The following is a 71,357-nucleotide window of genomic DNA, read 5'->3' as shown; positions in this document are numbered from 1 at the left end:
TGCACAGCATTTACGAGTCTATCGCTATCCTTTTCATTTTCACGGACAAATAGCATGCGCACTCTCTTTCTTTCAATGGACGAACTACACACAGCTGCAATGCTGTGTCCTCTTCTATCGCATGGGATGGTTCGCTGGGACCTCTCTGTCGCACGTATTCACTCGCAGCAATATTTCACTTTTTAAAACTCGACAACCGGAATTCAGGACTGATTTTTCGCAGACAACCCTATACCACCGTGTTCGTAATGAAATAATCTTTATTTTAATTTAACTTTAATTCATTAACCAGACCGGTGCAAGTTACTAGTATCGATTTACCTGTTTATACCTGCCTAACCAAGAGTTGTGACGGGAAAAAAATAGTCAACCTAACGTTTGCATATTCTATGGGCTTTATACTTTTCATTGGTATGGAAATTGTCTATTAACTAAACCAGTGAAATATTTAAAAAAAAATTTTTTTAATTGTTAATCATATTCTGGACTGAAATTTTTTAGACAACCCATTTGTAATATATTTATTGACATATTTAATTGGATATAAAATACTTTTCATCCATTAACCAATTCGGTGAAGGTCGTTATATAGCGGGATCTTAGACTATGTATTTGTGAGTCCCCTGCACATTCAAACATTTTTTCCGGATAAGTTCTGAATCACCCTGTATAGAATGTTTAGTAGTTTCCTCATTATAGGTCACCAAGTTAATACTTTTTTTAGCTGAGAGCACTTGAAAGTTAAAGAAATCACTTGGTGCCTTGAAGTTTATATATTTTTCTTGTGTTTTGTTATCTTGTTTTCAGTTAAAAGAACCCATGCCCCGTTGAAGAGCTAACTAGCCAAAATGGATTTTTTTATATAATCACATCACGAGAAATTATTATCTATCAGCACCAAAGAAATGGTTACAAGTAATCGATGGCCCATTGTAATTTTTTTTTAAATCGATTTTTCAAAAAATCAACCCATTATAATTGGTAAATATGCTTATATTATTTTCACAATTTTAAGCCCATAAGGGTTTATTGGAAAATAATGAACTTATTTGGGTAGAAAGTGGGTTTAGTTAAGTTTCTTTACTTTGAACCCTAGAATATGTAGTAATTCTATGAAATATTGCGCCTGTGTAAACATTTGTTCCCGTTTAGAGTACAAGGCTTTAGGTTTTAAAAAAAATCATCGCATTTTGACCTCGAGAATGTGTGGTAGTTCCTTGTACACAAAATACTGGGACACACTGTACAACGTACCGATATCCTTTTGCCGCCAGAATTTACCACATCTCAGTTGCATCCACAATTTAAAGTGTGGCAATTTGTGACAGTCTGGCAGTTTCGCCAACGGGAAGCCATCTTCTGCCATCGTGGCAAGAACTTTCTGTAACAAAAAAGATGTTATTGCTTCGTAAATTTATAAAAATAACTTACTTTCAGAATATGAAATTGTTTTTTGGGTTCATTGGGTATCTTCTTTAATATAACGAACCTCTTCGACTTCAGTTTTTTTTCTACCTGAACCGATTCTTTCTTCTCCACAGCAACTGTGTCATTCCTCGAGTCCTGCACACAGGTATCTGCACATGTAAGCGATTCCACACTGGATTGGCTCGATGTCTCATCATCCTCTTGTTGATCCAGGCACGAGCACCGGCTAATGAGAGAGTCGCCAGATAAAGAGACAACTTCTCCACGAGCGCATATGTTGAGTTTTTGGCCAGGGCAAGTCGGTTCCATGGCTCTTACCACCTCCCCTTTTTCAAACAAGTTGTAGTTCGAAAAAGAACTGTTTAAAGTAAATAAAATGGAATTTTATAAAATCTAAATGTAAAATAAATATGTATTGGCCGCTAAAATCAAACAAATTGATTGTGCACCAGTTCATAAGTACATTAAGATCAGACTACATACAGGCTGTTACAAATTCGCTTCTCACTACAGGGATCTCGGAAACGGTAAGAGGTAGGAAGTAGCTTAAATGGGGGCAAAGTTGCGTAATCAAGGGACCAATATTATGCCTCTAAAAAAATCAAGGCTAACATGTTTAGAGTTTGAAATATTTAAAAAAAAAACGAAATTTTGGAAATCCGTTTTTGTTTCATTTCAGCCTTGTTTGAGGTGATATTGAAAAAAGAACTCTGAACACTTTCTCATCGCCACTTTTTGCCCTCTATCGAATGGCGTAATCAATTTTTATATGTAACGTTTCGTCTCTCCAGGACCATCAACTTAATTTTTTAAAATACGACCCTACAAATTTTATTACACTTTTTGCAAGCCTTTGTGACTCTCAATACTGTACTGCCTCAGCCCGAACCAGATTCAGTAGTTTTGTCTCGAAAAATTCATCTTCAGTGTATTCATTCCAAATTTATTTAAATTTTTTATTTAGATTTCTTTGTTTATTGAATTATTGTACACTATAAGTGTCATTAGTCCCTGATGGTGAAATCCATCTAGTTATTTAACCTATTACCACCACACATTAAAATAAAACATTATTAGTTTTATTCTTGTGTCCATAGTTATTTCTAGGCTTCTTGAGTGCTCAAAATTCAAACAAATTCCGATCTATTTTTTTCAGGATATTCATACAAATACATCTGACATGCTCTTTCACAGTTGCGGTTACAGATATAATAAATTCCGATAATATTACGCTGATCTTCATTTTCAACTTTGCCAAAACGAAAATGTTTTTGAACATTTACTGAAATTTTTTAAAAAAGAAAAATTTTTTAAAGAATAATATTCAGTTGGCGTTTTGTTTGTTCATATGCATTTTTAAGAATTAATTAAATTAAATCATAATAAAATTAAAATTGTAATAATGTTTTAATTTTGACAAGTGAAGTTAATAAATGTTTTATTGTAAGACATGGTGGTAATATTTTATTGGGTCTAACAGTCTACAGTATTGGGGGTTATGAAGGCTTGCAAAAAAAGTAATAAAATTTCCAGGGCCGTATTTAAAAAAATGAAGTTAATGATGGTCCTGGAGAGACGAAACGTTACATATTAAAACTGATTATGCCATTCGATAGAGGGCAAAAAGTTGCCATGAGACAGTGTTCTTTTTTCAATATCACCTCAAACAAGGCTGAAATTAAACAAAAACAGATTTCCAACATTTAGTTTTTTTCAAATATTTCGAAAACTAATCATGTTAGCCTTGATCTTTTTGAGGCATAATGCTGGTCCCTTGATTTAAGCTACTTTGTACCTCTTACCGTTTCCGAGATCCCTGTGGTGAAAAGCGAATTTGTAACAGCCTGGATAGTAGCTATCAAAAACAGAACCTATTGCGTAAAAAAATTAAGTCATCAGCAAATAGAAGGAATTAAAAACGCTTAAAACAATAACTTATCATTATTAATAATTTTAAAAAGAAATTGGCCCATATGAGAATCTTGTGGAACTCCTGAATGTTAATATTTCTAGAGAATAGTTTTTAACACAAACCAACTGTCGTTATCTTGAGTATATGAACCGAACCATAAGAGTAACGATCAAAAAAACCCCACCCATCCAATTTCTTGAATAGGTAATTTATAGTTGACCTTGAGAAAGTTAGTGCAAATATATTGTAATTATTTATTTATTTATTAATTATTATTATTATTATCATTTTATTATTATATCAATTATTATTATTATCAATTACTATAATTTTTATTTTCAAAAAAACATTTTTATAGCAACTTACTTTTGTGGATACAGATTAGAAGCACCGACGACAGCCTCACTCCAGCCTATCTGTGGTCGATATTCTGTCACATCGCTGACGGTTATCTCTTCCTCAAAATTATTAGTCACTTCAGACTTGTACTCTTCCAGTGCCTTATTAGTCTGTTCTAGGAAATTCTCATAAATATCTAGGCACGCCTTGTGCGCTTGAATATAAGTATCGTACAGCTTCACGCACTCGCAGTCGTCAATAGCTAGCGCTTGAGAGATTACGAAAACGTTTCCTTCCGGGCACTGTCTCACTCCTGCTATCTGATATTTGATCCTTCCGGTTGGGGGCATTTTAGCCATTTGCTGTGAATGTAACTCTTCTTCTTCTTTCCTTCGAGCAGCCTTTGCACATTCGCAGTCTACTGGTGGTCTCATTCCTGATATCAGATATACGGGACCATTTGGAGTACTCACTACACCTCCGATTGAGTACTTTAGAGTTTGAGACTTGAGGTTGTACTTGGCTTCAATTCGACTTCTGTAGTCTTCCAGCTTGTTGATTTTTTCCATGTATTTTTCGAGACAATCGCACCTTGGTTGGTAAACTCCTTGTACAACATTTACGGTGCCATCATCATCGTTAGACATAGCACCACCCATTACATAGGTGATTCCCTCTGCATGCCTTTCCCTTACGTTACATTCTTCACAGGTACACTTATGGTTCAAGAATCTGTCAAGTTCTTGTTTGCATTTACAACCGCTATATTTCAAATCTTCTTCTTCTTCTTCTTCTTCTTCAGCTTCTTCTTCAACAGGCACGGGTTTTTTCTTTTTGATCTTTTTCATTTCAGTTCTGCATATTTTCCTACAAGTGTCCTTTCTTCTCAGCAGAGCTGTTGATAAAATGTACACGGGGCCCTCTTTTGTGAAAGCCACACCTCCGACAATGAACTGCGCATTCTGGCTCTGTATTTTGTTTCTCGCTTCCATAGAAAGGATTCGCTCGGCATACTTCTGCAAACAGTCGCAGGAATCCAACAAGCGCGTGCCTTCAATAATGGGAACTATTTTATGGCTGGCAGTTTCCTTCAGTCCTGCTATAATTCTCTCTATATATTTCTGCCTTTCCTTCTCCTGACATTTTTTGCATCTAGATCCCGTGTATATTTTTGACTTTTCTTTACATTTGCAATCTTCACAATCGCATGTCATTTCTTCACTATCATCTATAATAGATATTTATTATACAAGGGAAAAAAGTACTAGATTTTAGCTCGAGGTTGTGTTGTCTCCCAACGCGAAGCGGAGGTAGACAAAAAACCGAGAGGTAAAATCTACTTTTTTTCCCGTGTATAATACACTATTTTTTTCTGTGACGGGAAAAACAATGATTTAATATTGAAAAAACATTATTACAATATATTAGTCACTAAAGTTTTAAATTGGTAGGCTGTTATANATTATTACAATATATTAGTCACTAAAGTTTTAAATTGGTAAGCTGTTATACTTATAACGACAATTACATCTGCGTTGCTAAGGAAACCTTTAAAGTAATCAAATATCTGTCAATTTAATTCTGTGATTTGATTTAAAAATTGCAAACTTAGTGGTTGTTTAGTAGTTATTTTGAATAATATAAAGTTAAAAAATGTCTGAATCCGAGTTTTCTCCGACTCCACTGGAGTTAGTAGAAGCAGCAAAATTAGCGTCACAAAAATTATTTTTTCTACAAAACTGTTAAAAGGGCTTTTTAATTGTCATTTTTTATGTTAAAAATGTCATTTTTTGACACGCGTGTTAAAAGTAAGTTACTTTTAGCCCACTTTTAACAGTTTTGTAGAAAAAATAGTGTATGATATACGTGTTAAAAGTGATTTTATTTTGTTCGTGAAGTTAAAAATCTCGCTACGCTTCATCATCTTCACTCACAAAATAAAATCTTACTTTTAACACGTATATCATAAATAGCTATTAAATATCTACCTTTACTTATGTATATTGTATATATCCGGGAAAAAAGTACTCACTTTTTTCCCGGGGAAAAAAGCAATTTCATAAAAAGTGACATTTTGTTACCTGTCAACAGAGATAAAATGTCAGTTTTTTCCCGTTACAGAAAAAAATAATTTATTATTTTATCCATTTATAAAATAACACAGAATAGTTTATTCTTCACCTTCATATTTTTCACATGTAACAGCATTTTCTTCGATAGCCTCAGTATTTGTACTTCTTTCATATTTAGAAAACTGACACACACATTCTAAATAAGCACCTCCTTCTTGTTTTACAGTCTCCCTGTCTTTATTCTCAAATTTTTTGATATTATCTTGGTCTTCAAGAGACTGCGACTGTTTCTCTGTGTCGTCTTTTTCCTTTTGTTTGATAAATTCTGACAGGTTTGGATTAATAATAATCTGCTTCTTGACTTTCTTCAGAGCAGCTGATAGAATATAGACCGGTCCCTCCTTAGTCACAGCCACACCTCCTATTACATATTTTACTTTTTGGCGTCGCAAATTGTTCCTGGCTTTGATAGCAATGATGTTTTCTCGGTATTTCTGCAGACAGTCGCAGGTTTTATGTAACACCGTTCCTTCTATTATGGGTACAACTACATTATCTTCTGTTATGGTGATACCTTTGATCACTCTCTGAACATATTTCTTCCTCTCTCGAGCTAAACATCCCTTGCACTTTGAAGAAGTGAAAATCTTGGATTTATTTTTGCAGTTGCAGACTTCTTCACATTCACACTCATATGAAATAGAGTCATGTTCACAACCTAAATGAAAGTAGTAATACTATTTTATTATTTTGTGAATAGTAACGATATACAGGGTGTTTTTAAATGAAGTAGCAAAAATGGTACCAGTGAATGTAGAACCAAAAATAAGAGGATTGAAGTAAAAATACCTTATATGAAAGTTGCACCCTGAGGCGACATACCATCTTAAAGGAGGGATTGAAATTTACATTTTAATTTTTTTCTATAACATGAGGAATGCTAGAGACACGAAACTTGGTATGAGCATCCTACTAATAAAGAGACAACCTTCCAAAATTTTTTCAATCATTGGCGTATTTTATAAAGGAGTGAAACAGTCAGCCCCATTGCAATATTTTATTAGAAATTTTTTATATGAAGCAAATTATTTACTTAAAAATATTTATTGGAAAGACTGATTTATTGCGCAACTTTTTTACCTCTTGTAATTTTTCGATAAAACTGATAAGTTTCTAGTAAAAAAAGAAATGTTTAAAAAGTAGGCGGATGTGATAACAAATAAATTGTTATTTATCATATTAATAAATTGACACTTTCTGTCAATAAGCTGGTAATTTAATAATAATAACATTAAGAATAATTTGCTACTAATTAATGAAAAATTTTGATAACTTATGACTATGGGACATGTATTAGGTAAAGTTATTTATCTGAAATAAAATTTAATACAAACGAAAAACAAGAAATGCAAAATTAAATTTAAAGAATATTCTCGAAATAATTTCCATTTTGCTGCAAGCATAACCTAATACGTCTGTTGAAGTTATAACGCACTCCCACAAATAGTTCTTGGTTATTGCGAAGGTCATTTGCTGCCTAAAATATTCTTAAGTGTGGTTCTAAGGAGGCAACAGGAGTGGCATAAACAATACTTTTTATGTGTCCCCACAAAAAGAAATCCATAGGCGTTAGGTCAGATGAACGTGCAGGTCAACAAAGAGGGGCATCAGTACCACGATCAATCCAGCGATTCGGGTAATTTAAATTTAACCATTCTCTAACGGCAAGTGTACTATGTGCAGGCATTCCATCGTGCATATACCATATCACCTGACGTGTAGCGAGTGGTACATCCTCAAGTAATGTTGGAAGATTTTCGTTCAAAAATCTAAGATACTTGGCCGCTTCAAGCTTGTGTGGAAGAATAATAGGACCTACTAGAGTATTTCCTACAATTCCCATCCAAATGTTTAAACTGAAATTATGTTGACATCTTGAAATATTTCATGAGTATTTTCTTCCGACCATGAATGAACATTATGAAGGTTTACTGCACCTACTCTAAGAAAATTTGCTTCATCGATGAAAAGTATATTCATTAGGAAATTTAAGTCATGCCTGGAAATATTAATGTACCATTGACAAAAATCCACACGGTTAGGTAAATCAGGGTCATTCAATTCTTGCACGGGTTGATGGTGAAAAGGGTATAAAATATTTTCATGAGCTGCATTCCACACAAAACTGTGAGAAACTTGCAGTTGCCTGGACACCTGTCTTGTGCTAGTACCACAGTCTTATTCTAGATGTTCCAGTATAGCTTCCTCAGTTGCAACAGTTTGGACATTATACTTTCTTCCAGTATCCTCACGATTGGGCTGAACTTTACCAGTTTCGCGAAACCTTCTTTCCACCGAGGCCAATGTTTGTCTATGAGGAATCGGTCGGTTTGAATATCTTTGGTGGTATAACCTTACTGCAGCATTACTATTTTTTCTGGATTCGAAAAACACTTGGAGCATGTCGACATATTTGTCATTGGTATAAATATTATTTGCCATAATTATTCTGATAATAAATTAATCAATTGGACAATTGGTACTAATTATTGGTTGACCGAAAGTGTCAATTTATTAATATGATAAATAACGATTTATTTGTTATGACATCCGCCTACTTTATTTTTACAAATTTTCGCAATTACCCCTTTAGTGAACGATGATGCATCTAATTTTTTTACTAGAAAACTATCGGTTTTATCGAAAAATTACAAGAAGTAAAAAAGTTGGGCAATAAATCAGTCTTCCCAATAAATATTTTTAAATAAATAATTTGCTTCATATAAAAAATTTCTAATAATATATTGCAATGGGGTTGACTGTATCACTCCTTTATAAAATACGCCAAATATTGAAAAGTTGTCTCTTTATTAGTAGGATGCTCATACCAAGTTTTGTGTGTCTAGCATTCCTCATGCTAAAGAAAAAAATTAAAATGTGAATTTCAATCCCCTCCTTTAAGAGGGTATATCGCCTCAGGGGTGCAACTTTCATATAAGGTATTTTTACTACAATCCTCTTAGTTTTGGCTCTACATTCACTGGTACCATTTTTGCTACTTTATTTAAAAACACCCTGTATGTATATTAATTTATCTAAACGTAATCTCACAAATTCAGAAAAAAAAATATATATGTATATAAGAAAATTAAGGAACTATACAGGGTGTCCGTGACTCAATGTCAAATTAAGCTTAAAATTACAACGTTAAAGAATAAACAATGTCACCATAACAATATGACAAAACAATTACATGGCCTGCCAGATTTATTTACTGTTAAATTTAATATTGCCCGTAACTCCTTAACTATTGAGTTTTGGACAAAGTGTATAAGGCACTTTTGACTTAAAATTGTCCAAGAGGTACGACCTTAAGCTATGGCCATCGAGTCACGGGACACCCTGTATATCTTACTTTTGCAACTCTCTTCGTATACTTCACTACAGAAACATTCCTCTTCATCAGAATCGTCCAAAGTGGAAAGAGGAGGCAATGTAAGTGATTTTGGTTTTTCTACACACAGCGACTTGTAGAACTTAGCCACGTCTTTACACTGTTTCCATATCGTGGGTTTGAGCAAATTCACCCTTTCACCTTCTGTTATGTCATCATACATAAGCTGAGCTTGTCTCATATCTTTAAGAAGTTCAGCCTCCTCTAGAAGAGGAAGTTATACCAGTTATCTAATTTAGGCATTGTCCAACTTACCAGGTTCCAATGTGGTCAGATCTAGCTCAAATATGTCATCACTGATACCTCGATCAATGGCCTGAAATGTAACCAATAAAAATACAATAATTTTTTTTTCCGAATTCTTACCAAAGTTTTTAGGTATGAGAAATATGGATTTTCTGGCCATTGTATATGAGGATTTTCATATCTTCCAGTATGCTTAGGCGGTACAGGTGTAAACATGAGAGGTTCCAAATAAGGAGAGGCATACTTGATTTTTTTCTTCACTTTTGGTTTTGTCGTCGTAACATTTTTCTCCACGGGAGGTGACGGAATCCTAACATGCAATTCCCGTAGAGTCTCTGTCATGCACAAATGGACAACAGCAGACAACAGGAGTCTGTCATTCAAATTATACTCCTTTCTGTTAGGATTCATTATCTGATATAAGATAAGGAGAAATTCAATGGGATCCTTGCAGCAGAGTCTCAGAGCTTTTGCTATATGCCGATGGTTTGGCCTAAGCACCAGACCCAACTGCCCAATATTTTCTTGAACATTGGTGATGGACTTATTCTTGATATCTGTAAGTATACAACACTGTAACTGATCCACAGTTCTTAATTGATTTGGAGATAGCTCTTGATACCATTCTGGGCCAACCAAGGACAAGATGAAGTCATGATCATCTTTACCTGAAAGAACCAAGTTTCTAAAAATACTTTCAGTTTCAAATATTTTAACGAGTCTTCTAAATGTGAAGAAATAACATTTACGTACTACCACATTTAGTAGAAATTTATTTATTTATTTATTTATTTATTTACCAAATAACCACCCAATATAGTTTGGTAACTCCAATAACAGGGAAGTATATGAGACACTTTACAGTATGTAACTAAAATATTTGATCACATTTTAATGGCAGATTTTTTATCATTAATTGATAAAATAAGTTCTGAAAATGTTTTATTTTGGATATACAGGGTGTCACGCTTAAATGTGATACAAGCCTGTAACTTATTTATTTTTTGGCCGATTTCAAAAATTTTTTTTTAGAATATAGAATAAAAAAACTCCATCTAACTGTGATACTGCTATTTTTATTAAAGCAATACGCGGCCAACTAGAACGCGTTTTTTTTGACATCAAACCAACTATTATTATTGGTATTAACTATTTTTTTTTCCAAAAAACAGATTACGTATTCTCATTCAGCATCCCTTGAAATGTCTTATCACCAGGTGTCATCAAAATCGATACATCTTCAGGCGAGCACTCTTTCAGCCTGTACAGGGGCATTCTCACGACATTTTACCCACTTTATCTTTTTTACCTTTCTGTTAATGGAAAAATATCAATTTTAAAGAATGTATTTTCTGTATTAGTTGTAGATTAATCAATCAATTAATCAGTACCATATCAAGCATTTAAAAACAAGATTTACAATAAGACCCCTAATTTACATTACATATAAGATTTCAAATACTCACCTCTATATTTTTTTCTTATTTTATCCATTTTAAGATTCTTGCGAAGCTCCTTTTTGTACTTTTTTTGAAGGGCATCTTGTTTTTCCATCCAAATCTCAGTGATAAATTTACTAGGAGGAGACTCTTTTGTCGGCTTTTTTTTCTTAGGTGTAACTGGGGGTGCGGGTATATAAGTTGCAAGTGTTTCTCTCAGATTAATTTTTGTGTCCCCTGCGTCCATTCGCACTACTGTTTGGGATATATTGTAATCGAGACATTCTCCTTTATTCGGCCTGAAACAACCGATGACATCTTCTTTCTTCTTAATAGACGTCGGAACAATTTTTCCAAATTTAGCCGGGCTGAACCTATTTAGTATCTCGGTTTCAGATTGTTGTTTGGACATCTTGGTCTCTCCGTTTTCAAGCATGACAATATTTAAGCATTGGAGGATGATTTGAAGTTATTGAAAATCTGAGTAGCGCATCGAAGGCCATGCATAATCCATTTAGCTTTTTTACCGCTTGGCACACTGAAGAATTTATGATATAAATAAGTTCAAGGGCTTACTTTACTACTCAAATTTTGACAAGTCTGGAATGGCAGGAGACAAGAAAAACCCAGAGATCTGCTCATGGCTAGCTATTTTTCATGAATTATTAAGAATCAGAAAAATTTTTACTGTTAACAGAATTTTATCTAATTTGAATTAAACAGAAGTAATATACAGGGTGTCTAGAAAATAAACCAATAAACGAAGACAGCAAATTCTAGGGAAGATTTCATAATGATTTGACATAAATCGTCTTCTCCAAAAATGCTCCTTAAGGGAGGTAGAACATTTTAAAGATAGCCCTTTAACATTGTTTTTTTTTAATGTTCAGATTGCAGAAGGATTAGTTTATGTGTTAACTCTTATGCAGACAGCCTTTTGATATAAAAATGATCTTTTAATTATAACCGTAGGCGTCACATTTGTTTTTGTTAATCGTCGTTTTGTTATAATTTTGGCCAGTTTGTGATATTATTTAATACAAAATTCCAACTTTTTTATAGAATTTTACTTTGTCTGTTTTCCAAAGCCAACTACTAAATATAAGCAAAGAATTTGTAATTTCGTAATTATTCTGCAAATAAAAACACAAAGATTTCAAACAGATTTTTCTCGCATACAGTACACCCTAGCCACTTAAAACAAGAGTACCCCATTAATCTAGAATACTCTGAAGTTTTTGATTTTGATATTAAAAATACCAAAAAGTCTAAGATAAATGGAAATATAATAATAATATAATAAAATAACAACTCGCTATTATTCCATGGCTAGAAATTGGCCTCAATGATTTGGGATCGAGGGGGATTATCCCTCTTTATCCTGCCTCATCTCGTGTAGGCCTGGACAGCCTTCGTAGGTGGGCCCCATCTGTCGTCTACCCTGACCGCAAATGCGGCCGGTGTAGGCGCTTTGTGGGAAAATAACAACTGACCCTCCCAAATGTGACATCTATGATTACAATTAAAAGATTAAAGTCAAAAGGCTATCAGTAACACATAACCTAAGTTTAATCCTTCTAGATAAACAATAAACGATCTGAACAATTAAACAACAATTAAAAAAGAAACAATGTTAAAGGACCGTCTCCTAAAAGCCCTACCTCCCTTAGGAATCATTTTTGGATAAGACAATTTACGTCAAATCGATATGAAATCATCTCTAGAATTAGCTGTCTTCGTTTGTCGACTTAGCTTCCGAACTCCCTGTATATTTAAAGTGTAAATTTAGTGGCAATATTAACTTTTTAATTTTTGCATTAAAATATAGCATTTTCGCATGATTTTACAATGTTTTGAAAATTATACTGCTATTTTATAAATTTCAGTTATTATATGGAGCGAAATAATTCTTTTTTAGTACAATAATAATTATTTGAAAATTGAAAGCTTAATTTCTTTTACCTTACCGAAGTTTTAAGGGGTTACACCACTCCGGCCTAATTTTTTTTTTTTAATAGAAGGTAATAGAAAAAAAACTGTTTAAATATGTTATTAGGCATGTATTAAGTGTACAGAAAATTGTTTTCTTTGTTGCCGTCAAGGCGTTCCACGGCACGCACTAGAAGTAGTGCAAAGAGTGACCCAAAAAAACCCTATTTTTCACCCGTTTCGTCGACCTTAAGAATTCAATTCTAAAGTGGCCTAAATGATAGCTTATAGTGATAGTTTAATGTAGGCGAAATTTCAAGTTGAGCATACATTCAATTTTTAGGATATGGCAAGTTAAACTCGTTATTCGATTCATCCACGCCAAGGCAAATCCGACATTCTCGGCGACCTCTTGTGTTATCTTAAAATTCTCAACAAATACAAGCAATAACATTTATAACGTAAAATTTTCCGTTCTTTTCCAATCTTTCATTATATTTTACCAAAAATATAGTACAAGAAAGATATAAAAGATTTTTGTAAAAAATAACGCATTTTTGCTAAATATCTTTGATTTAATATTTTTATAATGAAAACATAGCAAATCTTGATAGATTTGTATATCCACTTAAAAGATATAGCAAACACTTAAAGAAGTCACTTGGTTTGGCGAGCAATCAGTTTTTTGGCGAATCGGGTGCTGATGAGCCGACAGAAGAGACTTCTCTTAAGAAAATAATTGCGTATTATTTTACATGATCCGAGTGATAAAAATGTAAACTCATTGCTTGCAAAAAGCGTAGTCACTCACAACATGATGTTTTCTTAAAGAGTATCTAATCTTATCCTAACTGTTGTATGGATACATAATTGTATATGTATTGTATACTGTATAGAATCAATTTTAAAAAATCACTAATATACACTTTGATTACTCAATTATTTGTTTTTTTCATCATTATTCGGATACAAGGTTTAGAGTATATATCGAGATTTTGTAAGTCTCCAGTATAAAAATACTGATTAATTGAATATTTTCAGCAAAATCCTGATTTTTTTTGTAAAATTGGCAGTACCTCATTAAAACAAAGTGTTTGGTAAAATCTAATAGTAGATTCATAAAGAACGAAAGATTTTCCATAGGAAATGGTACACTTTGCATATTTGAGAATCTTGAACACAATGAACGAGTGTGCCGAGAATGTTGAATTCATCTTGGCATGTACAAGCCAACTAATAGGTTCAATTTGTCACATCTCCAAAACAAAAACTTAAAATTTTGCCTACTCTAAAGTATCACCACAAGCCATTATTTAGACCACTTTTGAATCGAATTCGTAAGGTTGACGAAATAGGCGAAATTTTGGGTCTCTTTCAAGGTGGAACAAAAAAAATTGCTCTTAATCTACACGAGTATAACTAGAGAAACACGTACGGGATTGCAAAAATATTGTTTTTTGTAAAATTGGCAAGTGTTTGAAGTAAAACGTTAAATTTTTGACGAAAAAAAGGGGGGTTTTTTTTTTTTATCAATTTTTTTTATTTTCTTTTCGGGAAATCTTCTTTTTGTTTTTTATATGTGTTTTTAATTTTTCAAGAGTGTGTTTTGAATTTTTTTGGTTATAGTGCGTGCCGTTTTAAAAAAAGTGTGCTTCAAGAAAAACGTATTTAGTTTTAAAATGAGTTTTAGACATGAACGTACAATGACGCTACACTAACGTACTTTTGTTTGATAATTTTGCTAGAATTGTACACACATACTCCTTAACATCTATGAGTGTATTAGAGAAGTTATAAATCAATAGGTTAGATGGTACGCAGTACCTTCTGAGAGAGTATGACGCCTGACACGCTTCAGAAAAAATGCAAAATTAAAAAAAATTAAAAAATTTTCATGTAAAAAACCTTTTGCCTCATATTCTAGAAGGTTTGAAACTACCTCTTAAGTAAAAAAAAAACATTTTTTGAAAATTCTAGTGGTGTAACCCTTTAAATACAGTTATTAACTACAATGGTTCAGATCAGACTGCTTTTACATACACTGGGAAAAAAGGGGTAATTAAAAAACTCTGAGAACTTAGATATAATATATATTTGATTTAAAATATAAGTATTTTATATAAAATAAATAGCTTTTTTAGGTATACATAAAATTCTGTAAAATAACATCTGAAGGAAGTCAATCTAACCGTTCATAGTCTGAAAAATTTTTTATGCTGTTAGGAAGACCATAAAATCCATACATTGAAAACCCTGTAAACAATTTAGTAACAGTTTGTTGACTTAATATCACTTTGGCAACAGGCGAGTATGTCAGAAGTATTAATTAAATACAGATAGTTTAATAAGAAAATCAATATACAAACACTAACCCTGTACTGTTAAGTTAAGAATTAGCAAGTAAAAGCACTATTCTATAAACACTGGACACCTATTCTCCTTGTATTTATTTAAATTTAAAAACTTTCTTTTCTGGAATTATTCCGAAAATAATGCTTTTAATTACTTTCATCCTTATTTATATATTTAATAGTCAGACAATCAGTCAAACCTAGGGATGAGAACACTAGACACACTTTTTCCTTGTTTATACAGGGCCTTTTTTTTCAAAACTCACAGGACCATCGGGTTTTTTAATTGCATCAATGATTTGCCGATGGCTAGAATAACATCCGACGCTTTAGTACGAAAACATGCTATCTCAGATTTTGGTTGGAAAACATGCTATCTCAAATTTCGGTTGGAAAACATGCTCTTTAAGTAAAAACATGCTATCTCAGTATGACTAGAAATTTAAGTTGCCACATTGAATGATTGAAACAGTGCATTTATAATAAACTTATATATTTTTCATAAAGTAAGGTATATCTGTGTACACTGTTTATTTTATTTTTTTTATTCAATATTTTTCAATTAATTTTAAGTTACTGTTGTAAACGACAAAATTGTTGATTAAAGAAATAAAATAATATGCAGTACGCTGTAACATGTACATTACTCGACATTTTTTGAAATAACAAATTATAAAAAATAGTGTATACCTTAATATATAAAAATGTTTATATTACTAAAAATTATTTGATTTCTTTCATACAAGTTTGCTTTGATATAAAAATTCATAGCGCACTCTTACCTGATTTATAGTCACTACTCTTACTTTTATTAATAGAGTTAACATAATAACCAGAATATAAATGTAATGTATAAAGTTGAATGATATGTATATATCGATGCGACGGGCGCATATGATATGCATGTGCACATTTCCGCGGTTCCCCATGCACACATGTTTATTATCAGCAGACCATAAAGTACCGGTAATAAAAGTGTCGCATACCTGCATTTCATTTCCAAAGTCTATGCAAGGATGCGGTTACCGTGTTTTTATTGAGGTGCAGTAAGAACAATTCGCCCGGAGTTTGGGGCCTAGTGATCCACTATATAATTCTTTTTATTGCAGTCTCCTTAGTCTGCATTAGGCATATAAAATTATTTTCAGAATAAATTGTGCATCCCAGATTTTGTGAACAAGAAAAATAAGTGTATCATGAGTAGCGACTATAAATCAGATAAGAGTACGATATTAATTTTGATATCAAAGCAAACTTGTATGAAAAAAATCGAATAATTTTTAGTAATAACAAACATTTTTATATATTAAAGTATACACTATTTTTTTTATAATGTGTTATTTCAAAAAATGTCAAGTAATGTACATGTTGCAGTATACTGCGTATTATTCTATTTTTTTAATTAACTAATACTGCATATTATTCTATTTTTTTAATTAACAGTTTTGTCGTTTATAACAGTAACTTAACAAAATTAATTGAAAAATGTCGAATAAAAAAAATAAAATAAACAGTGTACCTGAACATAAATATTCCTTACTTTTTGAAAAATATATTATATAAGTGCACGGTTTCAATCATTCAATGTGCCAACTTAAATTTCTAGTCACACTGAGATAGCATGTTTTTACTTAAATACCTGAGCTAACATGTTTTCCAAGCTTAATTTGAGATAGCATGTTTTCCAACCGAAATTTGAGATAGCATGTTTTCCATCCAAAATAGCATGTTTTCGTACTAAAGCGTCGACGTGTTTCTAATTTATGGTTTTGTCATTGGTAAAATACTGGGTCCACCAGGTTTAAAACATTACTTTTTGACCTAACATTTATGAATTAATCGATGAGTTAGGATTATGCTATTTGTTAGTACTTCGAGAAGTCTTTGTTATTTCATTATACTACAATACAAAACACTGTTCGTAACACACATTAAAATTCCCTAATTAAGTTGTCTGTGGTAACGCCCATTTTTCAACCAGTAAAGTGATAACATGTTGAAAATAAATATGGGTAATAGGGATTTATTAAGAGTATTCTCATTACTAGTTGTTTAACTGAATATATAAATAAGGTTATCAGCAACACATATCTTAAAAACTACAATAAAAAAAATAAAAAAGTGCGATCAACACAAAAGGAATCACTCAATAGAGAAATGATTATTGTACAACAAGCAAGCATCACAGACACACAAAAGACCATAAGAAGCACAAAAAAATGAAGAGAGGCACACATAAATTTAGGAAAATTAGGTCCAGGGGAAAGTGTTTTAATTTTAACATGACACAGTTTAATCTCATTTTTATTGCCTTAATCTCATAGTTCTCCATGATGACAGCCTTATAGTGGATTTTGTCTTATATGGGATATTCCGCAGGTTGCATTTTCAAAGAATTTCAGAATGGTGTCGGGATGAAAATTGTAAATAAAACCATAATCTTTTCACACTGAAATTGTTAAAGTAAAGCAAAAATAATGAGATAAAATCTCACTTCAGAAAGCTCAAGTAGAAATTTTATACATTAAAAGAAATATTGTTAAAACCTTCTAATATTCGCATTTTGTCCCACAAAAAGTATCTTTTTTATGAATATGGAAGAAAGTTATTATCATTATTTATTCTTTAATTCGTATCGATATTTTAAATTAGTCACCATCTTCTTGTGGCCTTCTTTGTTCAATGCTTTTAAAAATCTCGCCCATAGCTTGCCTATGTTTAGATTTATCATCACCAAGAAAGCTGGGCCCCAAGGATTTCACATTACGACCCTCAACATGATCAGGATCTCTCAGCCCATCCGTTTTCTTGATGTTCATGCTTCTGAACACATTCTGCATTCTGTTTTTATGTTCCATGAAATCGCTGTCAGAAGTACTAACACTTGCTTTATCATCATCTTCAGGACTTTGATTGTTGCTCTCATTATCGTTATTTTTTATTATGCCTTCATCATTTCTTCCTTCGTCCTTCGTTGTAGATTTCTCGAGTAAATTAATGTTGCCCAGTATACCTTTATTTCGGGATGGATCACTTATAAAGCTACCAAGTTTCTCCATCGCTTCCAACTTATTTATGTTATCTTCAACGACGTTTTCACTTGGTTTATGCTCCTCTGTTTCATGTTTAGGTTCAGGGTTGTTAGTAGGGGGCAATTTGATATATGGGATGTAGTTAGGTAATACCTTCTTACTCTGAAGTTTTCCATTCAGATTTTCCAGGAAATGTTTATATTTGTCAGAACCGACTTTTAAATTTTCTTCACCAGGTTCATATACGTCTTCTTGTATAAGCTCTTCCCTTTGTTTGGTAGGTCTCAAGGTTACACTTCTTAGATTCGAAGCAGTTGGCCTTAAAATTGCTTTTACTTCTTCCATAGACACCATCGGAGGTATTAAAGGTGGTGGGACAGGTACATTGTCATTTTTTTCTTCTTTCACCTTTAAAACTGGAGAACTAGGCGATGGGGGTGGAGTGGGGATGAGTGATGTGTTGCTTGAACGCTGTGAAGTATCATTTTTAATGGACTCTGAGTCACTGTCTTTAACAGGTTGATCTTCAAATTGTGTTTCTTTTTCTAGCACTGGCGGCAGAGAGTCGTCCAAAATTTGAATATCTTCTATGTCTGGCGCCTCTTTCTGTATTTCATTTTGGGCGATAATGTTCGAAGCTACTTTACTGTCATTTTCCAGCAGTTTGATATCGATTTTATTATCCAGATTTAGTGACGGGGGTTCGTTACTATCAGAAAGAGAGTCTTTTTTGTAAGAGGAAAAGGAAGGGGCTTTGGAATTAGCGGGTGTAACAACATTATCACGATGTACATCAGCAACAACATTTTCCTCGTGAGGCACAAAGTCTGACATATTAGACACAGTATCAACAGATAATTTACGTTCGATCACACTATCATCAATAGAACTAGCAGCTGCGTCCAAAATCTCATCCAGCCTCGTTATTTCGGCTGGGATTTCGTTCTCTAAAATTCCATTGGTTTGCATTGGCGGCTGAGGTGCGGCCTTTTTCTTAGAATTCTTGTTTTCGTTCTCCACGCCGAGCTGAGGCGAAACGTTTTCATCGTCGACAAACGCTTTATTGTTGATGCCGTTTATTTTTCCATTTTGCTTGTTGTGCACCATGGTTACGTTATAATCGATTGAACTTTTGTTAGACACGTTTTTATTTTGTGCTTCTGTGTATGGTCTTACGGAAAAATAGTAAATAGGCAGGCCTATGGAAACAATTTAACACCCATGCAATTATTTACAGCATGCGGTCAATGTACCAAATAGGGGAGAGAAGTCGTCAAATGGAAATTAATGTGAGAAATTATAAAAAAGATTTAAGTGTTTCGATACTAATAGTTAAACAATTATAGTCACAGTAATGTGTCCATTAACAATTCCCTTCCCCAAATGTAAAATAAAGAATCCAAAATCTATATACATACCTATTGCCATCCACACGGCAAAACGTATCCAAGTGTGGATATCCAGCATCAACATCAAATATATGTTGACTAGTATACTGAGGGCTGGAATGAGAGGAACCAGTGGCACCTGCAGCCAGAACATGGTTTAAACATACAAGGAGAAAATTAACAAAAAAATTTCTACCTTAAAGGACAGTTCTTTGTTGGAAGTTGGTTGAGTTACAATAGACATGATTATAACTACTGCTATGAAAACTACTATAGAAGTTATTACGATTGCCCAGATTTCACCGTTTCCTATGTAGTCTCTCAAATAAATCGCACATAGTCCCATAAGAACGCAGATTATACCTAAAAAGGTAGTCGGTAATAATTTTTATGCGATTCACTAACTTTTGACTTACAATATATAAATACTTCGAAAGCAACTATCGTCTCGGACGTCTTAGTAGGGTTCTTGTATCTCCCACAATTGAAAATTTGTGCAAGAACCGAACCTCCCGGCGGATGGAGTAGTTCCTGTTCGTCACTAGTTGTAGCATCTTCGGAATTATTATAGGTCTTGTTCTCCGTATAACTTTGAAAAACAAACTGGTCATCAGTATTTATACAGGGTATTAACTCATACTAGTAAACATTTCAAAAAGTCAACTGAAATTATTTCACACAATTTCTACTAACTATTTCTATCTGCTACGTGTAACAAAAGCATGCACATACACTTACTTTTCACTATCATCAGAATCTGATGTAGTTTGAACGGGCACATACTGGTGTGTTTCTTCTCTAGTATATCTAATTGGAAGTTAATAAAGCATGTTAAGCAATGAACACAAATACAAGTTCTAATTGTTCAAGCATTAATTTTTTAATACAACATTCACACAAGTCACAATATTTTTAAACTAATATTTTAATAGGACTATATTTTTGCCAAAGAAAATCTTTATTACTTTTACACTAATTTATGGGTACTAAATACATCACCATAGATTTTAATTTGTTACTGAAAATGTCTTATCAAAAGAACTATCTATAAGACTGTTAGTGAACTATAAAAAATAAAAAAAAAAAGTAAAACTAGAATATTTCGAAACTCTTGGTTAGACAACTTTTAAATAACTTTGATTATTATTTTATTATAATACAGGGTTAACTTTAAGTGGGGGTAATTTTTTAGTAATAGATAATAGTATGTCAAACTAATTGTTTAAAATAACTATACTTACTAATCTGATTTATGAGCAATTACGTCTTATCTTTTTATTTTAAGCAGTGTATGTATTTAATTTGTGAATCTCAGTGTCAATGACCTCTAACATTGATCTACTTCTAGCTGAACTATATTACTGTCACTACATAAAGTAGATAAGGACACATTTAGAAATGTTAAAAATTTATAAAAATTAAACAAAATACAGTATGTTTCTGCCCTTTTTTCTTATTCAGATGTATCAGCAGCCAACTGGCTAAATTAATCCAAAATAAACAAAACAACAACAAAATTAAACGGTGAGCAGTTTAAGTTTAAGCAGAATCCGATCATGTTCTGAGAGCTTACGAAGGGCAAATGAGGTTAGTAATGATGTCAATATTGTAATGATTCATTACTAAAGAATCGTTACTTACTAGTAATCATAATAATCAAGTACCTGTTCTGTCGAGTAATTGTTACACGAAATCAGGGTCAGTAATTGTAATAAGTAACGATTACTTATCGAGAAAGTACCTACTAATCACGATTACATAAAAGTAATCGGATCTGACATCACTAGAGGTTAGCTTCTACTTCAATTCAGTTCAGTCAAAATGCCGCATTACCGTCTCTGAAAAATTGCATCTGATATATGATATGGTGAACGGGTAAAAAACAAACTGTGACAATTCGGCAAAACGGGAATGGTCGAACACATATAACTTCATAAAATAATTTATTTGCGTTTAGGGACGGTACAGTGTATTTTTGTTTTTATTTTCACAGTTTCTGTATGATATTATGTAAAGAATGTATACAAATCAAGAAAATATATAGATGTTAGGGCTACTTTTTTTGTCAAGAGAAAACGATGCTGTTGCAAGAAGATGTCAGATGGATGTATATCCTGACCTATAAACACCTAATAAGAAAATGTTTATAAAATTGGCTCAACATTTAAGGGATAATGGGAGTTTTGAACGTTAATATGCAAACGTTGGACTCAACGAGTAAAAAACTAGAAATTTTAACCATAAAAGAGATTCCTGATACCAGTGTTGGAATAATAGCCACAAGATTTCAAGTATGTGGTAAGCTGTAAAAATCAGGGGAGTAAATAGATTATTTTCTTATTTTTGTGTATTTCATTTATCATTATTGATTTATACGTTTCAGTTTTCTCTTAGATTACTTGATAGGTACTGTTGTATAGTTTGTCTTTTTTAAAAAAATACAATTTTCGTTTATGTGAGATGATAGTATTTGTAGCAAACACCCATTCAATAAAAGTAATGCGCCAAAGAAAAAGTTCTTTAAGTTACGAGATTTGGCAACAATGCACATCGCAGTTCTCATGTGCTGCAACTAACACACACTGAGGTTGCTTTGAGTTCGCACTAGTTTGTCCAGCGGTGGGTATGAAAATTACTAAAAATGTTAAAAAAAAAATAGAATTTGAAAATAAAATATACCTGTGATACATTTTTCTAAAGGTTAAAAGTATCCGTATAAATATGACCCCCATTTAAAATTACACCCTGCATATAACTAAAAATCACACTCAAATAATGCAGTTTTAGGCACAATATTAAACACTTACCGCAGAAGTAATACACTTGCTGCTACAATAGTGTAAGCCAACAATGTTCCAATCGACATCATGTTGACCAACTGCGACAAATCAAACAAGGCTGCCATCAGACCTAGTTCAATAATTTGTTAGTTGTCCAAAAAAATATAACGCTTCGTGTTAAATGGGGTGTTTCAGAATTAAACTGATATACCCCGTAGATCGCTTACCTGTGAGTAGTCCAGCTAACAATGTCCCGATTACAGGAGTCTGAAATCTCGAATGTACCTTCCCAAGAAACTTAAACACCAAACTGTCACTTGCCATCGCATACACTATTCTTGGTAGCGGAAACATGGCTCCAAACAGACTGAAAGGAAATGAGTGTTTATAAGTCGCACAAAATCATTATTTCCTATTTTATACATACCTTGCGCAGAGTCCAAATATCCCACCAATCGATACAATCCATTTTGCAGTATACCACCCTATATGTTCAAAAGCATATGGTATAGGTGCATCAGGATTCTGAAAATATCAATACTCACCATAAATCACTTCAATTTCGCGTAATGTTGAAAGCCAGTTTCTTACCTGTAAATAATATGGGACCATCAAAGTGATTACAGTAGACGTTCCAAAATAAGCAAGAAAAATTATAAACAAGGACAAGATTATTGATATAGGAATAGCTCGTTTAGGATTCTTTACTTCTTCAGCAGTGGTTGCTATACAATCAAAACCTACGAAGCCATAGAAGCAAGTCGCGGCCCCTCTTATCATACCTTCTACACCAAAGGGAAAGAACCCACCATTTCCTATCCCTGTAGCATTGGTATCATTTTTATCAGGACTTATAGACCAATTCCCGGGATCCGCTGTAAATTCAATTCAATATATAGGAAATACTTCAGTTAGGGAAATATGCAACCTACCTTTCAAAGAGCCTGCGATAATAACAAATCCTACCACAAAAATATTTATAACCGTAAAAATGTTATTCACCAAACTGCTTTCTTTCAAGCCAAAAGCCAAAGCCGCTAAAAAAAAAGAGGAGTTAGCATTATATCATTTTAAAACTCCTTTTAACTTACTAGCCAATAAAATGGAAATTCCAAAAGCAAAAAAATCGAAATACTGGGAAAGGTGTGGTACGTTTATAGGAGCTATCTCCCTGAAGGTGTCCTTTAAAGTATTGTTGATTAATGTGTCCAGGTATAAACTCAGTCCCCTGGCAACACTTGCAGATCCTAGGAAAAGGTGAAATAAACGTTTTTCAGGAATAAGTAATATTTGGTAAAAAGGCATCAGATTAAAAGCTGTTATTTAAGAGAAGACAAAAAGCTTAAAATAGTGCACATTACCTATCACATATTCTAAAATCAGATTCCAACCGATCACAAATGCTATAAATTCTCCTATGCACACATAGCTGTAAATGTATGCCGAACCAGCTCTTGGTGCTCTTGCACCAAATTCGGCATAGCAAAGTCCTGAAAATAAAAATTTTGGAAGTAAATAATATACCAATAATTAAAATATGGTGCTATATTTAGAATCCGCAGAAAATGTACACATCTTTCATATACACAATATGCACTATTTTCGTTCAGTACCTACAGCACAATGCATCATTGTTATTGGCTTAAGTGAAAGAAAAATTGCTAAACATAAAAGTTTTGGTTCCCTGTGTGCAAGTGGTCGTAGATTGTATTTTAAGGTATTTTCAAGATAGATAGCACATAAACAAATAAGTAATAACTGTTTTATGGACGACTTTTTTAATACTTATATTGTGGAAGAATTTTTTTCTCAACAATTTATTCAATGGCCCTCCTAATAGAAAATAATGTGAAAAGAAAATGCTGACTATTCCTTGGTACCGCAACCTTGAAACAAAGATCTGAGTTCACAATGAACAGTAACAGAATGCTCTTTAAGTTTCCCCATTTAATCTTTTTCCTATCTCTTACAGTTTCCGGGATCCCAGTAAATGCATTATCAAAATGGCCCATCTGTTATAAAAATGATTTAGTGATAATCTATATGTTTAAATAGAGACTTCACAAACATATTTTTAAATGAGAAAACCTTAGCTTCGTGTACCTTGTGTAAAATAAAATGATCTCATTGGAAGCCCTGTGACATAAAACTCTTGAAATAGGATTTTTATTTATTATATATAGTTTTACCTATAAGTTATTGTAAATCATTTTGGAATAAATAAATGAAATATGATTTCACCACATATTTTATCAAGAATTTCGTCATAAAAATAAAAAAAATTTAGCAATCTTTTCAAATATTGTATCAAGATAAATGAGTGACACATGACAGATATGAGATTAATTAAAATACAGGGGATAATTAGATGTAAAAAATTAAATCATATCTTCTTTTGCTCGAAATAAATATGAGTATTAAAATGCTTACAAAAAGTTACGTGTTAAAAAAAATTTTTTGTCTTTTTCATTTTTTAGCAAAACTTTATTAGCTGTAAAAACACCTGGAAAACCTCATTAATTAAGGGTCAAATGCCGACTGGTATCAATATCTCATATTGACCCAAGACAACATATTTCCACCCTACCATGCTCATAAAGAGGGTGCCTAATTCCCCTCTACGAATATAGCTGATCCACAGTCTTACGGTCATAGGGATCAAATCTGGAACAGTGGTATTCATTGATTGAAGTACCGACGTATCAAATTGCTCAGCCACAGACTGACTCAATGATGTTTTAAAAAACAGCTGTGCTTTCTTAAAATCTGTTTTATATAAAATATAATCTCGTGATCATCTTCAGCTACACCTAAAAACACCCCTGTACCAAATTTGATTGATATATCTTATGAATCGAGTTAACTTAAAAAAAAATAAGTAAAAGAAATTCCCTAAAGGGAATACTGAGGTATATTCCGTTTTTTTTTATAAGACCTGGTTAAATTTTTTACAACTAATTATGAGCCACCCTGTATATTTATTACTATTTTCAGTGAAATTGAGGATACTTAAAGTGTGAAAAAACTTAAAAAGTAATAGTAAGATTAATCTCAAATTGTCAATTAAAAATATCCATCTTGAAACCTTTTGATAAATCCCAAGATAATTTAAAAATTATCTATAACTCTGTCGAAGATATCGAACAGATTTAATTTCTTGATTTTGTGTATTATAATGAAACTTGAGAGCCTAAAAATAATTCCTTACGCTTATCAGAAGGCAAACATAATTATAAAATAATAAATTTCAACATTTATCGTATTATAATTTCTATTCTTTATTAACGTCAATACTATCACATTAACTTACGACCTTTTTATGTAATTTTACTATCTTGTGGCTCGGTTAACTTACATAAATGATTATATCATTACTTTTTCTTTGTTTGTGTTATGTAAATACTCTTCATTAAATTTATAAATGAACAAAAACTTACCTGCAAAGACTGATGCTATGGCTGCTAATAGAAATGATAAAATCACTGCAGGGCCTGCTATGTCTCTCGCCACATGGCCAGCTAAAACATAAACACCAACACCTAATGTACTACCCACACCAAGAGCAGTCAAATCAAATGTGTTTAACACCCTGGACAATTGACTTTGTTCGGCAGAAACAGGATCAATCACTTTTTTTCTTGTTAACACTTTCCAGATCATAGCCATTTTATTCAGGCTTTCTCAATTTTGTTATAAAAATTTCGTATGCTTATGATGATTATATTAATAGTTCATGTATGGGCCATTATTGGAACTGGAAAACAATGAGATTATTCAGATAAAAATGTTGGTACTACAATGATACTGATAACAGATATTACTCATACTGTTTTTGGAATTAAAGTTAAAATATACCTATTTTCCTTGGTGGAACTATTTATTTTAGTGAATAAAAAATATTTGTGTGAAATATTACTAACCTAAAAGCATATATTTATGCTCCTAGCTTCTACATAAAATCGTATCGTATATTCCACCCATATAAATTCCTAAATACTAGAGATTCGTATTTGCGGAATTTGATCAAATTGTTATGCTTTGGTCACGGTTTTAAGCGCACACACAGACACAATTTTGTTTTGGGTATTGTAAAAATACAATGCTACACTTTGGTAGGTATCTACTACCACACAATACACAGTGTATTAATTTGAATAAATTGGCACACAAAATAAATATGATTTAAACTAACACACAAGCCTGAACCAAATCGCATTTCTTATCTCCTGACTCTCCGATAATATTCGTGGTAAATTGCCGAAACGAAACAGATAACAGAATCCAGGAATCTCACATGATATTGACAGTTTTGGTCTGTTTTGTAGTTTTGGTCATAGATTTTGCAAATGTGATTTACGCATTTTAGTAGAAAGAACTAAGAATTTTTAATTCACTTGTAAGTAAAAAAGCGGACATATATATATATTTTTATTTTTTTACAAAAATTTGTCGCCAATTTTAAATCATCCGCCGCGTAGCAATTACCAACATATGTTTATATTTGGGTCTTGGTTGACAAAATATAAAAAAAGTATTTAAGTATTCGGCAGATCCGCATTTCGGAATTTTGTGTTACTGTATTCACAGATTACGCACGGGTTGTGTTAATTTTGGGTCGGTATATTTTCAATATTTTAATCATGGAGACTATACAAGGAGCCCGAACTCCATGTAAACAAAAATCTTACAAAAATAAGAGGGCGCTAGTGTTCCATATGTCCCATATGTAGAGAGGGGAGATAAAAAGCGGCAGTTTGAATTATAAATCAATCGTCATTTTTGTAATGTGTTAAAAATTTTAAAATAAATAATGTAAGCTACTTTGAATTATATAAATCATGAAAATATGTCATTCCGGACTGTTATTAAACTAAATAGATAATAAAAAATATTAGCTTTATGAAAAGAATTTGGTATTCGTAGAAAGAAACTAGTTTTCAAGGAATTTATGACGTGATCTTATGACCTATAAGTAAGGTTTACGNACCTAAAAAGAGTAGATTTCTCTGTTTTGTGAGTGCATAATTACGGCGGCTTTTAAAAATTTCTTTGTTAAACTGTTTCCCTACACATTTTCATGCAAAAATGCTATATATATTATACTACTTTGTTTTTAATGAAATTAAAAACTCTACAGTGTCTACAGTAATAAAAACAATGCAGCAGTAATTAAAATATATTTATGAAAAATTCAAGAACGGCTAAAAATGCAGATTATATAGTTGTAAAGAAATACCGTCTGTTTCTATAGAAATAGGTTAGTGACGTATCGTATACAAAATGTTATCAGCGACCATTGTTCATTACCCAGTTTATTGATTTCTATTTCTAATCGGAAATACTATGGCTGCGAAGAAGAGGGGAAAATATTTTGATAGGTTGATATCAGTGGCGGCGCGTGAATATTGATGGAATGTGTTCTGCTTAGGGTTGTTACATTTGTTAAATTGAATCCCGGGATATTAAGTGCCCGGAGAGTCTTTAAATGGCGCCGCACGCGTTTTCCTGGCACTTCTGAATTTCAAGGAGCAATCCATTTATACAAAAATACAGATTTTCACAAGAACGATTTTTGATTTCAGTTTCAAACTGGTTCTGATAGTTATAAAAAGTAGTTCACATTTCAAAGGCATGGCTCCTTTTTACTGTATTAGTTGTTTTAAATGTTAAAAATTTACTTAAAAATTGTTTTTTATAAAAGAATGTTTGACTATAGTTACAATTATTTTTAATCTAGTGAAGCTCATAAAAATTTTAACAATGTTCTTGTATACTTCGTTTTTGATGGTTTTTATATTATAATCTCACGTTTATGTCTTGAGAAAGGAAATAAACATTTCCGAAAGCTTGACAACAACACAGAGTGTTCTTATTACATTAGCCCTTAGCACTGTTGACTGCAATCCCAAATACATCACTGGTTTTTTTCTTAACTAGTCAGTCAAGACTACCCTTCCTGCTCTATATATATAACGTTCGTTCGTTCGTTATATATATGTACATATATCATATTCCGGGAGATTATACGTGCAAATCCGAAATCCGGGACCATACCGCTAATTCCCGGTACAATAATAACAGAAAAACCATACCCATGTGGCTAGATGTTATTTTAATATGTCGTCAAGATCTGCACTAAAATTTATGAGCACGAAACACATCAGGGTTGTCCGAATTTTCTGTCTCGTCGTGTCCGTGAAGTGCTAATTCGAAAGCTCCGCAAAATTTTTTACAATCTATGATTTTAATAAATAATACATAACGATTTTTCGTTACCTGTTCATTGTGTTTCCGTATATTATCCGAATATGCAGAATCTAACTGACTTCTTATGTTTATTTTACCTAATGACTTAAATGACCTAAATCTTTCACACTATATATTGTCCATGCTTTATCCCCATCGAAAAGTAAGCACGGAAAACAAAACAGTGTATTTTTTAAATGACATCCGCACACCCACTCTGCTTTTGTGTATACATTGTATTGTTAAATTGTCTTTTATAACTTTTACTTCGGCTTGTCCCACTATCTTCAATTTTTTAATTGTGGTGTTGGCCCACCTAATTCTTTTATTTTTAGTTTATCATCATAACGCAGAGAAATAAATAAAGTTTTATGTAAAAACGAAACGCTAATCATTTTAATAACTATAATATCCGTAGACGCCTAAACGAAAACATTCACTCGTGCCGCTCGCAGAAATAAACCATCACATACAATGAACGAAATATAACTACATTTCATTTACTGCAGCTGTGGCTGTCGTTGTTACAGCCACAAAAGCCCATATCTTCGTGTACTGGGTCACATGTCTGACTAGTCAATAAAAACAAAGGACGCATCTAACTGTTCGCTGTGAACACATTTTGTATATGAGGTTGCATATATTAAGGGGCGTAGCTCGCGTCGTAATAAATAATAATATAAGCTCCCAGATTTATTTTAGCGATTTATTTATTTTAGTAAAATTTGGCATAATTCTTGTTAATTTACACCCAAAAAGTATTTAGCTGATAACAGTGACAACTTACAGAAGAGTTAATTGTGACAACTGGCATGACAGCAGCACACTTGGTTTTTCTTTGATTGATTGCAATCATATACGGTGTGAGGCGAATGGTAATACATTTTATTTTTTTATTAATAAACGAAAAGTTTTAAAGGAAATTTGCTAGAGAGGTAAAAGTTTCTAAAAGAACCAGTTTATCTAATGCGTATTTTTGGATATCGAGTTTTTACGAAATATAAAAGTTATGGCAAAAAATGGCTTGAGGGGTGGTTATTTCAACCCCTTTCGAGGGGTTAAAATTTTCAAAAAATAGTTGAAAACTCGCATCTGATTAGTAAACAACCTGTAAAAAATTTGTTATTTGTACCTCGTTCGATTTTCAAATTACAGCCAATTTTCATAATTTTTTTGGAAACTTTGATGGCCCATATCTCTTCAGGGGTGAACATTTTACTAAGGCGATTTTTTGCAGATCGTGTTCTTTTGAACTGTAGATTCACTGGTATCATTTATGCTACTCCATTCAAAAACACCCTGTATATATACATTATACATATATACTTACTTACATAGTCTAATGTGTTTCAAATTGTAGATTAGTAAGAAACATTCTACATACTTGGATAATGAAGTAAATGATATTAAAGACAGTTAAATAAGACAAATATATAAAAACATCTTTATTTATTGTAAAAAATAAAATTATATATTTCATTAATTAGAATGGGTAAGCTGAAATGTTGCTAAATTTGTGGCACAGCCTGGACAAGTGTGCAGAGTTTCATGAACAAAAATATCACAATCTATACAAAATATTTTTTTGCAGTTTGAACATTCATAAACCTAAAAAAATATTGCGATCTATAAAAAAGAACTGAAAAGTTTGAATAAATGTATACCTGCTTATCAGTTTCCCCAAATGTTTTCTGACAGGCGAAACAGAGCACCGCCTGGTTATCAAAATTTATTTCTACATAATTAACTGCTGGAAAGAGATGATGGTAGGATCTGGCTAAGTGAGGGGCGGACACTAACGTAAGACCACATGCTCGACATTCTACAGGTAATTCACAGTATTTACTAAAACACTGCGGACAATAGTAGCCCCCAGTTGTTAACTTGCTACCCTCGTCCATACTGTCAACATGGCTGGAAAGACAAAACAGTTTAATAAAAACACGCTACTAAATAATTGCCGTTTGTAATTAATCTCAAATGCACTGACCACATGCACATAGTCAATGGTTCCTCTGATCCTTCTACGTTGATCTGGTGTGGGAAACCCATCTTAATCAAACTTGATTCTAGGCAAACAGCGGCCGGAGGTGGATCAACTTGTTGGAAAAGCAGATCCTTAAAATGACTATCATCAAGTATTACATTGTATATGCCACCAGTTTGGTTCGCCAAATATCTGCAGACGTGCACTTCAGCGGCTAAGCCTATTATAGAACATCTCACACCTTCCTGTTTTAGATTCTGAAAATAAAACATGTTTTTGAAACTAGATTTAATAATTAACACAGTTCATCATGATCAGTCAAATGATGCTATTTATTACCTACTTCAATTGTAATGTTGATGTCTCCAGGATCACATGTTGTTAAACTACCCATAATAACTAAAATTTCTCGACTGGCATGAGATGGTAATAATTTTAAAGATGACGCTGCCATTTCTAACCCATTTTGTAAAGATGGTTCCCCAACAAGTGACGTTTGATTTAAATTATTTACACATTTTATATGTTTTCTGCTATTACCAGCCAAATCACTTATTTTTTCGGCTCTTTTATTGTGCATTATAATGATACCCATTTGACTTATCGGATTTTGATCAAAGAATTCTTCAATAAAAATTTCCAAGAGCTAAAATATATGGGCAACTCAAAATATGCTGGTAGTCTATATTTTTATCTGCACTGTTAAAATATTCAAAACAAAATATAAAATAAGACAGTAGGTACATCTATATACGTTTTAAGTAATTTTTTTTAACTTGTTTTTCAGTAAACACATTTAACCATGCAAATAAACTGGAGTTTCATTTTATAAATATAGAATATAGAAATTTACTTTCAAAGTACATAGAAGCCGTGTAGGTTTTAAATCTTGACTAGACATGGAATCAGAACAATCTAAGAGTAAATATAAATGTCTCATCATTCCTAATTTTTGACTGCCTTGTTTTAAAGCTTGACGTTTTCGTTTAGCCCTTTGTATAATATCAGCTACGGAGGCTTCCAGAAATCCTTCATCATCCTCTTTGATGGCTTCCCTAAAAATATGAAATTGCAAGCTATTACGAACTTGATTTGTAATCATAGTACATACCAAGTTTTTTCATAGCCTGTTTCCCATCTGTATTCTTTAGGATCTTCCTCGTCTCCCATTTTTATTAGCTACTCAAATTAATGAACTACAATACTCAAATTGATTTGTGTTCTTAAAATATCTCGTCTCTGGTTGAAGATTGAAAAACTCAGACAGTAACCTTGTCTCTTCTCAGAGACAAACTCACTGAAATAGTGAAAAACCGAGAAAACGTAAATACCGCTAGATAGCTAAGAATTAAGAACGAAAATAAGGTTAGATTGGAACAAAAAGTTAAAAAGTAAACAAAATATCTGTCAAATGTCAAACGAGAAAAACGTCAACTGTCAAACAATTAGCCAACGGAGAAGGGAGAAGGAAGTGTTAGATACAATATTATTGAAAAAATAGGTAAGTTTATATTTATAAACAAATTTAATTTTTTGGCTACACAAAATATAAATATATTTATTTATTATTGTTATATCATTGAACATGAAATAAATTTGGAATGTGCGTTGACATGTCTTCTTCCGCTTTTAATATTGACAGACAAAAAAGCATTTCATTATAATGAGAAAGATAACAAATGGACGGTACATATCCTCGTCTACAACAATTTGATTGGTAATCTTTGTAATTCTTGCTCCAAGAAATATTAAAGATTGGAGGAAACGTGAACAGGGAATAGGTAATATGAATATGATCTGGACTGTTTTCTCCTACCTTTATATATTTTATTTTGCCTCTACTATTAAGTGAAAGGTATCCTTTTTAAATCAAAGAAAGAAATCACGTACTTTTGTTGTGATTTATTTAAAATTAATATAGCTATTTCATAAAATAAAGCAATTGCAAACTATCTAAAACAAAAAAATCTGCCCCTATCACCAAACAAGAATTTCATTTACTCATTTAAATTATAGTAAAATGAAATACGCTTATACCTACTATCCTTTAAATTGACTTTCTATTATTTAAATATACATACGTATGATTATTTAAATACCAGTACTTATCTACCTATACTTATTATGTATAATTTGGTCCTAGGATCAATTATAGGAGAAGGTAAGAACAGTAATCTGCACTATACCTATTTTATTTCTGTTTCCTCATTAAATTACGTTATTAGAATACTTTTTTACATTTTTGTAATGAGATATGTAACTGTAACTAACAATAAGTTGTTAGCTATTTATTTAATACTTGTATTTTGTATTCATATATGGAGATATCTTAAATTTGAACTGTGAGATACTTGTTGAGAACATTTAAAATTTGGTAATTTTCGATTGCTTTTCTTTGCATCTCAATGTTCCAAACATAAGCAAATCAAATATTAATTAATCAGATATGCCAACTTTACGGAAGATAGTTGTATATAATTCTAAAATTTACAGTTGTAAATATATATTTTGTAATTATTTTATAATTTATGTATTTATATTAGGATTAAAAATTTTTTACGTAGTTTAGATAAGAAATACGGCATTTCCATACTTCCCGCCATGTTTTAGTTCTTCTAATCAACACGGCAGCACTTTCGACATGTTTGGAACGCTTGTGGTGAAACTTTTAATAAAAATCAGTGAATAAGGTAAATTCAGACAGTTTATTTATCATATTTACGTTAAAGCAAAGTATATGATGCATACTATAGCCACATCTAGATTTTTTTGAAATTTTTTTCATATGTGAGATGTGCTTGCGTTCGATTTCTGTACCTTTGTGGAACCAGCCATTTTGCAATATCACATACCGATTACGATTTTTCGTAGTAGTTCGAAATTGACTAGTTTATGGCGCTAAATATAAACATTGGCCGATTTGTTCTCAAAATGCAAAAAATATTAATATATTGGCAATATTTCAGTTTGATCAGCAGAGATTTGCAGGTGACACTATTAAGAAGATAGTTGATTTGGCTACGCCGACTAGCAATGGACGAAAAAGCAGATGTTACGCCGCCAGAAGATGAAATGCCTGCTGCTGCTGCTGCCACAGACGCTATTACGAGCGCGGGAAATAGTAGTGACGACATTTTAACAACAGGCACTGATTCAATAATATCTACTGAAATAGTTGCATCTACAGAGACAGATACTTTAACACAGACACTCACAACAACAGAATCTACTACAACTTCCACCATCACCATTGAGTCTTCAGCTTCTGAAACTTCTACAACAAATATTTCTGCACCCATAGACAGTTTCATTTCTTCAGATGCTTTATCTGTAGCAGATGCTCTGACTTCTGTAGACGATTTAAGGTCCGCAGAAGAATTAACTTCTGAGAATGTTAAAGCTTCTGCAAATAATGTTATGAATAAAGTGTCTTCTATAGATACCGTGAATACCTCGCCTGTTTGTCAGTTGGAAGAGGAATTGAAAAGATTGCACGAAGGCGACCCACCAGAAGATGCAAAGGTAGAAAATACACTACCAGAGCCAGAGAAAACTCCGAATGTTGAAAAATCGGAAGTAGAGACAAAACTTCCAAAACCAGTTTCAACCTCACAGCCTACAAATAAGCCAGTGGTTGAGTTAACCAAAATAGAGGTACATCCCGAAGAAATGTTGGCTGCCGATAATGTATCGAAAGATCCAGTCTTGATTACAAGTAAGTGTTATTTATTTTTGCCATTGGCATTGTAATGAAATTAAATATGTATGATATAAAACAGTGTATGTTTATGATGATTGTTACAAAATATTTGCACTTGCAATTTTCAGAAGCACAAGAAGATTTCAAATATTTGGACGTGCTGGTATGTGGCAGGTGCCATGAAGTTTTTCATTTTGTGGAAGATTTCCAACTACATAAAAGCGGTGTACCATGCAATGACAAGTCACACTTAGTCACAACTTGTGATGGTGAAAGTAAGCCTCAAGTGTGGGGATTTACTTTGTGGAAACACAAGCAACATAAATTGCTGAAAGAGAGTGACAATGTACCATCTTCCTGGGCTGTATATCAAAAATGGTGCAAACTACCGCAGGCTGATAAAGATGCTTGGATAACCGCTGGACAGACTATACAATTTTGTTCAAAAATCAGCACTGCTAAAATTGCAGAGACGAAATCTAAAGTGGTGTCGCCGACAAAACAAGTAGAGAAGGATCCTTTAGCCCTGGATGGGTTCGGTAAGAGAATAAACTGAGGAAACTTTTCGTTGTGTCAATTTTTAACTATATTTTTTAGCAGAAAGCAACAAAGAGAATTCCATAGTAGGAAATGTAGATACTAAACCGAGTGATGTTATAAAAAAGACAATAGTGAAACCTGTGAGATTGAATAATGACGTCACAATTCTACCTAGTTCTAAGGTAATTGCATGAGTTTATATTTTGATGATTGGTTTATATTGACATTTTTGTAGTCCAGTGGAGATGCCAACTCCAATAAAGCTCTCCGTACTGTGAGAAGCACCGAAAAACGGGAATACGTGGTGGAGAGGATCGTTGCGAAGCGTTTTAATCCCAAGAGAAAAACATGGGAGTACCAAATTAAATGGGAGAACTTCTCAAGGTTTGTTATTTAAAATAAATTAGCGAAAATCGTGACAATACATTATTTTACTTTCAGCGATCAGAATACGTGGGAGCCTCTTTCCAATCTTAACCATTGTAAGCAAATGGTAGAGGAGTTTGAGGAACAGCTGAAGAAGTTGAAAGCTGAAAAAGCCAAGCAGCAGGCGGCCGGACTTGTGGCAAAGGGCAGGGGAAGGCCTTTGAAACCTTCGCCTACAATTTCAACTCCAAGTTCCTCATTCAGCAATGATTCAACACCTGGGTAAGTCAAATTTTATACATGGTGTTTGGTAAATAATGGTAACGAATCCCAATAAAATATCACTTTGGACGAATTAGAACTAAAAACCCACTAAATTGACTTATAAAATACGTTAACCAGTGGTGGAGATGCAAGAGGTTATTACCACTAGGAGGATCGGAATTTCGATGCCAGTAAGTATTCTGCAAATTTGATTAGTGTTTTTTTTTTTAATTAACAATTGATTTTCTATAATGAGTTGATTTAGATTCCTGATTTTTTTTTTATATTAAAGTGAGCCTAAAAAACCGTTAATGGGTATAGCCACTGTGACAGGCGAGAAAGTGAGCGATTTTCGTGAATTTTTTTGACCAGGAAAATTAAGGAATATGGGGATTTTTTTTTTTAATTTTATTAAGTGTATATTCAACTTGGTTCATGTAAATTTTTATTAAAAAATATTAAGTTGTTACAAAGTTATGAGCCTTGCCGTAAAGCCTTCCCCTCCATGGTCGCATTGATTTTCCAAAAACGGGTTATCTGAAAAAGAAATCAAATCGCATTAGAATCTATATGAATGTAGTTATCGTTGTATGTTGCCATTTTTTTTTAGATTTTTTACAAAATGGCAATCAACTTAAAATTTTTTTCACTTTTTTGCCCCTTTTTTCATTTAAGCAGTCTTAAAAAATAAAATTATTATTATTAATAAACAAAAAAAAAACGAATAAAACAAAAAAAATAAAAAATAAATCGGTTGATAATAAATCGAGTTATCGATGCAACCAGTTTGAACAAAGTCGTTTTGAGAAAAACGGGTTTAAAGTTTTCGGACCATTTTTCTTACTATAAAATCATGTATCTACTAACATTTATAACGAGCGTTCAAATAAAAACGTGGTCGAAGTTGGCTCTGACACATTGGACGTAGGGAGTAGCTTATAGCGACCAACTTAACCTCATTTCTCAACGAGCTGTATAGCAGCTGTCAGTTTCAATAACGTTAATGACTATATAACTTTATTTTAAAGAATAATCGTGATAACAATAACAAACAATTAAAGGAGCTGCGGAAAGTGTCCCTCTCCTTGTTATAACAATAAATTAAAGCAGCTGCTGAAAGTGTCCCCCTCCTTGTTCCAAGCACTTTTCACACCTGTTCCTCAAAGAATTAAAGACATTTTCTAAGATGCTCGGGGTATTGTTAATTTCACGAATCTTGTCTATAAGTCGAGCCTGCAAATGGTTTAAATCAGGAATAGGCAGTTCAAAAATAGTGTTTTTAAGGTAAGTCCACAAATAGAAATCACACGGCGTAATATCACATGACCTCGGTGGAAATTCATGTTCAGCATTGAGACTTATTAGTCGATTTTGGAAAACTTCCCTCAACATATTCATCGTCTCGCCTGCCGTATGTGCCCTTGCGCCATCTTGTTGAAAGTAAAAGTTTGTAATTTCGTTTTCTTCCAGCTGGTTAACGAAAGGAGCGATAATTTCTTCTCTATACCTTTGCGCAGTAAGAGTACCATTAAAAAAAATAGGTCCATAAATCCTCCTTCGATTGAGAGCACACCAAACTCCAATTTTTTGAGCGTGTAGAGGGCCCTCGATAAAAATGTTATCTGGTTTTTCAGAAGACCACATTCTCATATTCTGTGAGTTTACGTAACCACTTAAATGAAACCAGGCTTCATCAGAAAAAAAGGTGATATTATCAGGTGAAACAGGTGATATGTGTTGTTTAAAAACCATTCACAAAATACAGCCCGTCGCGGGAAATCAACTTTATGAAGTTCTTGCTGACAAGTTAAACGATAGGAGAACAAACGCAAATCTTTTTTTAACACTGTGTGGCAGGTACCGACTGATACTCCCACCATTTGTGATAAAACACGTACAGAAGTTCTTGGCGCATTTTCCATTATTTGTTGGATTTTCTTTTAATTCTTCAGTCCGCTTTTTAGGTCGGCCGCTTCCTTCTTTTCTTGTTACACTGCCCGTTCCACGAAAAACATTAACACAACGCTGAACTGCACTTTGAAAAATTTTGTACTCAACAACGCCGGGAAATTGATTTTGAAATTCTATGAAACATTCCTCAATAGAATACTTCCATATTCCATCAATCTTGCGTCCATTTCTAAAGTAGGACTCTATGATAAACACTTTTTGTTCTTGAGAAAACACCATTTTAAACGCTTTTTAAAACGAAAATATTCAAATTGATAGCGGCGATATAGCGCTTTGACAGATGACGTTTAAGTTCATTTGCTATACGCTACGCCCTACGTCCAAATTTTCAGAACCAACTTGACCACGTTTTTATTTGAATGCTCGTTACTTACATCAAACTATCGAATCCTGGGCCATATGATGGTTCTTCCTGTATATCTCCAGTGGTGTCCTTGGTATTGTTTTTTATTTTATTGCCCCTTTTGCGCACGTTTCTTTGACTGTCCCTAGTGCACCGATGATTTGTGGCATCTATACCTGCCTCACTAAAATGACTGTAAATGTCAATTTTTGGTATTTCGACTTAAAATTTTATACACATTTTCAAAGGTGTATAAAAATTTTTTTTTGATCATCACAGTGGCTGTCCCCCTTAACTAACTCGAAAACAACGTTAAAACTATTTGTTCTACAAAAACAATTTATATGAATTTTTTGAGAGAAATACATTAAATACAATGTAATCTGTCCGAAGTTCAAAAAATCATTGACAGAAATTTTGATATATTTTTTATGAGCTATTTAGGAGCTTTTGACATATTACATTGTGTTTAAAATTGAATTTCTGTTATACAATTCCCAATTTTTTACTTAACTTTAAAATTGGCTTATTCTTTGAGCAAAATGTAATAGATCTTTTTTCTCAGAAAGTCAATTGATAATAAAATCCAATCCGCTAAATACTCATTGGCCTCAAAATTTTGAAGTTTCTAGTGGCACTAACACCTTTGTATCTCCTTTACTGGTTAACATATTTTTAAGTCACCTTAGCGGGTTTTTAGTTCTAATTAGATAAATCATTGGTCTGATTTCGAGAAAATGTGATGTTTTTTCCTAATTTCAACAGCTTGTATCTATTTTGTATAAAATGAATTTTTATATCACCTGTTAAAGGGGATAACATTATTTACTTAAACTTTTTTTTTTTTAATTTTTGATTTTAATTGGTAACTTGAAATTTTAGACGGCCGACTAGAACAAGCAAGCAGAAAGCTCTGAATCAGGTCAAAGCGTGGTGCGGCAATATTTCGGACACAGATGAAGGAGGCGTGAAGAGATCATTTGAAGACGATGACAGCGATGACTCGTTTGAGAAGAAAATGAAGTATGAAGACTATTCAGACGATTCTGATGTTGACATAAAACCCAGATTGACACAGTTTAAGAAGATAGCGCCCAAACCTATACAGCCACCGGTACAAATAATCAAGAATGGAATTGGTGCAATAAGTCCTTTACCCCAAAATGTTCTGATACCAGACGCGAACGGTGTCGTCAGAATAAACCAGAAACAACTGCCTTCGTTGAGTACCGGAGTCTACATCATGTCCAAAACAGCAGGGATAATCAAACTTGATTCTACCACCTCAAAGGTGGCCACCAGTGGAGGACAAACTATCGTGAAAGTGGCTCCTAAGATAGGTCAGACGCAAATTAAAATTGTTAAAAAAGACGGGCAGACCACAACGACGAAGCAGATCATCCAGATGACACCGAATCGGTCCACGGTAAGCACACCAACAAAAACCTTCAAACCTGTCATAACAAAGGTGAAAAAAGCACCGGAAATCTCACCTAAAGTGACGATCACACCAAAGGCGACGCCCACTCTAACTAAAATAATTGTGAAGCCCAAAGAGGAGCCCAAGAAGCAGCCCCCTCCGCCTCCCCCGCCTAAAGACGATGAATCCGACGATGGCTTGGAAGAATTGCCCTTCCCCGATGAAATAAAGTTACCGGAGCCCGAGAGCCCTCCGGGTGAGTTCATTCTGGATCCCATTACTGGAAAAATAGCGGGACGGGAATACCCCGATCCTGAACCCGAACCAATACCTGAACCGGAGGAAGAGGAGGAGGAGGAGGAAGAGGAAGAATCAAAGATAGAAACCGAAGATTCTTCTTTGGAGAATATCGTTAAATTGGCAGCGGCCGATATCACCGAGGATGATCTTAAAACTGAGGAGACATCGATGGAAACAGATGAGGTTGCTCCTACCATACGAGAAGAGCAGACTCAAAAGAAGACTGAACAGACGGCGCCACCTATTGTGAGCACTCAAAGGATCCCGGTTAAGGTCACAATGACTCCAACTCTGGTCAAGAGTTCGCCTTCTATATTGAACAAAGCCTTAAGCAGCTCCAACATTCTGCGAAAGAGCTTGCTAACCTCACCTCCTCAGCCCAAGATACAACAGAGGATCCTGAACCCGTCGATTACCCCCAGGAGTCATGTGGGTTCGATCATGAGAGCTTCACCACGTAGCGCCAGCCTTATCCGCACCAGACCGATGGCACCCAAGCCCAAATTCAACATTGCCACATCGTCGGGCATCATCAAATCCCAGCATGAAATATCACCCAGGAACGTGTACTCCAAGACCACCATTTCGGGTGTGACCAGGAAAATTGGCAACACCACCATAAGGAGCACGGCGGGAGGTTTCAGTCAAAGACCCGTGGCCAGGATTGTTCAGACGGGCACGAATGTCCACAGAGTGTCTGTGTCCCCGAGGAAGGAACCGGTTATGATCCGGCAAGTGGTAGAGAGAGCCCCCGTCGTCTCTAAGCCAAAGACTGTCATTAGCATGCCATCTTTAATAGGTGAGTAAGGTTTTTGTTTATTTATTAATGGATTGCGATCACATACCTGAAATATACTGCACAAGTGAGATGTCTGCCATTTTTATGTGGTCAATACCAACTAAAAATTTATTTAGTGTAGAAACACTAAAATACCCGTATATTTTGCGGGTGACAAAAACAATTGTAAGATCCATATATACAGGGTGTCCGGAAATGATGAGCAAAAAATTCAGGGGATAATTCTAGACCGAAAATAAATCCTACCTCTTTCTATAACATTTTTTCCAAAACTGATTATTAACGAAGTTATAGGGTGTTAAAGTTAAATTTTATTTGCAGTTTTTTTTCAATACCTTTTGCCACACTCATAATATTTTGACGAAATTTCGTATATGGGGGTTTTTCGGGATGAGGATTATAAATTTGCCCACCGTTTTTTTGCATTTTGTAGAGGGCGCCACATACGAGCCTTTATTTTAATTTGAATGGTTCTAACCTTTTTGTGCTACACTTTATGCGAAATTTGAATATTTTTGTTCTCCTAACCTTTTGACATAAAAAAGGTATACTTTATTTGTTTCCATAAATCTAACAGTTTTCAAGAAAAACGCTAAAATAACATTGCTTGTATGTGATGAATACGTAGTGATGTAAAGGGGAGAACGTTCCCTTCGTGCTGTGGAGAACGTTTCGCGAACGTTCGCGCACGATAAATCGTTCATGCGCGCACGATAGATCGCTCTCCGCGAACGTTCCTCACAGAGCACACTCGGCACGAAAGAGAATTTTCAGCAGGATCACGGTCAATCAGCGCACTTCATCTGCGTGCATTGCATCATTCTGCCTCTGTGGATTCCCTTGTTTTATTTTGTTATTTGATTTAGTTAACACATTTGATTATTTGCAGAGAAAATTATATTTTCAATTTATTGCAAATTGAGATTGCAATTTGATTTTTCTTATATAAAGTTCTTTTAAATAAAAAAATATTTTATATTTAAGTTATAAGCTACTTACTATGTCAAAGCTATATTTATCTTACATTATGTCTACATACATGTATAGTCTTTCCGAAGTTAGTTGAACACGTAAAAAACGCCTGGCAATAAAATTTAATGTCATTCATAGGCGTCCCTAAAAATGTTTTCTGCTAAAGGTAAAAAATTATAAGTTGCTGGGCAGTTTGTCAACACTTGTCAAGAACTGAGATTTATAGCCCAGCGGCCCAATGCAGCTGTGTTAGATTTCATTTGGCCGTGCTCGCATTCTTCAACTGGGCGTATACATTTCTACCACCTTCACCTTTAGTTCGACCAGACCTGTATATGGGTATGGCTAAATAAATATGGGAACAAGTTTTTCAAATATTTCAGTGCCGAGTTGCTGCGTCAGCGACCGAACCTGGTACATACTGTCAACGTCTTCGTTTTTCAATTGATATTGGAAAGTCTATAACATGCATGTAAGTTTTAGCTATTTTTTATTTAATAAATATATTTTTTTTGATGTTAGAAGTTATTACTGTATTATTTGCAACATAATAATAATATGAATACACTCTTATTTTCATATGAAGCATTAGGAGTATTTTAAGCATTTACAGCATTTTGAGAATTTTGAGCATTTTCAGAAAAAAATACGAAAAGTAAGTTTCTAAATACTTCACTACACCCCAAATATAAATTCTAGCGTTTTTTTCGTTTATGCTCGTTTATTCTCGTTCATGTTCGTTCGTGCTCGGGGAACGTTCTGCAAAAATACGTGCTCGAGAATTTTACATCACTATAATACAAAATCATTTTAATTTATTTTCTACATTAAACATAGCATGCTTTGGAAACAGCGCTTAGTTGCCTTGGAAACAAGTTTGTGGAGTGGCAAAAGGTATTGCAAAAAAACTGCAAATAAAATTTGACTTTAACACCCTGTAACTCCGTTAATAATCAGTTTTGGAAAAAATGTTATAGAAAGATGTTATAGTTTTCGGTCTAGAATTATCCCCTGAATTTTTTGCTCATCATTTCCGGACACCTTGTATATCAAAAGCTGTAGGTTACTCTCGCTCCCACACTTGGCTGTGAAAAGTGATGACTTGCCATATCAAAGGCGAGCCACGTCATATTCTGAAGTCGATCTGTACAAGCCTTCTATGTGAAATTTCCACTTTAAAAAGCGTCCTTGCCAAAAATTGACTTTTTGGTGGGAGAGAGAAACCCGAAATATATCCGATATTTAGACGGAGATGGAGACAAACGTCAGTCAAGACGTCAAACTAAGTTTTGTCATTTGCCGCGTTTTTTCGGCCGATCGTTCCACAGTGAGTCGTTATTTTGCCGTTGGGCACAGTTCTGATCTTTTAGAGACGCGACATTGGTGATAAAACTTGATTTGAACATTTTCAAATTTTGCGTTTACATTAGCGAAGACCCAAGGTTTCAAATAACCCGTGCAGGCTCCACCTAGCGTTAGATCGCCGTAGCTCATTTTGTAAACTCAGGCCTGTGAAGCGAAAGGTCCGGGATTGGAATTGCGAGCGGGTCGCATTTTCTCTTTTTTTTTTTGGGAAAATGTTATATATTATTTACCAACACACAGAGAACGCACCGTGGAGCGGTGCTCGAGTCGCCCGTAGCGCGGCCCGAGGGCCGAAGGTCTGAGAGAAAGGTCAAGCCTGCGTCAGCGGACTTGCCTACCTTTCAAGTATCTAGTAAAATGCCAACATATAATTGATTTCCATCTCATGCGCCTTTCTGATATTAGGATGTTCGAGGAACATGTATTAAATTTATTTAAATAATAGGCGTATAGTATACGAAAATATGCCTTTTCCTCTTTATAAGTCGTTCTCGTACATGTAGAGATCTCTCGTCATCAAATTCTTCATCATCGGAATTTTGGGAACTATTTATGACTGGCAAAGAAACATAAAAATATTTATATTCTGGAGGAATGACTGCATCTTTGCCTTGACAGATAGACAATAAATTGTTATACTTTAATTTATTTATAGGAAGTTTTTCAGAATATGGTGATGTTGTAACATTGACCGGGTGTTTAGGACACTTACAAAAAACCAAAAACAACACAATTTTTATCTACAAACATTCACAAATTTAACCAAATGTAAGGTTGTGTGAAATTTACTACATCAGGGCGTATAAGCTAATACTGTCTAGCAGGCGTAAAAGAAATTAGAAGGGCATATGAGCATATGCCTTTTTGATATAGTTTTGTAAAATTGGTTCATACGCCTAAGTAAAATGCGTTAGAATAGAGTGTTGATGTTTATGAATATATATATGCCCTTCTGATATATTAAATGAATTGATTAAATGAGGTCATACGCCCTAAAAACCCAAAACCGACTATAGTGGCTCTAATATGATGCCCTCGATATTATTTACTAACCCACAAAGAATACACTGCGTGCGGCCCGAGGGAAAGGTCACTTGCCTACCTTTTTAGTTATTATTATTAAACTTGGAATTTTAGTTTAAAACTATTTAAGAACTGAGATCAGAGTGTAATTATGTATCAACTAAGCAAAATAAAATTGCTGCAACATTGCCATCAATTTAAAAATTAAACTAAAGTTGTAAAAGTTTTTATGGCAGGTTTGCAAGAAATTTGCAACAAAGTTGTAATGATCACAAAATAACTTTGCGAGAAAACATTAATTTAGCAAGTTTGTTGTAAACTTGTCAGTAATCATATTGAATCTGATTGAATGATAAATAAAATATCATTAATAGTAACGTGGTTTGAAAGATGGCAATATACTGCCAGTTCTAAAACTTCTTCAATTGGTGATTGGACGGTATTTTTGAATAGGGATATTTGACCTTAATTTTAATTTATTCGGAAAACAACCAGTTTGCAAAGAAGTATTAACAAATATTAAAAAATATGTGACCAATTGACTTGATATAATGCTTTAATACTAATGAATTCAAAACCATATAGATACTACTTTACTGTACTACACTTGACCTAAGCAGATTTATTTTTACCTGGTGAACTTATTTTTGAATACTCTGTATATGACGGTGTTATAAAAATTTATAATACACCGTGTATCCAAGTTTTAATCGGAAAACTTAATTAGGTGAAAATCACGAATGTTCAGCATTTTCACAAAAATGTTTGGGAATGGTGAACATTTTCAAAAACATAAAACATCTTGCATTTCTTAACTTTATATTTATTTATATCATGTAGAAATGTAGAACATATATTCTCAGATCCTTCACTCGTGTGTGTGTGTTTATTTACACTTGTTTGTGTGTAATTAAAATTTGCCAAAAATTAATTCTCTCATTTACAACACAATAATTAGATATCAGATGTCATTAGTCTATGTCAAAGATGATATATTTTTTATAATGTTGATGCTAAAGATGCTACATTGCAAAGGTAAATTAAAAGTAACGATCAGTGTTTTTTTTTTATATAATTGTCATTTTTTATCTATATACCGGCTTTAAAATAATTTTTGTTTAGGTGACGATGAATCAGTACCTTCTCCACCGCCAATAGCAGAGGTGACCAAGTCGCCCACACCCCCTGCTCCTTCTCTTCCAATCGCGACAGCCTCTCCTGTGGCGGATACCCCTCCAACGCTAACACCCACACCTCCCGCGGAAACGCCCGTAGAGGCGCCTATTGAACCGGTAACAGAAGCCGGTGCTAACAACGTGACGACAGACATTTCATCCTTCACGCTAACCGATAATGAGAACCCCATCTTCATAACCGGAGATGACGGGACAGTGTATCAAGTGGCAGGCCAGAATGAGCACGGTCAGACTATTCTGTTAACGCAAGGCAGCGACGGACAACAGCAATGTTTGCTAGTGACAAACGAGGTAGCAGAGACAATGGATACTTCAGAGGATGCTCAGGCCGATATTGCAATGCCGGAGATACCGACTAATGTGACGGAACCACTTTCTGTTAAGACAGACGAAGACGTGTCAGACCAGGTTGTCGCACAAGTTGTGAGAGCAGAACCACCAAGTCCAGGTGAGTCCATTTATATTGTTATATAACATGTATTACATTACCGTATTAGGAACACATTTCCGTAACTGATAAATTGAAAACTAAAATGAATGTAATAAAATGAAGGGGTGAGGTATTCAGTCATTTTCATTTTGCCTAATTTGGTGGTAACAGGTGGATTGATATTATGTGTTTATCTGCACTAGGTCATTAACAGTGAGATTCACAAACTAAACACAGTGCTTTAAAAGATGAATACTTTTAAAAATATTGTACTAAAAACACTTTTTCAATGTTTTGTGCTTGACATAAAAAAATATATGGGTACTTTAAAATATGTCGCAGAGTTATACAAATGCAATTTGTTCTTACAAAATTATTTTCCCTTGCAGTTTCACTCTCTGCCACTCTAGTAATTCCATACAGTTTTTAAAAAAAGTAACAGACAACACTGTTAAGCACGTATATCAACCGAGTTCGGGAACTGTTCAGTGGTGGCTTAGACTTTAAGTGAAGTTTTAAAAAAATGAAAAATTTACTCAACTATGCTATGATTTAAAAAAATAATAATTTTAGAGTAGTATTCTGGGGAACGCTTACTGTTACTGTTATAAACATCCCCAATTTAAAGTAACACCCTGTATATAATAAGCAGATCATTGTAGTTATTGTTTTACATCAGAAGTGGGATTCTTTTGAACAAAAGATATCAAATAATGTTCTAGATGTGGTATGATTAGAGCTCAACATTCAAAATCAGTGATGTGACTAAGAAATCTAATATTATTTAATTGTTAAAGATAATAATTAACTTATTTTGCTGTAAGTTACAGATTTTGTAGTCTTCTTCTAAACAAGCATTTAATAGAAAGAATAAAAGGTGCTTCAGTTAAAGGTAACATTTTAAAAGATAAATAAAACCCGTTGTTTTTTGAAAAACTGCTATTTTTATTTTGTTATAATGCTAAAACATTGGCATTAAACATGAAAAATTATATCGGCTAAATGACCACCACGAGCAGCCTGGTAGACTTCTGCCCTTTTGATAAAATTGTTCATTGTTCTTCGGCATAAGTCCTGTGGAAGCTCACAAATAACGTGGCGAATCTCGTCCTTTAGCTCTGGAATTGTTCTGGGATTATTGGCATAAACTTTTTGTTTCACATAGTCCCAAAGAAAAAAATCCAATTGCGTGATATCACACGTCCTTGGTGGCCTATTTTGATTGGCGAAAGAGAAATAACGCAGTCGGGAAATTTTGTGTATAACAATTGCAACATTTCTGCGTGGCATGTGGCACCGTCTTGTTGGAACCACATGTCTTCCGGATCGATGTTCTGCAATTCATACCAAAAAAATTCCTTAGCATGTCCCGATAACGTTCACCATTAACTGTTTCGGCATCACCTTGATCATTTTGAAAAAAGTATGGCCCTATCACTCCGCCGACCCAAAATGCGCACCAAACTGTAACTTTTCGTGGATGCATTTGGTGTTCCTACCTTGTGAATTTTCAAAACTCCAAATTCGACAATTGTGTTTGTTTACGTATCCGTTTAGTTGAAAATGTGCTTCATCGCTGAATATAATTTTGCTTGAAAAATTGTTATCAACTTGGTGATACTGAAATACCCAATCAGCAAAGACCCGACACTGTCTATGATCGGTTGTCTTTAATTCCCGAGTTAATTGAATCTTGTAGGGATGCTTGTAGTGCAGATCTTTTTTTAAAATACGCTGCGTGGTGCAAAGGTCCAATTGCTGAGAACGACGGCAAATGGAAGTTGACGGATTGTCACGTACACTGTTTCTCACTGCTGCGACATTTTCGATTGATCGACCACTATGAGGACGTATTTGTTTTTGGCCATCCAACACTGATCCGATTTGGTCAAATTTTTGGATTAATTTCTTAACAGCAGCTCAAGATGGACGGTTATGGTTACCGAAGTAACCTCGCAATGCACGAATCGTGTATTTTCTCCATTTCGAAAATAAGTTTTAACAATTAAAATACGTTCTTCTGTGGAATACCACTCCATAATCATAAATGTCAATACTTACTAATGACACATGTCAAAATTCAGATCTTTATTTTTGCTAGGAAACCCGTTTTGCCATATTTAAATTGTAACCTTGAACTGAATCACCCTATATATTTTAAAAGCAATGTTCTACATTTAAAAATATAATATTTTCATATGTAGAATACTGATGTATTGTAGTATTTCCTTCATGTAAATACTGCAAAATGCAAAAAGTCATTGCTTACGTGCTAATAAATATGGCACTAAAATATGTCTTGTTGGTATTCTTCCAATAATTACTTTCGTCTACAGTTATCCACATTTTTTTCTACTTTTGTCCCATTGTGTATTACTCTCAGTGTGTTCGTTTGTGCTATGCGTGTGATAATACAGCCAACGGCTTTGGACTTGGACTAATGGTCACTTAGCTACATATTTGTATCAAAATAACGAGAATTCATTATCAACCCCATGCATCGGAATATTACAAGCACTGGAAATAAAAATTATGTCATAAAAATAACCAGTATGGTAGCTGTAATAGTTGTTTTTTTATGCATTTGACTTTCAATATGTTTTTTACGCTGATTGGAATTCCAGCCTAACAAAATTGATTCTCAAACACTATATTTAATAAATCAATTTAATATGCGAAGCATTTTAAAATTTCTTAAGGTGTGCCTGTATCAACCTATGTCTAACTTTAATTATAAGAGAATCACATTATTATTTTATTTCTACAATAAACATTGTTTATTTTTATCTTTCAGGTGGCACCCACAAAGTGGTGGTGATGTTGCCAGATGGCAATTTGATGGTAACTCAGGTGTCTCCAGAAGAGTACGCCAGCCTAGAGTTGGAGTAATGTTTCAGTTCAAATAAGCTTATTTATAATTTAAAGCATGAGTTAATTGAAATTGAGGTTACTGGAAAGATAGGGATACAGCTTTAGGCCAAATTATTAAAGATTTTCAGATGGCTTGGCCGATTCTCAGCAATCCTTGGATTTTTCGGGGAACTGTTTAAGTTTTTTCAATGTTTTTTTTATTTCAAAAAAGAAAATAAAGTTTTTATCACAACTTCCCTCTCTTTTTAGTAGATCCCGACGTACCATAAGTTTCTCATAAAATTTCTATTCCGGGAATATCTTTTAGTGAAACGCCCTGAATAGCATTTGGTGTATTTATTTAGTTTTTAATGAATGAACATTTTTGCAGATGCATTATATAGTTTTTGACAGATTATATCTGAGGTAATTGTAAAAGATATGAAAGTTGTATTATAATTGATTATAAACAGTTCAGTTGTAAATATTTGTATTTATCTATGTATTAGGTAAGTGATGTTTAAGAAATACAATTTTTTAGTAATTAATCTTTTTCAATGTGTAGATAATAAACGTAAAACAAATTAATTTAAACAGAAATGATGGGTCTGAGGTATAAACAAATAAACGACTTTTGTTAAGTAAACTACTGGGTGCCCCAAATTGCATAAACCCAACTTTATCTGGTGATAGTATCTACGATGCAGGTTTTGTCCTTGATCCAATCGGCCCCACGTTGGGCGCCGTATCTAAGATCTTGACTTCAGCAGAGTGCGCTGGGAAGCCAAATTTATGTGGTGTAGATAAACTTATTTTTTGTTATGTGTGGGTCCCTTTTCATCCGAACAGGAGAATAAGATGAGGGATGCTCGAATTTTTTCTAATTTTGTGTCGGGGGTCTTGCGAGTTTTGTTTGTGATTTTATAATGAGGATAATTTTGATTCCATTTTCTAGCAATTCTTCATGGTTACAGTTCTATATTTTTCTTAATCCTTTACTAAAGGTAAGTGTAACCCCAGTAAATTTTTCCACTTGTAGAGACGTAATTACTGATTTTTTATTGATTTCTTCACTAAGAGTTAGGTTAGATCAAATAATGAATAATTAATTTTTTTATTAACTATATTTACAATTATGACTACGATTAATAAATAATATTAAGATTAAGGTAAATACTAATTAAAATGTATTGATAAAACTAATACAATAAATAAAGTAATATACAGTATGTCCATGGATTGAGTGCACGTGGGGTGTAAATAGGGTTGCCAGATGTCCCGTTTTTTCCGGGACTGTCCCGTTTTTCGGAAGTTTGTCCCGTGTCCCGGGCAAGGTATTAACGGGACGCATATTGTCCCGTAATTTAACTTTGACATAAATCCAGTGGCCACTGCTGCGCGCGCAAGCTCAGGTAGTGGAGAGTGGGAATATGATTAAAATCGCCGCAAGTCACAACCAGCTGCAGTCTGCAGTCAACAGCGTACGGTGTACCTATGCATTGCCATTATAGCAGTCTAATTGTGAATTTTTCGACTGCTTAAGTGTTTAATTTTATTTATATGCAATGAATAATCCTAGTAGCAGCAGCGGAAGCGGAGTTGGTGATCCCGTTCCACCAAAAAAATCGAAACGATTGTGTTCATATAAAAGTGAATGGGAAAAAATGAAACCTTTCAGTGAATGGTTGCGAAATTCCTATGATAGTCAGAATAAGGCTTTCTGTAAATGTTGTCGGAAAGAATTTTCCATAGGGCATGGTGGAGAGAATGATTTAAAACAGCATGCAGCTTCAAAAAGTTACAAAGATAATGCTATTAGAGTAAAGCAAAATAATTTAATAAATACATTTTTCGAAAAAAAAGACGAGCCACTTAACGTTCAAGTACTTGCTGCTGAGGCTACCCATGTTTATCATATAGTTAATCACCATCAGTCATACTTATCCAATGATTGTATGTCAAAATTATTTGCCGTTTTATTTCCTGATTCAAAAATTGCAAATGGTATTGCCTGTGGACGGACAAAGGCAGAAGCTATAGTTAAATCAGTTTTAGCTCCGACATCTCTGGAATATGTTGAAGTATTGAAAGAAGATGGTGGTGTCTATTTTTCAATTTCGTCGGATGCATCAAATAAAGGTAGTACAAAAATGTTTCCTATATGTGTACGATACTGGACAATCGAAGAGGGAATTCAAAATAAATTGTTGGATTTTTACGAGGATCCGAATGAGAAGTCAGACGATATTTCAAACCAAATATTACGCAGGCTTGAATTGTTTGGACTTAAAATTGAGAATGTATCTGCATATAGTGCCGATAATGCCAGCGTTAATTTTGGTATTCACCATTCTGTATATCAATCTTTAAAAGGCAGTAACTTTCGAATTCTGGCAGCTGGTTTCCCTGCTCATATATGTCATAATTCTGCAAAACATGCTTGTAACAAATTAACAGTTGACGTAGAGATAGTTGTTATTAAAATATATAATTACATTAAAGGAAGTGGGCATTCAAAAAGAGTAAAAGAATTCAAAGAGATTTTTTATTTTCTTGAAATTGAATATGAATCCCTGCTTCGCCACATTTCCACCAGATGGCTTAGTCTTCTTCCGGCACTAGACAAACTAATTAGTTTCTGGCCAGCGGTAAAGTTTTTTTTTCTGTAACTGGGAGCCGACAAATGTCCTGCTGTTCTTTGGAAAATATTTAAAAGCGACGAAAGTGATCAATCTTCTGAAGACACTTGTACAGTAATCGAAATATATTTGTACTTTTTACAAAATGCACTGCGTATATTCCAAGAAACTATATTGTGGCTTGAAAAATCAGAAGCTACGTCATTTGAACTGTATTCAAATATCAATTCTTTGAAAATTAAATTAAGACAGCGAAAAGAAGATAAATTTTTTGGCTACAAAGCAGGAGTGGCACTTTAGAAAATGTCTAGTACGCTAAAAGCAACTGTAACAAATGAATTTCTGTGTTTTTACACTACTGCAATAAACTATCTTGATAAGTGGTTTCCTTTTGACGAAACTTCATACCTGTTCAAAATAATTCCATTAGCTTTAAATTATGACACGTCCGATATTAGTTTTTCACTTTTAACTGATATAGTGGAAATGCTGCAACTAAATATTGACTATGATAGTTTATACGAAGATTTTAGCGCCATTAAAACGATTATTCCCTCTGTTAGAAAAATGTCTGGAAGTGTAAGCAAAAAATGGCAAGTACTATTTAAAACGAAACAAGATTTTCCCCATCTTAAAAAATTATTGCAGTTTTTATTCAGCATCCCAGTTAGNAGACAAATTTAGGGGACCCGTATTTTTTACTTTTGCCAACTGGCCCTCTCTTTTGGAGTTACAGCCCCCTGAAATCTGCCTCTAATATTTTTCTCTTTTGAGATTATCACCCTGTACATTATCACAAAAAATAAATGCGATTTTAGGTCTGGGTACATGATTAATAAATAATATTAAGATTAAGGTAAATACTAATTAAAATGTATTGATAAAACTAATACAATAAATAAAGTAATATACAGTGTGTCCATGGATTGAGTGCACGTGGGGTGTAAATGACAAAAATTTTTCCAGTTGAAATTTGATTTTCTGGGCACCATCTCTGCTTGGTCTTAAACAAGTTGAAAAAATTAGTCCAACTAATTAATGTACAGGGTGTTTTACGATGAATTTTCAAAATTGGTCAAGAGTAAAGTACCTTTGTTTTTAAAAATATCAAAAATATTAAGAAAGTTATTGAGAATTAAAAGTTATGACAAGATTGTCAGTTTTCGATTTGATCAGTTAACTTTGTTTTTTTTTTTACTTTCAACAAGACGGACATCTAGCGCATTTAACCCGAATCATTCAAGAATGGCTAGATGGTCAATTTCCTGGGTGGTGGATTGGGCAAAATGGCCCAATTCCTTGGCCTACTAGAGGTCCAGATTTAACTCTGATGGACTTTTATTTATGGAGTTATCGCAAGCAGAAAGTCTATGGGTCCTTGTTAAATAACGATTTATTTGAATTGAAACAAAGAATAAAAGATAAATTAATGCCATTCCCATTCAAGAAATCCAAAACGCCTACACGGAATTTACTATGAGCGCTGAGCGATGTGTAATGGTTGGTGGCAGCACATTTGAATGACCAATATATTATTTGTTTATTTATACAGGGTGTCCCGAAATTCATGCAACAAAATTTGGTCATATATTCTTAAGACAAATTTAGGGGACCCGTATTTTTTACTTTTGCCAACTGGCCCTCTCTTTTGGAGTTACAGCCTCCTGAAATCTGCCCCTAATATTTTTCTCTTTTGAGATTATCACCCTGTACATTATCACAAAAAATAAATGCGATTTTAGGTCTGGGTACATGATTAATAAATAATATTAAGATTAAGGTAAATACTAATTAAAATGTATTGATAAAACTAATACAATAAATAAAGTAATATACAGTGTGTCCATGGATTGAGTGCACGTGGGGTGTAAATGACAAAAATTTTTCCAGTTGAAATTTGATTTTCTGGGCACCATCTCTGCTTGGTCTTAAACAAGTTGAAAAAATTAGTCCAACTAATTAATGTACAGGGTGTTTTACGATGAATTTTCAAAATTGGTCAAGAGTAAAGTACCTTTGTTTTTAAAAATATCAAAAATATTAAGAAAGTTATTGAGAATTAAAAGTTATGACAAGATTGTCAGTTTTCGATTTGATCAGTTAACTTTGTTTTTTTTTTACTTTCAACAAGATGGACATCTAGCGCATTTAACCCGAATCATTCAAGAATGGCTAGATCGTCAATTTCCTGTGCGGTGGATTGGGTAAAATGGCCCAATTCCTTGGCCTACTAGAGGTCCAGATTTAACTCTAATGGACTTTTATTTATGGAGTTATCGCAAACAGAAAGTCTATGGGTCCCCGTTAAATAACGATTTATTTGAATTGAAACAAAGAATAAAAGATAAATTAATGCCATCCCCATTCAAGAAATCCAAAATGCCTACACGGAATTTACCATGAGCGCTGAGCGATGTGCAATGGTTGGTGGCAGCACATTTGAATGACCAATATATTATGTTTATTTATACAGGGTGCCCCGAAATTCATGCAACAAAATTTGGTCGTATATTCTTAAGACAAATTTAGGGGACCCGTATTTTTTACTTTTGCCAACTGGCCCTCTCTTTTGGAGTTACAGCCTCCTGAAATCTGCCTCTAATATTTTTCTCTTTTGAGATTATCACCCTGTACATTATCACAAAAAATAAATGCGATTTTAGGTCTGGGTACATTATAGTTAAGGGGTTAATAAAGGAAAAACCAGGAATACACTTAGATAAAATAATTGCATTTAATATTAATAATTAGAATAAGCATATAAAAAAAATACAGTTAAATATTTTCCTATTAATAAATAATATGAAGAATGCACCTAAATTGGAGAATGCTAAAAATTATTTGTTCTTTAAAGCTTTGATCCTCGAATCAAGGCTAAGAACTGTCGAGTTGATCTCATTCAGATTCATAGCGAAACTCTGTTGGACTCCTTGCAGAAGCGTTTTATTGTTGTCCACACTTCCTGCTATTTCTGACTGCACCACTTCAATCTGTGTCAGAGTTTTCGCAAAGTCCGTAGCTAAAGTCAATAAACCGATAAGTAATGTTTTAATTTAAGAAACATTAAATAATGTACGAATGCTAGTAAATTTATGAATTATACACACCTCTATTATGTAGTGCCTCCAGAGCCTTAAGCCTTGCTATTGTTTGAGGCAATAACTTTGATATGTTTTCACTATTTTTTACCAATTCATATAATTCCAAGATCTAAAACAAAGAGTTAATAAGTAGTAGAAGGAGATGACTTCCAAGAGTATACCATTTTATCTTTCTCTTCATCTTGTTGTAGCTGCTTTTTTTTCTCAGTAATGCCCTCTAGTTTCTGCGCAAGAGCACCAAGTCGCCCCTCGATGTGATCCAATTGAGAAGAGTCCAAGAGACTAGCCGTCGCACTTAAGTATTCAGCTGTCTCCAACAGACTTCCTAAAAAACTTTTAATTACACAGTAGTTCATAATAGGCCAATGTATAATTTACCTTTTGTCACGGCTGCTGTTAATCTTGACAATTTATCAGATGAAGTTCCAAGTACAGATTCTAATTTGTGGAGTCTGGTCTCTAATTCTGCTATCCTAGTTGTTTGGGCCAAACTGGCATGTTCTGGTTTGTAAGTGAACTGATAAATTATACCCGAATCATCGGATTCTACTTGGGATTCAGGTTTTTCTTTGATAGCATCTTTATATTGTTGTATTTGAGACATCAGTTTTCTAAAAGAATATAATTTTCAATTGCAACTGAATGAAATATAACTAAATTGACCTACTTAATTTGAGCGCCTTGAGGATCAGATATCTTAGAAATAATCTCTTCGCCCAACTCTTCCTCCAACTTTAAATCGGCCAACGTTTTAAGGGAATGTTCTACCTGCTGAGTTGAGACCAAACAGTTCATTTCCTCCCCGTTCTTGTTTTTCTGTGCTTCACTAATCTCCTCTAGTAACTCCTTCATCTCGCACTGCAGCCTATGGTACTTTTGAACCGAAGTTTCTTTATCTCCTGGTCCAACCAATTCCCAATCACCACTGGTAGCGTCATATCCAATGCGAATTTTCTTACCTACTCTTGAAGAGAAATCAACGTTAGAAGCATTAAGAAATTTGCCTTTGAACTTGTTGTAAGCATCGCCGACTGAAATATGGATTTTTTCAATAGGTTCGTTTTCTTCCTCGTAAAAGTCGGCAATCTGCTCTGATTCTGGCAACTCATTTGCCTCATAAACATCAGGTTCATCGTGAGCCTAAAACAAGTGAATGATTAAAAAAAAAACTAAAAGTATAAATAATATACTCAAGTGGCACTTACGATTCCTGGTAAGTCAGCATATTTTGGATCAGCCATTTTGATGTTAAATTAAGTTAAAGTCAAAATTTTACCCCAAATTTATTTAAAAGAACTATTTCATAGAAAACGGGATTTATTTGACAACTGTTAAATTTGACAGCTGTCAGCTGTCAACATATGAATCATTGGGCGTTTTATGCACGTTTTATGAGTATAAATATTTTTTCTTTTCTCTTCTTTTATAAAAATTGGAAAGTAAAATCGCTACAGTGAAGTATAATATATTCTGTGATTATGTGTAACTTCTAACTTCTTAAATTTAAAAATATATATTAGGTAAATGGTTATCTACTATATCGATTATCAATATTATCACAACTCCTAATATACAGGTCAGGCTTAGCACTATTGAATGAATAGGACCGTCGTAAGACATTTTACTTGTTTACCATCTTTTCAGATACAGACAGAGAATGAAATAATGAGACAAAAAACTTGCCCTGTATTATTTTATTTGTGTATGAAATCATTATTTAACTTAAAATTAAAAAAAATAAAACTTAATTGCACTGTTTATTAATAGCTAGTTCAACTAAAATCTCAGACCACTTATAGTGACTTTATAATATTGATACGGAAGCTCACCTACCTGTCTTCCTGTTTAGTTATAGTTCATAATTGCTTTTATTCTATCATTTTTGTAATAACTTCCCTTTGACGTTTTCTAGAACATTCCAGACTGTATTCTATTTAGTTCCATACCGGCATTCGAATATCGCGAATTTTCTAGATCTCACAAAAACATATATAAATCGAAGCTTGCCATCCCCGGAGTTCAGTTTATAGCCAGTCGCTGAAACGCGCGAATAATAACGTCAAAGCGGAGTTTGAATAATTTTGTTTATTCGTTGATTGAAGTACCAACTGTATTGAAAGTAGTGGTCAAATAAAATTGTTTGATCATATTTGAACTAAGAGTTTGGAAATAAGGTTACATTTGACCTGGGATTTGACAGTTGAGGTTAAGTTTCCGTAACAATATACAGTAGTGACAGTGGCAATGGTGTCCCAGCATTTTGACTGGTGCTGCCACTTATATTTATAGGGGGGACAGACATTATGATATTTAAATTTCAATATTTTAAATATTTTCTAGAACATTTCTTGGCATTTGTAGCGATTCTTTTAAATTGTAGTGTTTTTGTCGAGTTTTATTGAACGTTCAACTTAAAATTTACAAAGTTAATTTTTATATAAAGAAATATGTAACAACATGTTATATTGTAATTTTTACTTATAATGCATTTATATGCATTGATTATTGTAAATGGGGAAGTCGGTAAATAATTTTCATATATAGGGTGTAGCACTTAAATGTGATACAAGCTTGTAACTTTTTTTTATATATATTTTGTCCGATTTCAATTTTTTTTTTTAGGAGGTATGATAGAAAAACCTCTATCTAACTGTGATACTGCTGTATTCAGCATTTCTTAAAACGTCTTATCACCAAGTTGAATCAAATTCGATACATCTTAAGTCTGAATGAGAATACGAAATCTGTTTTTTGGAAAAAAATCCGCTAATACCAATCTACGTAAAAAAACGCGTCATAGTTGGCTGTGTGTTGCATTAATGAAAACAACAGTATCGCAGTACAGTTTTTTTACCATACATTCTAAAAAAAGTCTCCTAGCAAATTTGTGTAATTTATTTGTGTCAAACATCCTAATAGCTATTTGTGTGGAGGCGATATTTTAAAAAAAACTTAATACCTTCCATCTAGGAAATTAAGCATTTTCAAACCGATATTATATTTTCTTATTTTGAAGAACACTACACATGGACGACTTCTTATACATTTTTTTCAGCTTCCATGTTATATTACCCATATAGCATTATCACATTAGGCATATATTATTATTATTCTTATTCTTATTATTATATTATAATTTATTTTACTACTTTCCACATCAATCTATGTATAATACATTTTTTTATAACCTATTGCAATTAAATGTATATTTAATTATATCTTTGCAGCACAAAAATGTCCACTCGACCGTCTCTAAGGCATTCTACGCCGTCTTCAAGACCCTCTCATCAATTTATAAATCAGTCTATGTCTACAGGGCCATCAACATCTAAAAGACATTCATTAATTAAAAAGAGGGAGAAAGGATTCGAATTTGATACACAAAAGGAGATAGATAAGTCAAAACAAGTAGATTTAAGTAAATATTGCCCACAAGAGATATTCAATATTTTATTTATTAATGAGACTGATGAACTTTCAAACAAAAATATGAAAAAGATTATTGAGGTATCAAGAGAATTCGAAGATATATCGTTCTTAACTTTTATAACGTATGACGAAGTTGTCAGCTTGGTAGAAAATTGTGATAAAGCTGTTCTTCCAACTCCAATAAAGTCGAACTTAATAGATTTTTTGAAAACACAAAGTTTAGAGGAAGACACAACCATATCTACTTTTGCTTTAGCAAGGTTGATGAAAATAAAATTAATTGAGGTTATGTATACGCGTTACATTAAGGCAGTAACAAGAATGCAGAGTAGAAGGAAACTGATGGCTGATTTGAAAGTTTTAACTGCCGAGTGTTCGCCAAAGGAAAAAGGTTCCAAGAAAGGGGATTCGAAACCCAGTACAGCCTCGAAGAAAACGGTAGTGGCGGCGGCAGCAACGTCTCAGACTAATCCGGATTACACAAATATACCAATAGAAACCGACGACGATATAATCTTTGATGACGACATTCATCACCACATTTCTTACTATATCTTTCAGGGATTTTACGACCCAGAGTTATTGAAGGAACTTATTGTTAATAACGCTGTAGAAATCCAAGCGATTCTTAAGATCACCGCCCAGTCAGGTGAGAAAAGTACCAACAAAAATTCATTGTTTTCTGACTTCTGGGAGCAAGTTCACAAAAACTTTGACGGACCAAAGCGTTGTCAGTTTCTCGAGAATACGTTTTTAATGACTTACAATGCCTCTGGCAATGACTTTAATCATATATTTGAAGAGCTGGTGTATGTTATTAGAAGTATAACTGACATTAAAATGAATCATCTGAATTATATCAGGCACACGGAAATATTTCGAGGTAAAGAAATTTATAATTATTTTCCTTTGGAGTGGTTCACTGTTTATAACCATTTCTTCCAAAAATTCCCCATGGAGTTGGTAAACGTTCCTATTCTGGTTGATACTTTATTGAAGCAAGTTTCTGTAAGCGTCGATGAGATAAATTTGGAAAGCTCATCGCAGCATTCCTATCCTGATGGGAATAGCTTTGAACAAAATAGATGCATAGATCCCTGCTCTATCGAGGCTTTTTTTAAAAAGAAGGTTAAAATTGGATCAACGCCTTCAACTCTGTGGAAACCAATAACAAGTTTCCTAGCATATGAAAACGACGAACTTTTTATCACGTTGAATTCGTACAAGAAGTATGGTTCTGAGTTTTACGATTCGACGTTGAAAATGTTAAAAAACGCACACCCTTTAAAAAATTTAAACGATCTGGAAGCAAACTATCAAGAAATAATTCACAAACACGACATAGATCCTTCTACCAAAACTGTTATACGGGACGAAGATATAGTTTTACATTTTCTCTATTTGTTTCTGTTCAACCGGTTTGGGCAGAGGAATACTTTGCCGAAATTAGTAGAAACAGATTTAACGAAAAATCTCGAAACCTATAGTAAACTGGACTTTATTAAGCATTGTCAAACAAAATTATTGCCATCTGGAACTGAGAAAGAAGAGAGCGTGGAAGATAACTTGTACAATATTGCTCCTACAGAGTACTTTTGGAAAGAGGAGTTGGGTACAACGATGTTACTTCAACAAACATCGAAGGCGCAGGATGAATATTTGTACTACGATTATAGATTTTCACCGGAAACAGATAATCTGTTAATTCAGTACTCTGACTGTTTGGACGATTTTGGTATAAATACAAAAACTTACGACCAGTATCTGCCAACGCTGATATGTCTTAGGGATTTTTGTAAATATATTGCCATCCAAAAGGCCGAGTGGCTGGAAAAGAACAAACCACCTAAATATGTCAGGAAATGCGTTATAAGGGAAGAATGCCAGGGTGTTAAAAAAATTGCCGATCTAAACATGTTCCCCGAGTACAGGTATCTTATAGAAACAGGAAATCAGCATGACATTGAACCCGATCACCAATCCAATAACGAAAACGAAATAACTTTCGCCCAGTTAATAGAAGAGATTAAACATTATCCACCGAATTGCAAACTTATTAAAGAGTGTGGTAAATCCGAGAAACAAGACAAATTTTTGGTTTACGATTTTGGAACGAAGTACTTCCAATTAAAGGGAGCCAAAACTACGTTTCATAGTCATGACGATGTGAAATTAACTATCGATAACACCATGTTGCTGGACGAGTATTCAAAGTGCTCCGTTTGTTTAGATTGCGGAGGTAATACTCTAGTCCTACATACAGGACGATTTTATCTCAAAGAGGATTACAACTTTCACATGAACCTCGCTGATGGCACGATCGTCTCGTTTATTTTTTTTAAGTACAGAAAATCGGTGAAATCAAAGGATACCGTTCTATTTGAGAAGAGAAATACCGAATATATGAGGGAAACAATTCAATACGATTATACAAAATACTCGTCGACGGTATTGTCCATAGATCAAAATTACTTTCAAAACAACGTGGAAATTAATCTTTTAAACGAGGAGTATACCAGTTCCACGGATATCGCGTTTAGACCTTCCGAAAGCATGTTGGAGAGGCTAAGAAAGGCAGCTTGCACCAACGTGCCCATCTACAAAATCAACAACAACCTGATTCACGTGAAAAAATTAAAGTCGGAGTTTGAAATTCCCCTGACGAGTATCCTGAAACGTATACTGCATAACACTATATCAACAGTAGATGGTGACACCTTCACCAAGAGGTATTTACCAATCAAGGGTCACAGGCAGCAGTTTAAACCCACGATGCTTTTTGATGTCAGAGTGGCATTGTCAAATGGCCTCTACACTAGTTTCTATCCTTCGAAATTGAAAAAGGATCTGGTAGAAGTTAAACAGGAATTTTTGTGCCGTAACGCCTCCACCGAACTGGAGGAATTTCGTCTGTTCGCAAGGGGTGGATACGTGTTGATCAAGAAGATCGATGGCTCCATTACCATCCTCAAGTCGAATGGAGATGTCGTCGATCACGAAAAGTTGGATACCGATTCCGAAAATGTGTCCAAATGGCGGACGAAACCGTGTCACTGTAAAAACATCGAAGATTACAGGAAACGGGTTTGCAAGCTATTTAAATCTCAAAACGAAGAAATTTTAGACATAGCGGTGAGCAGGAGGGCATGCTTTCAGACCAAGAAAGGGTACGCCGTTAGTCAGCAAACCACTACTATGTTAAAAAACAGCAAAATACCTTACCTAAAGAGCAGTGTACTGAAATTCGACGGCACTCGCGTTTGTTTAGAAGCAGGCAAAGTGCGGGTCAAGAAGGCACTGCATGTGACTTTCGAGAAGAACTTTGTCAAGAACGAAGTACATTATGAAAGAAGCGATGGTTTTCGAAGTACCATCGATCGAAACGGCCGGCAGCTGGTAGAGTTCGTTGACGGTACCAAGATCACAAGCATAATGCAAGTCGCTAAGGATTTAGTCGACGGTTATGTGTACATTTCCTTGGATTTTGAATTCCAACACCCTAACTACGTCACAGTTGCATACAGGTCTGATAGTACCTTGGAAATAAGTTTAAATAACGCTATAATTACAAGAGAAGCCGATAATATTGTGCTGAATATCGACAAAGACATTACCACCACTATAGACAAGAAAAAAGTTCTATTCGAAAAAATGTGCTCCAAATGCCAAGCCAAGTATAGTTGTGATATCAATATACAACCGCTGATATCTGGAGAGATCATGCCTGGTGAATTTATACATGCCTGCGACAGCTACAACAAGCACTTCTACGCTGACTTCGCCGGACGATGCACACGAAATCAGGATTACATAAAGGGACCAATGAATGCTTTCAACTGCAATCATTTCAGCAAGATGTGTTACAAAAAATTGTTTGTAGTTAACCGAGACTTGTCAGGCTGTACTTTTTGGACTGATAACATGGTTTCTGCAAAGAAGGCGATGAGTCAAGAGACCGACGGAGACGGCTTCGACGAATTTAATGATGTCACTAACTCGAAAATTCTGGTATACAAATTTAAAAAAGATGTTTACGATCTCTATACTAACCGTTTCTTGAATAAAAGCGTAATTGGAAATCCCAAACATCAGCTTGCTTACTCTACCTTTTGCGTTGTTAAAAGAATGATAGACACCAAAACTATTGAGAACTTCTGTAAAGATTTAACGAATTATTTTCGAAAAGCTGGGAACGCCAACTCAAGTCATTCTAAGATATTAGAAAAAATGTTCAAGGAGAACGAAACATATCATCGGAAAGAGACCGAAATGCTTATGAAGGCCAAAGTGAAGGTGGTGGAAAAAGAGCAGTGTAAGTGTGTCAAAGAAAGAATTGGCATTCGTGAGAAAATTGAAAGATGGCGAAGGGAATGTGAGAAGTACCGCGCCCTCATCAGAAGTCGTGAATTGCCCTGCTACTTTAACTCGCCTTTTTGTAAGATAATTACAAAAGAATAAATTTATGTAACTTGTCGCTCATTGTTTTCTATAAAAGTATATTTCAAAGACGTAATTTTTTAACATATAAAAATATACAGAATATTCTGTGCAAAATATCTAGTGAACAGGCAAGATCATTCGTCAGCAGTATTCCCAGACATAGACCGGTGGCTACAAAGTAATGTTTTGTGCTTTGAGCAGCAAGAAACATTTGATATATGATATATACCTTATAGTCCAATTAAATAAGCCTTTAAATCGCAATTTTGGTCAGCTTGCCTGAATTTTTGATATAAGTTAGTTTGAGGTATATAATAACAATAAGTGGCAGTAATTTTTTTTAACCCCCGGCCAGGGGTGAAAAAAGATAAAATAAAGGGGTTTGTCAAGATAACTCAAAAGGGGTAAGAGCTAGAAAAATAAGTTTCTTATAAAAGTTGTAGATCATAAAATTCTACATAAAAATGGTGGATTGACTTTTTCTTGTACTATTAAAATTAACAGAGTTAGGGAGACTAGAAGTTAAGGGATGATTTCAGAAATTTAAAAAATAGAAGTAGAAAAATTAATTAATTTTACAATTTTTTTTTCCAATTTACTCTTAAAAATATAACCTATCTTCTCAGAGAAATAGATATAATTTTTAATTTTTAATAAAAAAAGTTATACTTAACAATTTCTCAAAGCGAACGTGATTTTTTATCTTTGTCATAAAACATTTCTGAAATCATCCCATAACTTCTAGTCTCCCTAACTCTGTTAATTTTAATGGTATAAAAAAAAGTCAATATACCATTTTTACGTAGAATTTTTTGCTCTACAACTTTTATAAAAAACTTTTTTTTCTAGCTCTTACCCCTTCTGAGTTATATTGAAAAACCCCTTTATTTTATCTTTTTTCACCCCTGGTCGGGGGTTGAAACAAAAATTAGTCACTTATTGTTATTATACAGGGTGATTAATTAACAATGGGAAAGTCGAAAGCTGAAGATACTACACGTGAAATGGTTACGATTGGCGCAAACATGCCTTATGCGAAAGTTTATAGTTTCGGAAATACAGGGTGTTGAAAGTTAAAATTTTGAATCGTTTTTTTGCGATTATTCTGAAAATATGTAGGTTAGGAACTTGAAAATTTCTGAAACTATATTTTTTTAAGCGACGAATAAGATGCGTGCTGTAATTTCAGCATTGCTCGTAGAGGGCGCCACTTACGACCAATTTTTCTGATAATTTAGTTAATAACTTTTTGCCCTGTATGTCTAACATGACATTTGATTCAAAACCCGAAAGAGCTGTAATTTTTCCATTAATTATGTACTCTTATTTCATTTCGGTATCTCGATCCGTTTTCGAGAAAAATCGATTTAACAAACACTATGTTTTGATAATATGAGAAATTAAAAGCGAAACAAACCAAGTGTTTCTTCGTGTTATTACAACAATTAACAATAAAACAAATAAAATACGTATTTATGATTTAAAGTAATTGTTCGAAGATTCCACTGTTGACACTGATACATTTTACACGTTTTCTGAGAGATCTTCGAGTTTGAAACAACATATTGGGAAAGCGTCTGACTTCGTTGGCAGCGATTTGTATTCTTTGCCAAAATTCTTCACACGAGCCAAACTATATCTTTCATTCGAGACCAAATAGAAAAATCGAGAGGATTGAAGTCCGGACTTTTGGATGGCCAAGCAAAAATGATTACATGGCCAATCCAGCGATTTGGTAAAACTGCATCTAAATATGCACGCACTGGCCAAGAAAAATGCGGTGGAGCTCCGTCGTGCATGAACCACATGTCTCTTTTTGTGTAAAGTGTGTAAATGTCAACGGTGGATTCTTCGAACACTGACTTTAAATCGTTATTACGAATTTCATTTGTTTTATTGTTAATTGTTGTAATAACACGAAGAAACACTTGGTTTGTTTCGCTTTTAATTTCTCGTATTGTCAAAACATAGTGTTCGTTAAATCGATTTTTCTCGAAAATGGATCGAGATACCGAAATGAAAGAAGAGTACATAATTAATGGGAAAATGACAGCTCTTTCGGGTTTTGAATCAAATGTCATGTTAGACATACAGGGCAAAAAGTTATTAACTTTCAACCTGTATTTCCGAAACTATCAACTTTCGGATAAGGCATGTTTGCGCCAATCGTCACCATTTCACGTGTAGTATCTTCAGCTTTCGACTTTCCCAATGTTAATGAATCACCCTGTATACCCTGAACTAACTTATATTAAAAATTCAGGCACGTTGACCAAATTGCGATTTAAAGGCTCATTTAATTGGACTATTATAGGCTATATCTCACCCACACTTAAAATATGTAGATAGGCATCGGAATAGTTAAATCATTCGTTATTCGTCTCACCTATGATATACTGATGAGAACAAATAAGTTCGAAACCGGTCTAAGTCTGACGAATGATCTTAGCTATTTGCTAGATATTGGGAGTATAATTGGGAGTATAATTCAATACTGGACGGAGCATGTACCTCGCAGAGTAGTTGTTTCTCACAATATCATGTTGGCAATATCTGTATTTATTCCTAAATACGTATATTCTTTTTTATCTCAATTCCATTTGTAGGAATAAAACTCCAACGATACTCCACAATTTTTTTTTATTAGGACATTTTTTAGACTCAGAAATACAAATCACTTTGGGAACCGAATTGTCTCTTCATGGACTCGGACGAATGCAAGCTTCTCAGGAAATTTTGAAACGCCGCGGAACTGCTAACTATCCTCTTGGGTTGCTGGAGGTCTTCCATAGACTCCGGAGACAACGAATCCTCGATGTCAGTGCCTTGTGTCGATTCACACCTCTCTTTGATGTTCTCCAGGAAGCGCACCTTCTCGTGCATCATCGTCGCCAAGGCTTGAATCTGAAAAATGCGTTTGAAAACAATTATTAAATAATTATTGAAATGTTAACAAGAGAGAATTTTAGACTAAAGGAAAATTACATTTTTCAAAGGTAATTATGCTTTTAAGGCCGTCGTAAACGTCATATTTTGGTTTATCTCGTCGAGCTACCCCAGATTAAGTACAAAAGGATTTTTGTACGTGGTTCAGAAGTCGAGATAATGAAGATTTTGAAAGTAAGAGCACTTTTGAACACGCGAATTAAAAATGCAGAAGTGGCTAAAATGAACCACATAATTTTTTTATTGAAAATATAAGTCTTCTACTTAAATCTATGTAAGAATGGGCGCTGTAACTTAAATAGCGGTCTGTAGAATTTTTTGAAAAAAAAAAAATTATCTCGGTTCGTAGAGCAACATTTAAAAAAAAAATCGCGTAAAAATGCCAGCAATCCATTGCTGTAATAGACATTATCGAGAATGAATATTGAAAGAGATATTCAAGAAAAACGCGACCAAAAAATTTTTACTTCTTTGAAAGTCATTTTTGGATACTTGAAATAAATAAAATCGTTATCACTCTCTTTTACCATGAAAGTACAACTCTTAAGGAAAAAAATGAGCCCTTATTCGTTTCTCTACGATTATTCGTCGAGCAAGAAGAGCCCACTTTCGAGATGACCTTTTTTTCAAAAAATCGATATAACTCGAAAAATTTTTAATATCATTTTTTAATTTAAAAAAGGCACTTTTTTTGCTTGCCAAGGGCTACATTTACAGTAAGTAACAAGTTTCAAAACCTTCATTTGCAAGAGATACAGCAAAACAGTCGATTTTTGATTATTTCTTCAATATATTAAAAAGTAATATAGCAATTGATATGTTTAAAAATACGAGTCGATATGTTTGTTTAATAGCTACAACTTTCTCATTTAACTTTTTTCGATTGGAGGTCAAGTTTTTTTTATTAACGAAAAACCGTTTTCTTTGACTTATGAATTTTTTAGGTCAACTTCGTCGTTTATGCGCCACAGGAAAAAAACACTATTTTAGATTTTTTTTTCCTATATCACCATTTTTTTTACAGATGGTATTTTTTGTAAATTTAACATTAGGCCGTGATAGATTGATTGGACTAATACAGCAAATATAAATAGCGACAAGATGATTTAATACAGTTTTGGAGTTTCTTCTGAAGAGAAGACCGATGTGTCTCTCGAAACGTCAAAACTCTATGGTGTGGAAATCAGAACGAAAAAAACTAAACACTTTTTTACCTTGGCGAATTGTTCCTTCCTTCCCACCAAATCACCAGCCCTTCCTCCCCAATATCGAAACCTCGGGCTGTTAAAGAACGGGTTTTCGGAAATATCACCGTCTTCGTCTGTCCTCACCATAGAGTCCGTATGGTTTCCTCGAACTGACAGACTCAATTCGGACTAAAACAAAGCTAGTGTTACAAAAAATATATACTTAGATATAATTAAGTACCACCTCTCGGTCTGCTGTTGGAAAATTCAACTCGGACTTGGTGGCATTGAAGTTTTCCAGATTCCTCTCCAACTGCTTAATCTTCATTTCGATTTTCTTCATGTCCAACTCGGTTTGGGACACCGTGGATATATGGGGAGAGTTCTAAAAAGTGCATTTACGAGAACAACTAGATATTGGCCCCTATGCGTAAAAGCTAGTAAATGCTTTTACTTGGATTTTTTTTTAAGGAATAATACATACATTTACTAGAAACAAAATTAATTTACTTAACTTTCCAGTATAGTAGAAACTTGAAATTGTTAAGTACCTACATATACCTAGTAGTATTTGCTTACAATTATAGAAAATGATTTTTTAACTTAGTGATAGATCTGTTAGAAAAATTGTAAAATTTAACTTTCATACGCCTTTCGGGATTTGAATAGGGAATAGAGAAAAATGGGAGTCGTCGCACAAGACACAAGAAAAATAGAGCTTGATATGGTATATCGACGTCTCTAAAATAAAGTGAAACTGTCAATCCAATAGTCAGGTTACAATGAAGATAAGACATGATCCACGGAAAAAACTAAATAAAAGTCCGAGTATAATAGTCCACAGTACAGGCCCCCTCTGGAAAGTTGATTACCACATATTTTATAACTCCTGAGAAGCATCCTTTTGACGAGTCTACCACATTTTTCCTCTGCGACTTTTCTCGATTCTTCCGTTTTTCCACTCGGAAAAGTCCAAAAACATAGCAATTTCCCGGGGTCTTGAAAAGTCAAGACCACATCTTTTATTTTTAGCTTAAGTAACTGGAAATTTTGTTGCAAATGCCGATTTAAATTTGTACGACAGAAATTCTTCCGACATTGACGTGTCTACCGGTTGAAACATGCCAAAATAACAGGGTATTGAAAATCAATTACCACATAGGTAATTTTTAGTAAAATTAATTGTAAATAATTAATTCAGTCAAAAAGTATTGTTGTCCGACAAATTTCAAGCCGCGTTTTTTCAGTCCGACAGCTGGAAATCGGAATTTTCACGGGGTATGAAAAATCGATTACCACATATCTAATTTTCATTTTTTCCACTTTTAAATTTACTGTACAAAATAGTGATATAAGTGTCCGACGATTTAATATCCGCAAATCATTAAAAAATTAATAAATCAATAAACGTGATGAAATTTAATTTTTTCACTCCAAAAATTTCATATTTATAAATGGTTATTAATTATTATTATGTAAATTATTATTTGTTTCAAATAAATAATTAGAATATTGCTTATTTAATGCTTAAAAATTTTAAAGTTATAATGCATTTTTTCTAAATAAATTAATATTATACTTAATATAAAAATCCTTTTTTCTCTTTCAAGTTTTCATTCTCGTTTGTTATTTTTCTTTACAAAAAATTTTTCTAAAAGAAAATCCCAAAACTTTTGTGCATATTTTTTTTACACCATACATACTTTTTTGAAATCGTTTAATTCTTTTCTCGGTATTTATTTGGCTAAATTGAGCATATAGAGATTTACAATTATAAGAATTAAACGAAAAATATATACGACAAAAAATGAGAATTTTTTGACTTATGAACTATAAGTCTATCTCTTTTTTTCGAGATACAGACAAAATAAAATTTTTTAAATAACATTTTTATGAAAATTTCCAAACGGTGCGAAATATTTTTATGAAATTTGGTAGTCCGGGGTTTTTAAGGGTGCCAAATACGCTAGTCTAATTATTTTTTGTATATTTCATAGAGGGCGCTAGTTATGCTACATTCTTATTACATTTTAAGTTCTATTTTTTTTAAGGTTAACCGTAAAAAAAGTAGAACGTAATATGTAATATGAATGTAGCATAACTAGCGCCTTCTACTAAATATACAAAAAATAATTAGACCATTGTATTTGGCATCCTTAAAAACCTCGGAATACCAAATTTCATAAAAATATTTCGCACCGTTTGGATATTTTCATAAAAATGTTATTTAAAACATTTTATTTTGTCGCTCTGTATCTCGAAAACAAGAGGAGATAGACACATAATTCATATGACAAAAAAATCTTATTTTTTGTCATCCTCACCCCCTGTATTTACAGGAGGTCTTTCTGAAACACCCTGTATTGTATATTTATATGGAATTTTGCTTAATATATGAAAATACCTTATTAGAAATTATAAATACATGTGCACATTTTTTACGACATTTTTTGTCGGACTGACGATTTGCGGATATATTTTTGTCGGACATTACAATTTTTGCTTATAAAAACACTTTTCTATCGTGTGTTATTTTTGTCCGACATGTGGTAATCGATTTAACCCCGAGAAAATTCTGATTTCCAGCTGTCGGACTGAAAAAATACGGCTTGAAATTTGTCGGACAACAATACTTTTTGACTGAATTAATTATTTACAATTAATTTTACTAAAAATTACCTATGTGGTAATTGATTTTCAATACCCTGTTATTTTGGCATGTTTCGACCGGTAGGTTTCGGACAAATTTAAATCGGCATTTGCAATCAAATTTCCAGTTACTTAAGCTAAAAATAAAAGATGTGGTCTTGACTTTTCAAGACCCCGGGAAATTGCCATGTTTTTGGACTTTTCCGAATGGAAAAGCGGATGAATCGAGAAAAGTCGCAGAGGAAAAATGTGGTAGACTCGTCAAAAGGATGCGCCTCAGGAGTTTTAATGTATGTGGTAATTAACTTTTCAGGGTGGGGCTGTACTGTGGACTATAAGCAACATTAGTCTCAGAAAAGTCGCAAGTCGTTTAACAGCACACTTCGATTAAAAAAGTACTTCTGCAACATGAAACTAGCAGAGAATTCGACTTGTTGAAGTTGCAACTGGGAAGACGTGTCTACGCTGCACATCCTAAGAGAATGCTGAGATTCAGCTTCCTGGATAAAGCTTTCTTAAATGTAAGAACGAGGAAATTTAAAAAATTATCTTCCGTCTTCTGGTGAAGCGAACTAAGTCAACTTTGGATCAACTCGGCAAAATACATTCGATACTTTGACAGTTTTTGAAATACTTTTGAAAAATGTGTGGTGTTTATTCAAAATTTTCTAGGTTTTGCCACTTTATATTATTAATAAAACAGTATGCCTGTGAAGTCGAATATTTACACTAATTTATTAACCTTTGCATTGCATTCCTCTTCGCTGTTGTGGTTCTGAGGATGCTCTTGGTTCTTCCCGTTGGTATCCCTCTCCGGAGTATGCTCGTGGTATCCAGGGAAGTTGTCGTGGCCTTGGTTCATGATCAGGCGCTCCTGCAACTTCTCATACTCGCACTCCAACACCCTCAGCTTGTTCTCCAGGATCTCCTTGTCTCTGGTGACTTGCTCCAACTGTTGCTTCAAGTCATCCACTGTCGCAGTAGCCTCCTCCAGCTTGGCCAGGGCGAGCTTTTTAGTTTTGGTGTTGCATTTGAAATCCTTAGTAGCGTTATCCAAGCGTCTTATCAACATGGTCTGGAAAATAGTTACCATTAATAAATACTGCAGTTATTTGATGATCCTAAATAAATGGGTCTATCAAACTTTAGGTCATAATTGGAGGAGAAATAGAGGATGTAGGCAGGCCCATAGTTTTATACATGGACCTAGCAAATCCAAGACCATGGCTGCTGAGCCTCGGTCGAAAAGCCCTAAACCAAATGGTGGGGGTTCTGACAGGCCACTGCAGACTTAGGAGGCATTTAAGCTTAATAGGAATTGAGGAGGACCCTCTATGCCCGAAATGTGGCGAAGGGGAGGACACCCCTGTGCACCTTCTGGGACAGTGTGCAGCCTTTGGGAGAATAAGACATAAAGTCTTTGGTGCTGAAGAGCTGCAAGGGGTTGAGGTGAGAGACCTTCCATGGACCAAAATCCTGGCGTTCATTAGGGCGTCGGGTAGGTTCGAGGAGGGTCAGAGGCAGAGAGTGGTTAGGTGATGGGACGGCGGGGTAGGCAAAAAGGGCCCACTTGTGGCCTAATTGCCAGGCTGAAGCCGCCCCTTTTACTACTACTACTACTATTTGATGATCACCGAAACAGTCCTGGGTTTCGTTTCTAATCGGACGTTGATATCGCCACATAAGAATATAAGTATTTATACAGAGGGTTTTGTAACGAATGAGCCATGAAAGAAAGAAGAAACATAGTGTTTGTTCAATGATTTAATATGTGGGAGAGGGCTACCTGTCTTCACACTTGATGCCTGCCTGTAATATTTCTTCGATTTGTCGATTGTTCTTACCTTCTCCTGTAGCAGCTCGTCTAGTTGCTGCTTGGCGGCCCTGTTCTCCTTCTGGGCCACAGTGAGCAGCTTGGAAAGCTCCTTCTTCTCCCTGTTCACCGCCTCCAGTTTCTTGGTCAACGTGGCGTGCTCTTTCAGAGAGTTCGCCTGCATCTTGATCATCTCCTCCCTCAGCCTCGAGCACTGGTTCTCCACGTGTCGATCGAACCTGCAGCTCTTGTGCAACAGCAAGTTGTTATTCTTGAACAACGTCTGGCAGTTCTTGGCGACGGTACTTTGAGATATGCTGCTGCTGCTCCTCTTGAGGGGCGCCGAAGCGGAGTGACTGGGGTTGATGTTGGTGTCGGAGGATCTAGCCATAGTCGAATTGGATTTGATCATCACTGGAATCCTGCTGGCGCTTCTATCGGTCAGGTTGCCGCTGGCGGTCCGAACCGCTGCGATTTGCTTGCCGTTTCTGAAGGTTCAATGTTGAATAATTGTTAGTCTACTTTTATACAGAGTGTTCTGGTTAAGGACTAGCCAATCCCTAACAATTTATTGACTGGGATCTCAAAAATGGCTACACGTATATCTGCAAAATATATTTTTTTCATAATCAGCTAATAGAGACAATCATGCGTTGCGTTATTTTTTGTAAACTTATAGACTAGGCGGTATCTGTTTTGCTTTGGGTGAATCGTATATCCACGGAGATTTTTGGCTTTTTGGCTTTCAAATATCAGTAGAAATGAAAATTTTTCTATGCGTATAAAAAAAAACGTGGGCTTAACCCTTGGCAGCACAATATGTTAAAAAAATTCGAAAAATGTATTTTTCTTCCTATTTAAGTATGTATCTTTTCAAGAGTTGATTTTAGGCGAAAATGGAAAAGGAAAAAAATGTTTGTAATTAAATTTTACAAAATATGACTATTTACAAATCGAATGAATCATGATTATTATTGTAAAAATCGAAAAAATCGTCAAAAATGGGGTTAA

The 71,357-nt window shown here is 33.9% G+C and overlaps 4 protein-coding genes across 7 annotated transcripts; 1 reads left to right on the top strand and 3 right to left on the bottom strand.

The window, feature by feature from the left end:
* Positions 1–14,893: 14,893 nt before the first annotated feature.
* LOC108906722 (high affinity cationic amino acid transporter 1) lies at positions 14,894–26,571 on the bottom strand. 2 transcript variants are annotated; one of them, XM_018710061.2, is made up of 15 exons: positions 26,291–26,571; positions 25,808–26,124; positions 23,732–23,860; positions 23,462–23,617; positions 23,303–23,407; positions 22,962–23,245; positions 22,798–22,895; positions 22,598–22,737; positions 22,398–22,500; positions 20,329–20,397; positions 20,007–20,179; positions 19,787–19,953; positions 19,621–19,729; positions 19,066–19,401; positions 14,894–15,072 (listed from the first exon to the last, which is right to left on the bottom strand). In XM_018710061.2, the coding sequence occupies exons 2-15, from the start codon at positions 26,034–26,036 to the stop codon at positions 14,999–15,001; spliced, it is 2,172 nt and encodes a 723-aa protein (XP_018565577.1). In that variant the 5' UTR covers positions 26,037–26,124; positions 26,291–26,571; the 3' UTR covers positions 14,894–14,998. The 2 variants fall into 2 exon arrangements, with proteins under 2 accessions (XP_018565577.1, XP_023310123.1); XM_023454355.1 differs by lacking the exons at positions 19,066–19,401; positions 20,329–20,397 and having other exon boundaries at positions 26,291–26,558.
* Positions 26,572–30,071: 3,500 nt separating this feature from the next.
* Positions 30,072–31,981, bottom strand: LOC108906724 (general transcription factor IIH subunit 2). The gene is made up of 6 exons (XM_018710063.1): positions 31,715–31,981; positions 31,457–31,658; positions 30,947–31,249; positions 30,607–30,860; positions 30,281–30,530; positions 30,072–30,224 (listed from the first exon to the last, which is right to left on the bottom strand). The coding sequence occupies exons 1-6, from the start codon at positions 31,771–31,773 to the stop codon at positions 30,096–30,098; spliced, it is 1,197 nt and encodes a 398-aa protein (XP_018565579.1). The 5' UTR covers positions 31,774–31,981; the 3' UTR covers positions 30,072–30,095.
* Positions 31,982–33,225: 1,244 nt separating this feature from the next.
* Positions 33,226–48,397, top strand: LOC108906725. 3 transcript variants are annotated; one of them, XM_018710067.1, is made up of 9 exons: positions 33,226–33,293; positions 33,570–34,318; positions 34,432–34,842; positions 34,904–35,025; positions 35,079–35,227; positions 35,285–35,491; positions 38,670–40,306; positions 44,789–45,310; positions 48,087–48,397. In XM_018710067.1, the coding sequence occupies exons 2-9, from the start codon at positions 33,637–33,639 to the stop codon at positions 48,179–48,181; spliced, it is 3,825 nt and encodes a 1,274-aa protein (XP_018565583.1). In that variant the 5' UTR covers positions 33,226–33,293; positions 33,570–33,636; the 3' UTR covers positions 48,182–48,397. The 3 variants fall into 3 exon arrangements, with proteins under 3 accessions (XP_018565583.1, XP_018565580.1, XP_018565581.1); XM_018710064.1 differs by having other exon boundaries at positions 34,901–35,025; XM_018710065.1 differs by having other exon boundaries at positions 33,227–33,293; positions 33,592–34,318; positions 34,901–35,025.
* Positions 48,398–53,516: 5,119 nt separating this feature from the next.
* Positions 53,517–55,321, bottom strand: LOC108906726 (dynactin subunit 2). Its single transcript, XM_018710068.2, has 6 exons — positions 55,088–55,321; positions 54,550–55,022; positions 54,261–54,493; positions 54,044–54,207; positions 53,889–53,991; positions 53,517–53,800 (listed from the first exon to the last, which is right to left on the bottom strand). The coding sequence occupies exons 1-6, from the start codon at positions 55,121–55,123 to the stop codon at positions 53,619–53,621; spliced, it is 1,191 nt and encodes a 396-aa protein (XP_018565584.1). The 5' UTR covers positions 55,124–55,321; the 3' UTR covers positions 53,517–53,618.
* Positions 55,322–71,357: the final 16,036 nt, after the last annotated feature.

Source organism: Anoplophora glabripennis, unplaced genomic scaffold (genome assembly GCF_000390285.2).
Source record: "Anoplophora glabripennis isolate ALB-LARVAE unplaced genomic scaffold, Agla_2.0 scaffold187, whole genome shotgun sequence".
Lineage (NCBI taxonomy): Eukaryota > Metazoa > Arthropoda > Insecta > Coleoptera > Cerambycidae > Anoplophora > Anoplophora glabripennis.
The sequence above is the reverse complement of the archived record's forward strand: the minus strand, read 5'-3'. Positions and strand labels throughout refer to the sequence as shown.

Excerpts from the sequence above, each read along its gene's own strand:
- LOC108906726 (XM_018710068.2), bottom strand. The coding sequence starts at position 55,123 with ATGGCTGATCCAAAATATGCTGACTTACCAGGAATC. Across the intron at positions 54,208-54,260 it reads AACAGCAGCCGTGACAAAAG|GAAGTCTGTTGGAGACAGCT; the intron begins GTAAATTATACA and ends AAAGTTTTTTAG. Across the intron at positions 53,801-53,888 it reads GGAGGCACTACATAATAGAG|CTACGGACTTTGCGAAAACT; the intron begins GTGTGTATAATT and ends TATTGACTTTAG.
- LOC108906722 (XM_018710061.2), bottom strand. The coding sequence starts at position 26,036 with ATGGCTATGATCTGGAAAGTGTTAACAAGAAAAAAAGTGATTGATCCT. Across the intron at positions 23,618-23,731 it reads GATTTTAGAATATGTGATAG|GATCTGCAAGTGTTGCCAGG; the intron begins GTAATGTGCACT and ends ACCTTTTCCTAG. Across the intron at positions 19,730-19,786 it reads ACAAAGAACTGTCCTTTAAG|GTGCCACTGGTTCCTCTCAT; the intron begins GTAGAAATTTTT and ends TTCTGGCTGCAG.
- LOC108906725 (XM_018710064.1), top strand. The coding sequence starts at position 33,637 with ATGGACGAAAAAGCAGATGTTACGCCGCCAGAAGATGAAATGCCTGCT. Across the intron at positions 35,026-35,078 it reads CAATTCTACCTAGTTCTAAG|TCCAGTGGAGATGCCAACTC; the intron begins GTAATTGCATGA and ends ACATTTTTGTAG. Across the intron at positions 45,311-48,086 it reads AGCAGAACCACCAAGTCCAG|GTGGCACCCACAAAGTGGTG; the intron begins GTGAGTCCATTT and ends TTTATCTTTCAG.
- LOC108906724 (XM_018710063.1), bottom strand. The coding sequence starts at position 31,773 with ATGGGAGACGAGGAAGATCCTAAAGAATACAGATGGGAAACAGGCTAT. Across the intron at positions 30,861-30,946 it reads ACATCAACATTACAATTGAA|AATCTAAAACAGGAAGGTGT; the intron begins GTAGGTAATAAA and ends TTTTATTTTCAG. Across the intron at positions 30,225-30,280 it reads TTGGGGAAACTGATAAGCAG|GTTTATGAATGTTCAAACTG; the intron begins GTATACATTTAT and ends ATATTTTTTTAG.